Raw genomic sequence first — 66,705 nt, 5'->3', positions numbered from 1 at the left:
AGAACGCAAGTATGTCTTCAAGTTGGATCAAGCTTGTTAAGTTTCTGGTTTTATTGAGATTATGCTTGTGCTGCAAAAGAATTGGGAACCCTGGTAGAATGTGCCTGTAAGATATGGTGTGTGTTTGACAAAGAACCTGCAATCTGCTGAGAGGAAAACAACTACCATTCCCAATCAGTACTTGTGAAAAAAAACACAAGAATTTATCCATGAGTTTGTTCTCTTGTTCCTCAGAAAAAATTATGTAAATTCATTTTTAGGGGTGACATGAAAGAAAAACAGGCATTAATAGAGAGCTAAGACCAGAATAATAAATGTGCTGGTCCACAAAGCCCCACATTTGACTTTCAGTACAACTTAAAGCACATCATACAATTTGTCTACAAAGTACAGATGCTAATATTTGCTGTATCTTCAACAGATAAACACTCCTTGAACGAGGATTAAGACTTCACGTAAACACAACAGAATGCTATTTCCCTAACATCTTTCAAAGCCTACTAAAAATTTAATCCATTTGAAAATAATTGCTTAATTACATGAAAAGACATGAACACCTGAATAAAATAAGATTTCACACCCTGTGGGAGAATTCACATAGAGCTGTCCCAGGAATTTACAGAGGGAATAAATTGGACTCATAAACTTGGGGCCTTAGGTCAGGTATTATCTCCATCTAAAGCTTTTCCCAACTGTAAGGAAAAAAATTAGCCTTGTTTTATGAGATGAAAAAGTCATAAAACATACTGCCCTTACACAACCGAGTGAGTCAGATTGCTTCTTCTCTCAGCAATTACTGTGCGAGCCCCAGGAATCAAATGAATTCGGGGGATGCTGTGGGCCACTGTAAAATGCCAACGCCGATGTTTGAAATGAAATAGCTGAGCACTGTCAGGTAGAGGCTTGTGTTATGAACAGAGCTAGCATTTAAAAAAGAGCAGGTCTCTGCCTACCTATTCATCACCCCTGTGTGTTCTGGGAATGAAGGTGTGCCGATTCACCACATTTGCTTTTTCTTGTGTTTTGAACTGCTTTTCTTTTAAGACACATTTTCAAATGTCACTGATGGATGATCATAATTTATCAAATCCAGTATTGATTCTTTAAATTTCATCTTCTTTGATGCCTTTGAAACACAAAAATCTTTCTAAAGTCCATCCTGCAGCTGGCCAGGCAAGACGATCCTAGCCAGGGTCTTAACTGAGACTCACAAAGGGCTCTATGAGCCCTGTTCTTCATTTCTAGTATCATCCCTCCACTGAAGACTCCCAAAACTAGAGAAGCCCAACTTCTCTCCAGTCTTTCAATTCATGCTTCTAAAAGCCCCAATCTTTAAATTCACATTTCTGAAAGTCTTCACTAGTGAGCCCATCATGCTCACATAGCTCTGAACGCCTGCGTACAACCAGTCCCGTAGATAACTGTAGTGTTAACTCTTCGTGTACTGTCCACCGCAACCAGATCTTCCCCATTCTTGTTATCATCCTACTATTATACACTGTGCCCGTTGTGCTCTTTACTGTTTACCCACAGTGACCTCAGCAGCTTCTTTTTGTCAGCCTGAAGCCTTGGAAACCCCAAGAATATGTCCCATTTCTCTTACAACACCTGTCGTTTTATGTCCTCCAAATTCCACCACTTATCAGCCACTAAGTCACTGTGACATATTGTCTCCCTCTGGCATCTTTGGTGTCTTTCTTCAAGACCTTTCAACACTGGCTGCATGTTATGGGCTGAATGTCTTCTCCAGACTCCACAAATTATCATATTGAAGTCCTAACCTCCAATGTGTTTGGAGGCAGAGACCTAAGGAACTAACTGAGGTTGAAGAGGGACATAAAGGCTGGTCCCTGACCCAACAGGATGAATGCCATACATAAAGAAGAAAAGAGTAGAAAGTGTGTAGATGCAGAAGGACAGCATGCAATGCCACAGCAAGAAGGCAAGACACCGATGACCAGGAAGTCTCAGGAGCAAGTGAGGCTACTGACACAATATCTTTAGATTTCAAGCTTCAGAACTATGAGAAAGGAATTTATGCTGTTTAAGCTACCCAGCCTGTGGATTTTTGTTATGGTAGCTGAGGCCAGCTCCTCTCCTAGGAAATCTTTCTGAATGTCTGTCACCTCCATGGAGCCCCTCATGCTTCCTTCTGTGTTGTTGCTATGCCACAGGTTGAATTTGCTCAAGTTCATTTTTCACAGTGTTTTCTCCTGATCCAACAAAATCTCCATTTCTTGACAACAGTATTCAGAAGAATTGTTGGACTCTTTTTGATGTATCAAAGAAATAGTAACCAGGGAACATGGGGCTATTTTATGTGATACCAACTTGGATCTAAGTTATGGTAATGTCTGCCAGCTTTCTTCATTATGAAGTTACACCTTTCCCTTTAGGGTTAATAAATATATAGAGACTCATACTTTTAAATTATGTAAAACTTTGTTAATTATATTTTGCCCATGATTTAGCATCAATCTGTAAATCTTGCCTTTAAAAATTATAGAAATCTACCTTCTATATTTTTATTTTTAAGTATTTATTAAATATTAAATTTCTTCTAATAAGGTATTAGGGATGGTCTTTCTCCACTATTATACAAAAGTTTAAATGAGCATATTCTTAATATTTTATTTTTTTCTTTAGTTAAAACCCACACTATCTTGAATTATGTTGTTGCTCAAATTATTTCAACTACAGCCTTCAATTTCAGACATCCTTAAATGTGGTTCAGAACTCTTTTCTGTCCTCAATTCCATCAATGGCTGAACAAGTCCTTTGCAAAGTACATCATACTGACTGTGGCTCCACTGCCCCTCTGCACTGACACTTAGGAGTACATCAGACCCACACAGATAATTCAGGACAATTTCCATATCTTAGGAACAAATGATTCATAACCATAATGCATATGAAATTGCAATTTCTCCTTGACATGTAATTTTGCAAGCTCAAGTTGCTAAGGTTAGACCATGTAGGGGGGTAGGTGTGCTGAGCATTCTATTTGAACAATGTTTATGAATTCTAATCCTGTGTCTCTGATCTAATCCTGCATCTCAGGCCTGTTGCACACTTTTCATATACTCTGAAAATGTATCTCCACCTATGGTGTCTTCTGACTGGTTTAATAAAGAGTTGAATGGCCCATAGCTAGGCAGGAGAGAATAGCTGGTACTTCTGGAGAGAGAGAGGAAGTCAGATTTTCTGACAGCCAGACATGGAGGGAGTCAAATGCCATGTAGTAGTATAGATTGATAGAAAGTCATTAGTTTAAGTTGTAAGAGCTAGTTAGAATAACCTTAAGCTTAGGCCAAGTTTTCATAATTAATAGTAAGTCTCAGTGTCATTATTTGATAACTGGTGGTACAAAGAAAGTCTAACTACACGGGACTCATCCTAGTGTCCTTCTTTTCCTTGATTCTGCTTCTTTCTCTGATTATGAAAAGCCTGGCTCTCATTCTATGGGACATATTTACTTGTTGACCTTTAAAAAAACACATTAAATTATATCAGAATTGCTGACTCATAGTCTGTGAGAAACAAATTATTAAATATAATATAATATCCATACCCATTCTTTTTGTTTAATCTCACAATATTAAACCAAAGCAAAGTTCCCCAAAGTTAGTTTTTCATTTCCCACCTCTTTTGTTGTAGTTGTTATCCATTTGTAGACATGTTAAGCACATGCATAACTCTGTTCACTCTTTGGAGGCTTCAACACATGAAGATTGCTTTTGATAACTTTTTGTGGATTTCCTTGTAAACATACCCTTGCTAGAATATCAGTTACATCTTATACAAATAATAGAATTTTCCATAGAGGAAGAGACCACTGCTCCAAACCAGCTCAATAAATCCTTCCTTCCTATCAAAATTTCAATATCATAGACAGTATGTCAAATACAGCCAATAAAGCTGATTATATTATAATAAGTTAATATTTTCCAATATTGAGCAAGTATTAACTTCAAGAAACTAACGTTCCTGCCCTCCCCTAAATTGAAAGGACTAGATTAGAACTCTAAACTCACATTTGCAGAAGGCAGGAACTAGACAGAACAAAGAAGTGATGGCCTGCCTGAGACTAATTATAAACGTTTCAACCCAACATGTTTGCTACTTTTTCCTTCACTGTGATTCAGCCTAGGATAGCCAATTACCCAGAGTTTGGAGTGAACATAATTGAGTAACAAGTTCAGGTTACGTTAACATAGTAAAACTATAGGATCACCTACTAGTTATTTTAAGTATGGAAAATTTTCTAAGTACATTATACACCATACATCATTAAATTATACAAGCATGTCTATTAGGGAAGTAAAATCCTCCTGTTTTACTAAAGAGAAAAATGGAGACCCCAAGAATTTCACTTAATGAAGAATGACAATTTGATCAGGGATTCAGTCCTTTAAGACGCCATATGGTAACAACAGATAGTGATAACATCGAGGTGATTAGAAAAGTCTGCACAAAGAAAGATCATAGAAAAACTGAAAACTTGAAGAAAACTCACACAATAGTACAATATACAATAAAGAAAGAGAATAGAAGGATAAGAAAGCAGTTACAAGAAGGGCTCGCAAGGAGAGCAAAGCCCTAAGCAGAAACTAACAAACACAAAGAGACTAGGCAAGAGTGTCAACATGCTGCAAAGCAGTAAGACCCCAGGTAGTCATTGTTGGGTGAGGATGATCCACACAGGCTCCCCCAGCCCACAGCCCAGTGCTCATTAGATAGAAAGGGAGTCTCCAGCTCCACCATATTGTATTAAGTCAACTTCATATAACTGGTACACTTACTTGTTTTGCTTCTAATGTGGGTTGTCTAAAATAAATACTTGAGAAGTCAATGGGGACAGGCACAACACAGGTGACCATTGTCTGTTGGCTTAGTACCAACACTAAACCTAAGTCTCTCTCTCTCTCTCTCTCTCTCTCTCTCTCTCTCTCTCTCTCTCTCTCTCTCTCTCTGTCTCTCTCTGTGGAGACAATCACATAGCATTATTGCACACCAATCCAACATGACTTAAACAGCCATGTGTATTTTTCACTGTAGGGAGGGTGGAAACAGAGGAGTGTCAGAGAATCATGGATTTTGTTTTGGAAAGTCAATAGACTTAGAAAAATACAATGGCCTAGAGCGTTGTCAAGCACACAAGGATTCTAGGTGATCTTGTATGGGGCTGTGGTGTGACAAAGGGCTACTAGGTGTGCTGACATATTCCACTCTTTTTCCTGTGTGGAGAAGTTAAGGAAAGCTTGGGGAAGGGATGAGGAGGAGTCATTGCTTCTTTGTTGAGTCAGGTGAGAACTCCAAGAGCCTCACCTTGAGCTGGGGGGGGGGGGCAAAAAGCAAAAGGAAGGTAGAGGGGATTTTGATTCTGATTAGAAAGGCTTTTCATTTGGTTGAAACAAAATTGATCAGAGAAAAGAGCAACATATTTTTGGAGCATTATGTTTCAGGACCCAACACCATTGTTTTGTGACTTAGTCTTGGGAACTGTGAATAAACGTCTGTTAACTTCAAACAGGTCACTGGAAACTCATCAAAAAAATGAGTCCATCCAGATCTGTCTTAGTGAGCAATAAGGTGGGATTCATCAAAGGAACATAGATAACACAAAGGCACCTATGTCACTGAAAAGCCCACCATAGCAAGGGTGATAACATATGAGCAATCTACAGATTCAATGCAATTTTCATCAAAATTCCAACACAATTCTTTACCAAACTTAAAAGAACAATACTCAACTTCATATGAAAAAACAATAACAACAAAAAACAGGATAGCTAAAACAATCCTATACAATAAAAGAACTGGCATTATCAACATTCCTGATTTCAAGCTGTTCTACAGAGCTACAGTAATAAAAAGAGACACATTGCTCAATGTAACCAAATCAAAGACTCAAACATAAATCCACACACCTATTGACATTTGATTTTTGGTAAAGAATCCAGAAATATACAATGGAATAAAGAAAGCATCTTCAGTAAATGGTGCTGTTCAAACTTGGTATCAGCATGTAGAAGAATGCAGATAGCTTCATGTCTCTCATCTTGCACAAAACTTCTCCAAGTGGATTACAGAGCTCAACATAAAGCCAGATACATTTATCCTGATAGAAGAAAAAGTATGGAATACACTTGAACACATTGGCACAGGAGACAACTTCCTGAACAGAACACCAATGGAACAGGCACCAAAATCAACAATAAATGGAACATAACGTAACTGAAGAGCTTGTGGAAGGCAAAAGACACCATCACAAGGACAAAACAGTAGCCACAAAAATGGGAAAAGATCTTTGCCTTTTGACAGAGGGCTAATTTCCAAAATACATAAAGAACTCAAAAACTAGGCACCAACAAACCAAATAATTCAATTAAGAAATAAGGTATACATCTAAACAGAGATTTCTCAACAAAGGAATCTCAAATGACTGATAAGCACTTAAAGAAATGTTCAGCATCCTTAACTGTAAAGAAAATGCAAATCAAAACAAGTCTGAGTTTCCATTTTACACAGTCAGAATGACTAAGATCAAAAACACAGGGCTGGAGGGATAGCTCAGCCGTTAAAGGGATAGCTCAGCCGTTAAAGGCTAGGCTCACACCCAAAAACACAAATGACAGTTCATGCTAGTGAGAATGTGGAGCAAGAGGAATACCTCTCCATTGCTGGTGGGAATGCAAACTTGTATAGCTACTTTGGAAATTAATATGGCAATTTCTCAAATAACTGGAAATTGACCTACCTCAGCACCCAGCTATACCACTCTTGGGCATGTACCCAAAGGATGCTTCATGATACTGCCAGGACACCTTCTCAACTATGTTCACAGCAGCTTCCTTCATAATAGCCAGAAACTGGAAGCAACCTAGATGCCCATCAATGGAAGAATAGATAAAGAAAATGTGGTACATTTACACAATGGGAATACTACTCAGCTGTTAAAAACAATGACATAATGAAATTTGTCTGCAAATGAATGGAGCTAGACAAGATCTAGTAAGATAACCCAGACCCACAAAGACTAGCATGGAATGTACTCACTTATAGATGGATATTAGCTGAAAAGTAAAAGATAACCATGTTATAATCCACAGATCCAAAGAAGCTAATTAATATGGATGGCTCAAGCAGGGAAACATGAATCTCTCTGTGAAGGTTCCATAGGCTGGACATCACAGATGGATGCGGGGAGAGTTGGTGCGTGGGAACAGGAGGGACAGAGAACTGGGAAAGACAACTGGTGTCTGGGGGCATCTCTGGTATGAGCTAGAAACATAGTGCAGTGGAAACTCCCAGGAAACTATGAGGGTAACTCCAGCTACAACTCCTAGCAATACGGCAACAGAGTCTGAACCAGCCATCTCTTGTAACCAGGCAAGATTTCCAGTGGAGAGAAATGGGACCCCAACCCATCCACATAACTTTTTACCTACAATTTGCCCTGCCAACAAGATATGTTAAGGTAAAGATGGCACAGCAATTATGGGAGTGAAATCCAGCTTGAGACCCATTCCATGATGGGGAGCCTACCCTGACACTGCTTGGTGTCCCAGGACCCAGAGACTGGATAGCCCAAAGACCTAGGATAGAAACAAACATAACTCAGAAAAAAAGGCAATGAAATGATTCCTAATTATATTCTGCTATACTCTCAGATGTTGCCTCAATCAATTATCATCAGAGAGGCTTCAGCCAGCCATTCATTAGGCAGACTTAGGGGAATCCTGTGGAGGCAGGAGATTATGGGACACCACAGGAAAATACCCAGAATCAACTAACCTGGGCTCATAGTGCCTCACAAAGACTTAACTGACAACCAGAGAGCCTATGTGGGACTAAACTAGGCCCTGTGCACATTTGTTACAGTCATAGCTTTATCTCTTTGTGGGTCTCCTAACAGTGGGAGCAGGGGCCATCTCTGACTCTGTCGCCTACCTTTGGGAACTTTCCTTCTACTGGGTTGCCTCATCCAGCCTTAATAGGAGAGGAGGTGCCTAGTCTTACTGCAATTTGATATGCCATATTTTGTTGATATACTTGGGAGGCCTACATTTTCCTGAAAAGAAAGGAGGAGGAGTGGATAGGGGATGGTGGTTGGGGAACGACCTGAGAGAGAAGGAGGGGACACTGTGATTGGGCTAAAGAAATTAACTAATTAATTAATTAGAATATTTGTTCTACTTTCTTCTTGCTCAAATCCCAGGATAATTAATTTATACCTAATGAACCAGGCTGCCTACATCTTAGACTTATAAGCCATCTTATAGGGAAAACAAACTAGGCTCATTCCTGTTTATGATTAAACCCGTTTCTCAAGTTTTGTGCTACGCCCCACCTGCAACCTTAACTACATGTGATTCTATACCACCTGTTCCAGGAGATGGCAACCATGTCTTTGTTTCAAAAATTGTTATAATCATCTTGCAACCCTACCTTTGTTTCAAAACTTTATTATGACCTCCTGTCATTGCAACTACCTTGTTATGACCACCTTGGAGTCATGTCTTTATTCCAGGAGGTCCTTATGTCCTTATTATGCTTAGGTTCTATTCCTGTTGCCCACTAAATGCCCCATTTAGAAACTTCCTACACCTGAGCTATAAAAACCTTGTCTTCCTCATGTCCAATGCTGACCTCTGAAGCCCTACAATAGGGGGAGGCAGCCCTTGTACACAAATAAAAAGCAGCTTGCTTTAATTAATTTGGCCATGTTATTTGGGTTGCTGGTCATTCTTCTCCCATCTTTGGGACTAACACATTCTGCAAAGCACAATTCTTCAAGGAACTTTCCCTGTTCTAAGAATTCCCTCCTCACTGCAGAGTTTGTGGGTGTTAAAAGAACTTGAAAACTCTCATATTTCTATGAGTTGCCTCATCACATCCTCCCCCAGAGATAACAGGGATTCAACCAGTACTTAGGGAAGAATTAATAGAATAATAAGGTAGAGAGGATAATGTTTAAGAAAACATGAATTGTTTTCTATTGAAAATATTCTTCCTGGCAGTTCCTGTCAGCAATGTCTTTATAAACACTCCCAAAAGAGAAAGAATAAAAATATGTGCTGTGTGAATTCTAGTCTACTTCTCCATTCCTCCTCCACCATATCAAAAAGAGTCCACAATGTAGCAGAAGTAAATGTGGCTGAGAAAAGATGAGCTTGGGAATACAGTGTCCAGAGAGCACCATTTCTAATTGGCAGTGGAGTTTCTAGGCCACATACTTCTGGAACACCTTGCTCTGGACTGTGTTTTAGAGCCATGAATACCTGCCAGGCAGGAGGGTAAGAGAGGTAGCTTGGAGGTTCCTGCTGCCTCCTACCTTGTTTGTAGTCATTTGAGTGAACTCATCCCCTCCTTCATTTTCTAAATGTTTCCTGTAAGTGGGGCATTTGTGTGGTCACCAGGGAGACAAAGATGTCTACAATCTATAGCACAGTCAGTTCTTCAGAAATGGTAAAAATATAATCTTTACTTAAGCCCAAGATCTCACGAATGGGCTTGTGGGAACAGATATCTGAGCTAAAGACCAAGTAAAAGTCTGACAGCGAAAATAAAATAACAAAGGAGAACATCCCAAATAGGAAACAACCTGAGCAAAGGTACAAATGTGTGACAGAAAAGGAAGAAAGACTTCCACAGCCACCCAGATTCCTTAGAAGCTCCAGAGAGAGGCAGACTGTGTAAGAATGAGGCAAGAGAGGTGAATGGAACCAGTCACATACCATTGTATTCACCATTCTACAGAAATTGGTACCAAGAAATAGAATCAAAGCTGGAGTCCTCACTTTGTAAACAGGGAAGCAAGGGTCAGATGACTTTCTCAGGTATAAGAATCTATTTTTAGCACTTTCTTTTCAGCATACTGTGACAGGACAAAACAGTACAGAGGTTCCTCCATCTTGTATTCTCACTGAGGATATTTCAATTTTAACAACAATACGATCTTCTTGATGGAGACTCCCATGGAAAATTACCAAGCACTATTCTAGAAACCCAAGGTCAAGATTCACCCTCACCCCCACCCCCACCCCTGCACGACCTAACTAACATTAGCTTCTTGTGCAGACCCCCTCCAACTAATCGCTTATCTTAGCTTCTGTTTCAAATTTTCTGCTTCACTGAGAAGTCTGACAGACACACTATGGCCTATGGGCTGAAGATGTATGCTCCAATATTACTGAGGAATTTTGGCTAACTGTTCAGGCAGTGAGATATCTCTGTCAATACTAGAGGTTATATATTATTTGTCTGAGGTCTTTGATGGAGTTAAAGACAGATAGTTATGGTTATAGCTTTCCTTAGTTACAATAAAATGTAAGTTACATATAAAACTTTAGACTCTCAAAGATATGACAGATGATAGAATATTTTCTGTAAGTTTTGCCAAATGTTAATGGACTATAGTTCTTCCTTGATAACTGTTTGGGTATATATAATTTTACTATGTTACAGTTAAAAGCCTTCTTTTTATTTAGAAAGAAAAGAAGAGATGTCCTTCTGTATATATGTTCCTTTTATTGGTTGATGAATAAAACACTGATTGGCCTGTAGAAGCAGGAAGATAGGCAGGACCAGGAGACGAGGAGAATGCTGGGGAGAGAGGCAGAGAGGCACCATGTAGAGATTGGGAAGACAGGATGCTTCAGGCATTCTCTAGTAAGATAAGGCCATGTAGAAATACATAGATTAGTAGTTATGGATTAATAATTAAGACAGAGTTAGCCAATAAGAAGCCCTAGCCATCAGCCAACAATTTTATAATTAATATAGGGTCTGTGTGTTTATTTGGGGCCACGCTTCTGTAGAACCAGACAGGACAGAAAACTCCATCTTCACACCTTGTTATGATTGAATTATTTTCCTTCTAATTCATATGATCAAGTTCTACCTCAGAGAGAAGCTTTATTTGGAAAGACAGTCTTTAGACAAATAACTGACTGAGAATGAGGACCCTAGGCTGGGCCAATATGTTTTGTGTCCTTCTGATGGGGGGGGCATATGAAGATGTGAGAGAAACTGTGTATCTAAAGGCCAGTGATAGTAGGCTGAGCAAATTCCTTTCCTCAAGGTCTTTAGAAGGAAGCAACTCTTAGAGAGCTCCATCCCAGCCCTCTAACCCCCATAACTCAGAAAGAATAATTGGGCACTCCACTTGTGGTACTTCTTATCTTCAGGAAACTCCTGTCATCAACTTAAGGATTTCCTTCAGATGCTCTTCATCCTTACTCTTCTGATCTTCTGATACCATAAAAAGGGAATATATATATATATATGTATATATATATATATAAAATCTTAGCATTTCATTTCATTTGTTTCTTTTAACATCAGTGGGTAATTTCATCTCACAAGGTTAGATGTAATGTAGGAAAAACCTCTACAATTTTCAATCCCATAATAATCAAGTTCTATAATCACACACAAAAAAGAGAAGTACAAAAGAAAACCAATGCTGAGCCCTCTTGTAAAGCGAGCACAAAGGCAGAAGATGGAATTGGCCACATGCTATCATTAGCTGAAGCAGCCGAGGCTCCTTTGTAATCTTAGCAGCTATTCCACTCACAGTGATGAACCGAACTTTTTGATAAAAGAAAATATTTGATCTCCTTTTAGCCAAAAGTCTTCCCTTCATAAACCCATTTAATATTCCAGAAGGATTTGCTTCCCTTTGAAGAAACATAAGTTTGACATTCTAAAGGCATTTGTATTTTAAAACCTACAAAAAGGTTTTTGGAGAGTCCCTGGGAAAGTACTGACTCACCCCTGTGGCTCAAAAGTTCGATTATGACAGACATTTCCTTCAGAATAGCATTTCCCGCCTTTTAACCTTCATCTAAGTAATGTCCATTTCTTTCTCACTGTGATGGAGTTCAAACCCTTGAAATATGCTGTGAAAGTTGTGAAAGACACTGGAGAAGTAGCTCAGTGGGTAAAAGTACTTGCTGTGCAAGCCTTACAATCTGGGTTCGATTCCAGCAACCCATAGTGGAAGGGAAAACCAACTTTCAAAAGTTATTCTCTAACCTCCATCTGTGCATCATAATACATGGGCACTGGAGAGCATGCATGCGCACTCGCACATACACGCACAAAATAAAAGAAATTCTAACAATTATAAAAGATATACAACTGTGCTTCTTTTATTCTTTTCCTGGGTTTTAAATATTGCCCCACTCCAAAAATGATAGATAGATAGATAGATAGATAGATAGATAGATAGATGGATGGATGGATGGATGGATGGATGGATGGATGGATGGATAGATAGATAGATAGATAGATGGATAGAGTGATTAGTTTTCCAAATAGGAACTGGAGGTGAATGGCTTCAATTCTCTGAGACTGTGAGACTGCATGGGTACCTGGGACACATATCTATTTTATCAAGATGCTCTTTTGAAACAAGAAATAGATCCTGCTTTTAGAAAGCTGATGCCATAGAAACACAAGGCGAGGAAATTATCTCCATGCTGAAGATTGAAACTTTCTTTAAAAAACTGTTTACCATGCTTGTAGAGGTGGCCACAGCGCTGCTTAGAAGGCAGCTTGTCTTTCTGGCAGGTGAAAAAGACCATGGAAAAGTGATTTGAAGTGACAACTTCAAAATTGACTCCATCTGGCAAGTAACACAAAGTTATGCTGACTTGATTCCTGGAATTTTTCCCATATGAGAAACAGTAAAATCCATATGAATCAAGAGTGAAGTTGACAAAGATGTCATTTTATAATGTGGTTGAGAACAAATAAAGGGTGGAAGGACCTTGAATGTCATAGGAGCTAGGGTTCTTTGTAAGCAATAACTGACTGCATAACTAAGCAGAAAGGAAATGGACAGCAAGACTATGGAGAGGACAAAATAGGGAGGAGCCAGGAAGGAAGGACAGAATACCTCCAGCAGTACAGACAAAAAGGAATGGCCAATTTATCTGGGCATCACCACTGTATGAGCCAACTCTAACTGTTTTCCCCCTCTAGATTAAATCCAAAAGTGACTCTTATGAGCCTTTCTCTGCTACCTACCTTGAAGAGTGAAGAACGCTTCATTGAAGCCTGCTCACCATGGCAGAGGTAAAATTTCCTAGAAAATATGGGCAACATTAAGAGAGGAAAGTTTTGAAAGGGATGGTCTGTTTCACAAAGTTAATTAAATGAACAAACAAATAACCACCCTCTACAAGTAAGCCAATAGGACAGGCAGATGTATGCCACATATATTTTTACGAAGAAAATGTGTTAACTTCATATTTTACCTAATTATTACTTTATGTGGAAAACCTAGTTAACTTTTAAAAGCACAACAAATGACAAATGAACTAAGAAAAATTGATGCAAATACATCATAAAATATTAGTCACAGAAAAGAATGAAACTGTGCTCTATGCCAATACAGATGGGGGTGGAAATCACTGTTACGTGAAATCAGTCAGATGTGGAAAGACAGGCACCTCATGATCTCACTTACATGTGAAACCAGAAAGGTGGTCACACAGAAGGAGCAAGGAGACTGGGGTCTGTGAGAAGCTGGGAAGTGGGGGAGGGAGAGATGGTAGAAGGCTGATCAATAACAATTGAGTTACAATTAGATAGCAATTAGAATTATGCTATTTCCTAGCATAATTATGCAAAATGATGATTTACTATATATTTTGTTAAGTTGGAACAAGTCTGAACGCTGTGTTAGTCAACTGTGATGGTATACTGTAATGAAATATGTGAGGGACATCAACTGGAGGGAGGGAAGAGGGCTGGGGATGCCGCCCAGCGTAGTGCATTGCCTAATGTGTGCAGTACATAGCTGACTGGGCTGTCAGTCCACGGGGTTGAGAAAGAGGAGAAAGAGACAGAGGATAAGATGTACTTTCCAAGGACATACCTTTTCCCAGCTGAAGTCTCCACCATCTCCTCATGGTCATTAAGCGGATGAGTCCCCGAATGAAGTTGGAACTCTCATGACCCAGTCATCTCGGAACACTGCTGCCTTGAGGACAAATTTTCACATCAAGAACATTCAGGGGTTACTTCAGATCCAAGCCAATAGCTAACATGTTATCTTTAAATATGAATATTGGAGGAAAGAGCTATTTTTAATCTGATCTGAACATGGCACAACAGATCCATATTTACAAATGTAACATAGCTCCACACAAATGATCGCAATGTTTTGTCTTTTGCATATCAGCTTAAAAATGTGATTTAAAATATTACTTGCTAAACCTGCAGTTAAGCTTTTACCTTTTGAGATGTTCAAAATACAGCTGTCTGCTAAACTTTACAATTACAAATTATTATGAACATATTAAAAAGTGTCTAGATACACTTGAGGAGGTTTATTGTCTAAAAGCTAAAGGAGTAGACAAATATACACGGACCCTAAGAATGATACTTCGGGGGCTATCATGATGGCTCATCCCATAAAGACTCTTGTCACTAATCTGAGTTCTGGTTCCCACATGACAGAAGGAGAGAACTGACCCCCTTGGGTTGTCTTCTGAGCTCTTAATGTGTGTTATGGCACAGGCACTCACATGCTCATAAAAATAAGTAGATAATGGGATCTAAAGAGATGGCTTGGTGATTAAGAGCATTTCCTGTCTTCTAAAAGAAGTTAACACCCACATAGCAGCTCTCAGCAGTCTATTCCTCAAGTTTCAAGGTACCCAATGCCTCTTCTGACCTACACAGACACCAGGCTTGCCTGTGGTACACATAAACATGGACAAGAAAAACACTGATACACACAAAATAAATAAGATTTTTTTAAGTGTGTTCTCAATCCTCCTAGGAAAGATTGTTTCACAGCAGACTTTCTGGTATTTTGGCTTGGCTTGGCTTGTGTGTGTGTGTGTGTGTGTGTGTGTGTGTGTGTGTGTGTGTGTACAAATACATATATGTGTTTGTAACACTAATAAAAGAAGCTGTCAACTTGAGAGTGTGAGCATGAAAGGGTTCTAGGGAGGTTAACCAGGAGGGTCTAGAGGGAGAAGAGAAAGTGATTTATTAAAAAATAAATCCTGGTGAAAAAAAGAGTTTATAGTTAACTACTGAAACATTTGATATTTACGAGCATTAAACTGTAGGCTATACTGATTTTAAATTTTTTAAAATAAACTAAACAACTCAATTCAGTAGATATTTACCACTGCCTCTCTTCCAAATTCTGGCACTACAAAACTGAATGAGGCATAAATGCTACCTTCGACTCCTTCAGAATCCAGAAGACTGGTAATAAATAACAGTAATGTCATGTAGGGAAGCAATCATAGAATTGTGTGCAAAATGCAGAAATGGTAGACAGAAAGAAGACTTGGAGGAGTTGGCTTTTATCTTGACTTTGAAGAATTAGAAGTGAGGAGAAAAATTTGCTAACAAGTCTTGAAATATTAAGAAATAGGAAAGACATGAGGAAATCCCTAAACTTATTGCCAGATCATAACTTAGATAGGGCTACAGAACTAGTAGCTATAATCAGAGTCATGTTACAAAAGCTTTGCAGAATGTAAAATGATGCATGGTGGCACAATCCTCAACCAGGAAGCTGAAATAGGACAATGACTATGAAGTTTAAAACCAAATTATGTTGCATAATAAGATGCCATTATGTTATTTTAAAAACAGCAAACAGCAACAAGGAAAAACATAATAGAAAAAAATTAACTCAATCTTGTAAATCAGCATCATTTTTCTACATGTTTGTCCCAAGAACCAAGAGTTCCCAGTCAAAGGGCTTGATAAATGGTGTCTAATAAAACATGTGCAGTGACTTTTAACAGTGTGGAACCAGCTACCATTCATGGCATTCTTAGCAATGGGAAACCAGAATTCATTTTCTGAGACCAGTCCTCAGTTCCAAAAGTAAATGTTCCATCAAAGTATGAAGAAATGGTTTCATCTCCAGAAGAGAGCCCTAAGAAACCACAGCATTGTGTGACACATGGTATACCTGGGTAAGAAACTTTTAACTGATGACCTTGGTCAACTAATGCATGACATCGACCTAGTAATCATTAGTGATCCAAAGCTGGGCCTGAATAATGACACCAGACTGAAGTAAATACAATTTGTCCTGTCCTTCTCTCCCTAGAACTGGAGAATAAGTGCAATTTTGACAAGAAACCAAAGGTAATGATCCTAGAACCACAAAAAGAACCAACCATCATCAAGATAGATGTAAATAATAAGATGGGGATAATCGTAGTCCTTGATGTCATCACTGAATTTCTGGATCACCCAATGCTGAAGAATAAGACCTGATTCGTTGTGTCAAGGGGCTCAGCATCTCTCAGGGAAGCAAGCACATGGGCAGAAATTCCCATGAGCAGTACAAAGCACCACAGGAGAGAAGAATGTAGACATGAAGAAACAAATAAAAGGGTGTGCTCAGTTAAGGCCAGAGAGAAACCTAGATTCTTTTCCTTAGTCTTCAGGACAGAAAGGGATTCATGGCTACTCTACAAGCGCATTTTATTTTACCACATTGACATTTTCTAAGTGTTTCATGTTACAGCCTTACAAAGTCTCATAATTATAAAGAGTAAAACTATTTTTAAATCAAAGTGCTGACAAGCATCTCGCAAATTCCATATGAATTAAACACAAGTGGCTTTTGTCGTACTATTGTTCTTTTGCTGAGGATTAAACCGAGGCCTTATACCTGCTACACATCACCCTGTTACTGGCCTATTCCCCTACTCCTACTATTTACCTTGTTTCAGAAAAGTTGTGATGGGCAGTATGGATGGCCATAATTGGTTCCTTTGAAAACATAGCCAAAATGGTAAGTTCTCATAAGGACAGTCAGTCTTGTAATTACAGCTCAGAAAACTGTATCTTTAATATCCTGGGATCTTCCCATCAGTTAAATCTTCAGTTATGTTGTAAATGCCATTTGGTTTGGGTTTCGCTTTACTTAAAAGAGACATATAAATGTGTAATTGATGAGATCATTTATTGCCTGGAAACACTATGGCCAGCCAGCTTACTTCTCTACCTAATAATTTGTTACATGAATTCTTATAAGACATCCTGACAAGTTTCTTACTGCATAATAAAGCAATGTGCTCAATAGTCCTCAAGCCTTCTCAAGCCCAGGGACTTAGAAAGAGATAGCTTGAAAAAGGAAACCAAACCAAAGCAGTTGAATTTCCATTTGTAAAAAAAAGTGTTAAATATTCTTCCAACTAAATTGAACTTTCTTTTAACCTGCGTTGATGGAGACAGAACCATTCTACCCTATTTCATCTTGGCACAGAGGAGATAAATGTGAAAGTGTTGTGTGCATTCATTATTTAAAACGAAACCTCTTTTCTGCTGAGCAAAGGCTTTAGGCAGGGAGCTCTTCGTCTATTAGCAATATTTTGACTATCTTCACTCCAGAATCTTCATTCTGACAGTTGGGCAGCTGTGCAATTTTACAGCTTCCTGAGCTAAACTCCAGAAGCTGAGCGTCCACACCAGCTGTCTTTCAATTTCACATCGACTCTCTTGGTGTTTTGTCAGTTGAAAGCTTCTGCAAAGTTTCTGGGGCCTGAATTCATTAGATAAGGGAAATGGGTCATCTAAATCTTAGTGAGCCTCAACTTCTGTAGACACTCGCAATTGCAAATTCCCTTCAAGACTGAACTAGAAAATAAATGCTACCAATTTGGGGCAGTGTTGGTGTTTGATGATACCCTCCTAGCAGTAGCTGCTGTGTGTGTGTGTCCCAGTAAAAAGTTCTGTTTTAAAATTCTCTTTCCTTCACATTTTCTGTATAAAATTGGATGCCAACAGTTTCAACTATCAGGCAAGGTGACTTCAATTTCCCCCAGGAGGCAGATGAGAGGCAACAGGCTCGCCACTATAGCACCTTGTAAAAAAATGACTATTAGAAGGAGAAAAATCTATCTTATTTTTAAATAGTTCTCTGGCATCCTAAATCAGATAAGAGACAGATTGGCAGGATCATTAGGGAAGCTGGGAAACAAAATTTAGACCAACAAAAGGAAGCAGCGATTCCTCTGAGGAGACTGCCTCATGGTCACAAGCTGTCACCCGTCATCTGTGTTTTGGAACCCTGTGCTTCTCAGCTCTGCAGAGACCCAGCCCTGCCCACAGATAGTTACTAGACAGAAATATTTAGTGTATGCCTGCACACTAAACTGGAAATGGAAAAAAAACACGAATGGCATAAGGACTAAGAAGGACACAAACAAGCGTTACGTCTTAGAAAGATGAAAATTTGAATCAGCTTTGCCAAGACAATGAGGGAGAAAGCTATCAAGAGTAGATAGCAGAGAGAAATAGAATTGCCTTCGGCTGAACTTCAGATTGTGTGGACAAACTTATATTTGCTTATTGCCAACTGCTTTGCTACTAAGTTCTCAAGTTAGTGACACAAAGCACACCTATCAGAGTCAACATGAGGGGCCATTCCACAGTCAGCTCTGTCCTTTACTGTAAGACCTGGGGCATGCTGTTTGTATTTACTGAGTTGTAGGAAAACAGTGGATAATATTCAATTCACCATCTACTACTAGAGTTGAGTGAGGGAAAATGTACGTCAAGTGCCAGGAATACAGTACATGGACAATGACTTAGAACTGGTAATTTGCAATGAGTGACATGGCATAAACTCTGTACACGCATTGTGTACTTTGAATCGATAGCTCAGGACAAATACTAAATTTATCTTGGAAAATGTTCAGGAGTGTGTTTGTTGAAGTTCAATTTCTATACATCACTCTGATGTTTGGGGCAGGAAGCATCTTATCAGCAACTAGATCTTCACAAGAGAACTGCAAGTTATATGACAGTGTTGTCCCATGGTGCTTTTTACAATGATAGAAATCATATTCTATTCCTCATACATGTGACTACTGAGCATATGAAATGCCACTACTGCAACTGATTGAATTCCTAGCTTTCTTTTATTTAATCTTTCAAATTTCCATGGCCATATGTGACTAATGCTACCAAATTTGATAGCATACCTCTATACTGATCAACACTCTCATGATGATGACCTAGGAAACCTAAGAGAAAAATAGTACAAAGTGAGTAAAAGCTTAGTATAGGGTCTGGAGAGATGGCTCAGTGATTAAGAGCACATGCTGCAAGTGAAAGACTTGTATCAGTTTGAAGAAAGAAACTGAGGATGATATCAGAAGATAGAAAGATCTCTCATGCTTATGGAGGGTTGACACAGTAAAAATGGCCATTTTACCAAAATGCAATTCTTCATTTCAATGCAATTCTTCACAGATCTTGAAAGAGCAATTCTCAGTGACATATGGAGAATTAAAAAAAAAACTAAGATACCTAAAACACTCCTGAGCAATAAAAGAACTGTTAGAGATCAAACCAATCCCAATTTCAAGTTGTACTACAGGGCTATAGCAATAAAACAACATAGTATTGGCATAACAAAAGCACAGTATTGGCAAAAAAGACACATTGATCAATAGAATAAAATTGAAAACATCAGACATAAATCCACACACCTATGGGCACATGATATACATATATATATATGAAAAAGCCAGAAATGCACACTAAAAAAGACAGCATCTTCAACAAATAGTTCTATTCTAACTGGATGTCACCAAGTGGAAAATTGCAAATAGATCCATATCTGTCATCCTGCACAAAATTTAGTTCCAATTGGAATGCAAATAGATCCATATCTGTTATCCTGAACAAAATTCAGGTCCAATTGAATCGAAGACCTCAACAAAAAAGCATACACACTGAATCTAATAGAAGAGAAAGTGGAGAAAAGCCTTGAACTCATGAGCACTGGAAACAACTTCCTAAACAGCATACTGATAGAGCAGGCACTAATATCAACAATTAAAAGATGGGACCTCATGAAACTAAAAAGTTTCTTTAAGGCAAAGGATACCATCAATTTGACAAAGCAGCAGCCTACAGAATAGGAAAAGATTTTCACCAACTCCACATCTGATAGAAGACTAATATCCAAAATACATAAAGAACTCAAGAAGCTAGATATCAAAAAAGCAAACAATACCATTTAAAAATGGGGTATAGATCTAAACAGAAAATTCTCAATAGAGGAAACTCAAATGGCTCAGAAACACTTAAAGAGGTGTTCAACATCCTCACTCATCAGGGAAATATAAATCAAAAGTACTCTGAGATTCCATCTTATACCTGTCAGAATGGCTAAGATCGAAAGATTGTGACAGCTGTCTTAGTTAGGGTTCCTATTGCTGTGAAGGGACACCATGACCACATCAACTCTTATAAAGAGAACATTTCATTCAGGTGGCTCACTTACATTTCAGAGACTTAGTCCAGTATTGACAAGGCAGGAAGCAAAGCAGCATGCAAGCAAACAGTGGTGCCAGAGAAGAAGCTGAGAGCTCTTACATCTTGACTTACAGGCAACAGGAAGTAGTCTGTCTCACTGGGTGTGGCTTAAGCATATAGGAGACCTCAAAGCCTGCCTCCAAGTGACACACTTCCTCCAATAAGACCACATCCATTCCAACAAAGTCATACCTCCTAACAGTGCCACTCCCTTTGGGAACCATTTTCTTTCAAACCACCACAACTCATACTGGCAAGGGTATGGAATAAGGGAATACTCATCTATTGCTGGTGGGAGTGAAAAAATGTACAGCCACTGTGGAAATCAGCATGGCAGTTCCTCAGAAAAATGGGAATCTATCTCAAGATCCAGCTATACCACTCTTGGGCATATACCAAAAGGATGCCTCATCCTACCACAAGGACACTTGCTCAACCATGTTCATTACTGCTCCATTCACAGCTGCCAGACACTGGAAACAACCTAAATGTCTCTCAAAGGAAGAATGGCTAAAGAAACTATGGTACATTTTACACAATGGAATATTTTCAGCTTTTAAAAAATAATGACATAATGAATTTTGCAGGTGAATGAATAGACTAGAAAAAATATCCTGAGTCAGGTAACCCAGACCCAAAAAGATAAACATAGTATGTATTTACTTATATGTGAATAATATCCAAGTAAGTGATATCCAAACTACAATCCATAGACCTAGAGAAGTTAGAAGGGACTATGAGGAAACAATGGATTTCCCTGGAAGGCAAAACCAGATCTTATGGCTGGAGTGGGGACACTGGGGGACTGGAACAGGAGGATCAGGTTGGGTGGAAGACAGAAGATGTGGTTGAGAGAAGGAATCCAGGGAAACATAGCTGGAATTGATAGGCATTTGAGGAGCAGTATGGAAACCTAGTAGAAACATTCCTAATGAAGTCTCCAAATAATAAAGGAGACAGAGCCCCAACTAGCCATCAATTATGACCAAATGAAGCTTCTATTACCAAGGATGAGTTACATCCAATTGAATTGTTGGCCAAAGAGATCCCTTAGAAATTCCCAAATAACCCAGGCTGTTTACAAGACAATGGGTTGCTCTCCACAAACTGATAGCAGAACCCATTACTGAAGACAAGCCTACACAAGTCATTGAACACAGAGCCTACATAGAACTTTCACCCCTACATTCTAGTATCTGTGTTAAGGAAAAATACTCTTCAGGCTACCAAAAGAGAAACATAAATACCAACCCAGTCACAGAACTTTTAATCTACAATGCTCTACGCCTGCAAAATATGCTAGGAAAATGGTGTCACAAAGTTTGTGGGAGTAAACAACCAATGTCTGATTTGACTTAAGGCCCACTTCAAGAACTGGAACCCATAACTGACACTGCATGCGTGACCAAGAACCAGGTACTACATAGCCAAGAGACCTGGGGTCAAACCAAATACCACTGGTCTTTAACAAAAAAAAATGTGGGGGCTGGAGAATAGTTGGCATCACTGTTTGCTAGTGCAAAGGACCTGGGTTCAATTCCTAGCACCCACATGGCAGCCCACAATAGCCTGTAACTTCACTTCCAGGGGACATGATGCCTTCTTCTGGTCTCCATGGGCACCAGGCATGTACATGTTGCATATAAATACATGTATGGAAAACACCCCTTCTCATAAAATAAAAATAAATAAATATGTTTAAATATAGTGATGAAATGACTCCTAAAAGCATTCTGCTATACTCATAGATCTGTGCCTTGCTCGACATCATCAGAAAAGCTTCTGTAGTAGATAGGGACAAATACAGAGTTCCACAATCACACATTAGGCAGAGAGAGGGGGGGCGGGGAGGGAGGGAGGGAAGGGAAGGAGGGAGGGAAAGAGAGAGGGAAGGACGCACGGACAGAGACCTTGGAACACACAGCTCCAATGGGATTCCCCCATCAAATCCCTCCTCTCAGAGCTCAAGAAATCCCATAGAAAAAGAAGCAGAAAGAGTGTAACAGACAGAGGGAATGGAGGACACCGGGAAAACAGGGCCCTCTGAATCAACTAAGCAAAGTTTATAAACTCACAGTGATTGAAGTAGCAAGTGCAGTGCCTATGTGGATCTGCACCAAGTCTCGTGTGTGTGTGTGTGTGTGTGTGTGTGTGTGTGTGTGTGTGTGTGTGTGTGTGTGTTTAATAGCTTTCAGTTTACTATTTTATGGGATTTCTGAATATGTGAATGAGTGGTTCTCTAATTCTTGTGCCTTCTGTTCAGGCCCTTTTCTTTCTGTTTGTCTTGTCCTACTTCCATGTGATAAGTTTTGTTTTATCTTACATTTTATTTTGTTATATTTTGTTGTTATCTCTTAGAAGCCTGTTCTTTTCTAATGACATATAGAAAGGGAATGGATCAGGATGGGAAGGGAGATGGGGAGGAACTGGGAAGCCTAGAGGGAGGGGAAACTGTTATCATAATATAATGTAAGAGAAAAGAATCTATTTTCAATAAAAGAGGGGGGAAAGAACACGTGGTGCTCTTCCAGAGGTCCTGAGTAAAATTCCCAGCACCCACATGGTGGCTCCAATCATCTGTAGCTCCAGGTCTGAATGATCAGACTCCCTCTCCTGACCTCCTCAGGCACCAGTCATGAAAGTGAATCAAGACATATATGTAGGCAAAATGCCTCATATACATAAAATTGTTTTAATTTAGACTCAGTATAGGTATCAAAAAAGTCTGTTTCCTTAATGCAATACCTGGGTCTTTGGAACAATCTGATTTACTAAGATATGAGGAATCAATAGCTTTCCTGCTGAAATCAGCAAGGAATAAGTAAGATCGTAAAAGAAAGTTGCAGGATATTTCATCACATTGTAAACTCCAAGATTAAATTATTTACTGGGGAAAAAAAATGTTTCTAGTTGTGGTGTGGCTCAGCCCTGGAACATACCTTTAATCTAAGAGCTTTCTGCTTATTATCAACAGGATTAAATCAAATCAACCATAGATCAAAAGGCAGAGCAAGCAACCAGCTGACAGGATAAAACCATAGAGAGTAAAAGGGAGTCAGGAGGACGGATTGAGAGACACACAGAAAGCAAAGGGGACAGTCAGTTTGAGAGTGTAGGAGACAGCTTTGGCGGGAGACACCGGCAAGGAAGGAAAGTCAGTAGGGTACTTTCTCTGCCTCTCTGAAGGAGCAGATTTTCACGCCAGCATCTGGCTCCCCAGTCTTTATTGGCAAAACAGAATGATTGAGATTAGTCAAAAGCAGCATTTGGTGATCCAATACATGGCAGGACCACATGGACAGAAAAATCAAACCAGCTTCGGACAAACTGAGAAGCCATCAGATTTGGTAAGACACTTGGGAAGTTCTCAGGGAGAGAGTTAAGTAATATTAAAAGGAAAACTCTTTCCCACTTTACGGATGGGAAATATCATAATGCAAAGCATTAGGACTCTATATAATGCTACCTTAGATAGTTTGAAAATAGAAGTATAAAATGAAAGATAAATGACTTAACTATGATTGACATAATATCAGTTATAATTACTATCAGGCTTGTTGTTTGTATTTTATCCTTAATAGCCATAGTAGGGTTTTTGTTTTTTTGTTTTTTTTTTTGTTTGTTTGTTTTTTTTGCCAAACAGGTGAAGTGGATAGATAAGACAAAATCCTTAGGAAGACTCATAAATGAAGATCAGAAAAATACTCAGACAGAGGAATTTAGACAAGAACCTACCAAGCCACTGTAAGATGAAACTGAAGCGGGGTGCCCTATTGTTAGAAAATCAACTTTAGTTTGTCCACTTACTATATAAGAACTACCGGAAGATGATAGGCAGGTAGGCCCAAGATTATCAAAAAGTTAAATGGAATTCTATAGAAATTTTAGATTTAAGGAGACTTAAGGAAGTGTCATTTTACATTCACCAAATGTAAAGCAGATACTAAATTCATAGACAACTCAAAACAAAATTATCCCCCAAAATTGGAAATATTTGGCAACAGCAACATTGGAAGCTTGTCCTTAGCTTGGTGAACATGGTGGCAAGAGAAGCTAGGGCCGTAGAACAACAAAATAGGGCTAGAAGGATTGATATTTCCCAAGACCAGTCTCTAGATGAAAATCAATATGCTCAGTTACAAAGGCAACCTGAATTTGATGACCACATATAGCAGTTTCAATGCTTGGTAGAAGGCTGAAGAATCAGGAAAGAAGTCTGAGCCATTTACTAAAATTATACAAGGCCAAAAAGAAGCCTTCACTGATTTTTTTAAAGATTGATTTCAGCTGCATAAAGAATAGTATCAGATAAAGGAAGTCAGAAAAAATATTAATCAAATCTTTGGCTTTTATGAATACTAATTCATAATGCAAACAGGTGATTAGGCCTTTAAAGGCAAGATCAGCACCAATAGATGGATGGATTAGAAATATGACTGTTACTGGATCTCACCCTTATGATACTACTTGGATAGGAGTAATTTCTAAAAGTTTTAAGAAAAACCAATGTCAGATTTTAACTTAGGTTACCAAGGTCATTTGAAAAAGGTGTTGTAGGCAAGGCATTCTAGGAAAGAAATACTTTTTGTAGAAATAATCCAAATAGAAGGCCCTAGCCTTCTGGAATATGCAGAAGGTGTGGCAAAAACTGGCACTGGATTATTGAATACAGATCAAGAGGGGACAGGCAAAGGATCTCTTGGCTGTTGGGAAAAACACTAAGGGCCTCCCATAGCATTCCCTGCCAGAATCAGATATTCATACACAGAGGAATTAAAAGATTTAATGCCTGTGGAACCGACCTAGGCACCCTGAATATGGGTGACAGTGTGTACCTTGATCTGTTTGTGAAGCCTCCAGCAGTGGGACCAGGACCTGTCCCTGATGCATGTGCTGGCTCTTTGGAACCTGTTCTCCATACAGCAATGCCTTGCCCAGACTTGATGCAAGTAGGAGGAGCTTGGTCCTCCCTCAACTTGACATGTCATACTTTGTTGACTCCCATGGGAGACCTTACCGCTTTTGAATGGAGACAGAGGAGTGGATGGAGAGGGCTAGAAGAGAGGTGGAGGAAGGAAATGGGAGGAAACCAAGGAGGGGAAACTGTTCTTGGTATGTAAAAACAACACTGCTCTGGATGTAACCACGGACAGAACAGCTTCAGTAGACAAACAAAATAAAAAATCAGAAGAAAACAGAAAACAAGTATTTTGGCAGAATGATAAAAATGATCAGAGACCAAAGCTAAAATCACAAATAAAGGGCATTGAAATTGAAGGTTTACTGGACACAGGAACATATGCAACATTAAGGTCTCCAAAATCTTGGCATCCAGATTGGCCTATTCAGGAGGTAAATGTTCAGCTTCTGGAGATCTTAGGTAAAACAAAGTGCAAAATCAGTTGAGTATATAGGGTCAGAAGGACAAATAGGAAAGCTAAAGCCATATGTGGTCAACATAGCCATGAATTTACCGGGACATAATTGTTGCAGCAATGGAAAACACAGATTAACATTCCTCCAATCTCAAAAACAAACCATAAATAATGCTTTTGAGAGAAATATTTAAAGGTATTATGAAGAGTAGTCACAGGCTGTTCAGGTTGTACATAAAGAAGATACAACAGCTATTGCTCTTTCTAAGGAACCTACTTTTAAAATGGTTAAATGACAGACCTGTGCAGGTGGAACAATGTCCTTTGACATTAGCAAAACTACAGGTACTAGAACAACTGTTACAGGTGTTCAGTATATTGGAACTCTAAATCCTCAATATATTGGAATTCTCCTATATTTGTCATTAAAAAGAAATCTTGAGAATGGAGAATGGTAGCAGATTTAAGAGCCATAAGTAAGGTGCTTCAGCCAATGTACTCTTTATAGCCTGTAATTCCATTGCCTTCTTTATTACCTAAGGGATGGTCTACTATAGAGGTTGATTTTTAAAACTGCTTTTTTTTTTTAACTATACCTTTAGAAGAACAGGATAAGGAAAATTTGCCTATTTATCATAATGCTCAACCTGTTAAAAGGTTGTCAATGGAAAATTATTCCACAAGGACTGTTAAACAGCCCCATCTTGTATCAACATTTTGTATAACAGACTTTAGAAAGAATTTGCAAGAGTATTCCTCAATCAAAAACTTATCGTTATATGGATGATATTTTACTGACTGATTCAGAAAATGTTTGATGAGGTAAGGAGAATTTAGATTCTATCAATTATCTAGAAAATTCAACCAAAGAAAGTACAAATCAGGAGACATCAATTGCAAACTCTTAATGATTTTCAAAAATTGCAGGGAAATATTAACTCACTACAGCCCACAATTAGATTAACTACTCAAAAGTTAAGTAATTTATTTCAAAGTTTGCAAGGTGATAAGGACTAAAATAGTTCAAGAAAATTATCAACTGAACCTGAGAGATAATTAGCTCTGGTAGGAAAGAAATTATAGGATACATATGTGGATCACTTGAATCCAGACCTTGATTGTATTTTATTTTGCCTTCTACTCATTCTTCCACAGGAATTCTTATGCAGACAGAAAATAATATATTAGAATGAATATTTTAGCACATAAATAGAGTAAAAAATTAAAGAGATATATAGAAAAGGATTCTGAATTGATTCTGAAAGGAAAATTGACTTCATCAATTAGCAAGAATAGACCCAGCAGAAATGGTGGTACCTTTTATTAATGCTGAAATTGCCTCCTTATGGGCAGAAAATGAACATTAGCAAAGAGCTCTCAGTGGTTTGGGGTGAAGAAATTAACAGTAAATATTTCAAAAGCAAGAGAATTCAGTTAAAAAATGAATTGAATCTTTCCTCATAATATAGAAGAGATACCAATTTCTGAAATCCCTACATTTTATACTGATGCAAATAAATCAGGAAAAGCATGTTATGAGTCAGGAAAAATAAGTAAAGTGACTCAAAGCCCTTATGATTCATTTCAAAAATCAGAGTCTTATGTTATTCTTATATTATTAGATTTTCCTAAATCTCTTAATATGATTCTCAATATGCAGAAAGAGTTGTTTTACATGTTGAAACCCATGAATGTATTCCAGTTGATTCAGAATTAATTTTGCTATTTATTCAACTACAACAAGTAATCAGAAATTATCCATTGTATACAACACATGTCAGAATTAAAGTCTGCACAATATACCATAGATTAGATGTTCAGGATTTTAATGGACAACTGCTATAAGTTCTGAAAATACTGATTCTGTTATTATACATTTATTAGAAGTTATGAACATTATGGGGATAGCTAAATAAATTAAGACTGACAATGTTCCAGCAGATGTATCTAGTAAAATGAAACAGGTTTTTTTCATATTACAACATAAAGCATATTGCAGGTATACTGCACACTCCTACTGTAGGGGTGAGCCCACAATATTGTACACGCCCAAAGGGGCATGGACAGGGGATGGGCACAGGTGAGGATAAAAGGAAGAAAAAGAAAAAGTTCTCTTTCTCTCTCTCTCTCTCTCTCTCTCTCTCTCTCTCTCTCTCTCTCTCTCTCTCTCTCTCTCTCTCTCTCTCTCTCTCTGAAGCCTACCATGTTCCCAGATCTCCTATCCCTGCTTATCTTGTAAGTTTAATAAAATACATTAGACCTCTTTTTCAGATACTGTTATTGCCATCTTCATCCTACAGGACAAGCAGTTGTAGAAAGATCTAATCACACTTTAAAAGATATGCTTAATAAAAATAAAGAGATAATAAAGAAGCCCAGAGCCGGGCGGTAGTGGCGCACACCTTTAATCCCAGCACCCGGGAGGCAGAGGCAGGTGGATCTCTGTGAGTTCGAGGCTGGGCTGGACTGACAGCCTCCAAAACAATACAGAGAAACCCTGTCTCATAAAAACCAAAAAAATAAAAAATAATAAAGACCCCCAGAGATAGATTACACAGTGCTAAATGAGAAAGGAACAACACCTGCAAAGAGACTTTGAATAGTAGAAAAATTTGCTGAATTAAATCTTCCTGTATATTTTAAAGATGTGGTGACCTCAGAATGCAAACCAGGATATGTGCTACATTGGGGAAGAGATTTTGCTTTTGTTACCACAGGAGAAGAAAAATTGTAGATACTATCAAGTTTGATTAAATTTATATTGAACAGGAAAGACCTCCTGAATAAGGAGAGGTGATAGTTCATCAGACAGTTTGGTCACTCAATACAAACTAATTTATAAAGACTAGCAAATGCTTTTCATTTGATCAGGCATTAAAAGAATAAAAATAAAAATAATAATATTTTTGAATGATAATTTACCAAGGCACACTTACCTTACTGGAATGAAATGAAAGTTGAGTTTTCTTAAACTATGTGTCTTAATTCTGTGATTGCCATGTAACACACACCACCTTGGATATCAACTTTTGAGTTTTCTCCTTAAATAAAAAGGATATTTTTGTTGTTTGGTATGAACAACACAGTTAAGAGTTTTAAAACATCTTAAGTAAATTCAAAGAATTACTACAGTTCAAACTTGCTTTCTAAATATCTATGAGTTAGCAAGCTTTGGAGCTAAAATAAAATAATTGAGCAGAGTGGTGGCAGCCCATGCCTTTAATTCCAGCAGAAACACGTAGATCTCTATGAATTAGTCATTTTCTAAATACTAGAGATACAGTGAGTAAGGGGGTGGTAGCACATGTCTTTAATCTCACCACCCAGAGGCAAAACACAGATACAGCTCCTAATTGATATGTTTGCACAGTAGAGAAACCATCTACCATATTTATAGATTATTATTTAAAAAAAAACCCTCTGTGGGATCACTAGAAAAGCAGGTATTTTCCCATGGGGACTGGAACAAAAGGAAACTTATGCAACTGCCAGTAATCTATTCTCCATTCATGCAACCCTGACCAATATTGAACCCTAATTATGGATATCATCGATATTGGTTAATTGGCAATGGAGAACTCTTCATAAAACAAAAATGAGTCCACCAACATTTGCTTTTTGGCTTCTATTGCAAACTCTTGCCATATATGAAGAATAAATATTCTCTATTTGAGAAACAAGTCTGAAGCATATAGAGAACTTTATGCTCTGTGATTGTCAACCACCCTATGGTCATTAAGACACCCTTACAATGATTCTTTGAATCTGTTCAGCAACTGAGTCTTTTGCAGGCTTTGTCATGGAAGGAAGGGTATTACAATGGAACTGGTAGCAATCTAAACTCTTTTATGAGGAGAATGTGGTAGATAAAGTGTCTTTGCCTTCCCACACATAGGAAATAGATTAGTTGCCCATAATCTCCATCCTTCAACTGCTGATCCCTCCCCCAAAAGAGGCACATATTGAACTGTAGGGACCAACAGAATGGTCGCAACATTTGGCCAATACAAGGTTTATTAACCACTGATGAAACCAAAATTAATGATAAGTGGCAACCTGTAGACCAGAGGATGGAATGGCCAATACTGAGGAAGAAACCACAAAATCAGCACAGCAGTCTTGGCTCTAAGACAAACAAAAAGGAGAGCAGAAGGGAGATTCCTATCTTCTCCAGTTCATGGTGTGTGTGTAATGGTGCAGCTATATGATCATCAAAATGGAAAACCACTAACTGGCAAGTAAATGGCAAAGATATCTGGTGATGGAACACATGAATGCTGTGGTGATTTGAAAGAAAATGGCCCCCAAAGGGGAGTGTCACTATTAGGAGGTGTGGCCTTGTTGGGAGCAGTGTGTCACTGTGGGGGCTGGGCCTTGAGGTCTCTTTTCTCAAGCTTCAGTCAGTGTGACAGTCAGTAGACTTCCTGCTGCCTTCTAGTCAAGATGCACCCAGCACCACATCTGCTGAACACTGCCATGTCCCCTGTCATGATAATAATAGATTGAACCTCTGAAACTGTAAGCTACCACCTCAATTAAGTGTTTTCTTTGTAAGAGTTGCCATGGTCGTAGTGTCTCTTCAAGCAATTAAAAAACCCTAAGTAAGACAAATGGAAATGGCATAAACTAGCAAAACTTATCAAAGACATCAAATTTTATTTAACTCATACAGGCAAGACAGACAAACTGTCTGAAACTAATGAAATAGTGGACAAAGTGACATCATGTTTAATTAAGACTAGACCGTTAAAATTTTACAGTTAAAAAAATCAGAATAAATCAGCAAGAATAATAGATTACACATTCAAAAAGCATGAAAGCTTATCACTAACACTAACAAATAAGGGGAAATGGAGAACCAGATTAAACCAGGACAACCCTATGAGAATAACTATGATAAGGAATCCATAGCAAGGTAATGGTTCACAGCTTTAAACCCAGCACTTGGGAAACAGAGGCAGGCACATAAGAATTGCAGTGATTTAATTTAAAAGCCACTTGCAAAAGGCAGATGAAATTCATAGTGAATGTCCTCTGTGGTCTAAAATTAAATACTCTTTAACCTTTAGAATGTAAATTTATTTATCCACACATAATAAGATATATTTAGTTTCATACTTTCAAAATAAATTTTAATTGAAAGATAATAATTTTCTGTTGCCAATAATATAATAATAATAATAATAAACAAAAGAAAACCTAGCCATTTGGACAGGGATTCCAGTGGGAGCCTTGCGTACAGCTCTGGCCCGGGCCTAGTAGCTTCAAAGCTTTTCCATGGATCATGCCTTTATGTTGGGCATCAATTTGTAACACAAATAATAAAAACCCAGAGACAGATATGGATATCAAAGAAACAAAGCAGACAGTCAGTAACACTTACCTCTACCAAGGCTGAAATGGAGATTCTGTCTTCCCTGTGACTGGAAACTGCATCTCACATAACACTCTTTGTTTCTTCCTTATATACCTCTCTAGTTATTTTTTTTTAGACTGAGTCACTCTCATGTAGCCCTGGGTGGCCTAGAACTCACAGGGATCCATCTGCCTCTGTCTCCTGAGTCCTGGGATTAAAAGCGTGTGCCACCACCACCCAGCTTCTATGGCTGTGGCTAGATTTGTATTCTGATATTCAGTGGCTTTATCAGATCATAAACAATATATCACTACAAGAAAGGACCAAGAAGATTTGAACTTGTCAAGCATTTTGACCTGATATCCATACCTGTATTCCCAGTGTTCAGCTAACAGGACTCTGGATCCTGTAAAGCCATCCTGTTAGAGTTGAGAAGACAATCTTCTTTGGAGCTCCACTTGGCAGAAGAGGAGGAAGAGGAGGAGGATGAGTGGATAGAAGGAAAGGGGGATGGAGAGGAATAGGGAGAAGAAAAGAAGAAGAGGAAGGAGGAAGAGGAGAAAAAAGAAGAAAGGAAGGAGGAAGGCTAGAAACCTTCCGGCATCCTGAGCATGAAGCTTCATAGATGAAGACACACAAGAGTATCCATAGAGGACCTATGCCTCATTGTATTTCTAAACTCAAACCCCCCATGGAGATTAAAAAAAAAAAAAAAAGGCCATTCTCCTAGTAAGAATGAGCCACTGTCTTTGTCTTTATTTTCTTTTTTTTTACATTTTTTTATTTTAATTAGCTTGTTTTACATGTCAATCCCAGTTCCCTCTCCCTCCTCTCCTCCCGCACCCTCCCCCCCATCCCCCCCCCCCATCCTCCCACCCTATTGCCATTTCCTTCCACATAGAGGATATCTAGAGTCTATCATTTCATTCAGGGTAGGGTCCAGGCACTTCCCTAAGAGTCCAGGCAGAGAGAGCAACACTCTTTGTGTTATGGACACACGATGTCTGTTAGTATTCGAGGGATAAACCCTGATCCACTGCTCAGAGAAGCTGATTAGGTAAGTGGTGGTTGAAGTTGTATGTAGAACAAGTAGAGCATGTTCCAGAAAGAACGTACTATACAATGACCCTAAAAGCCCATGGATGTGGTCTGAAAACTCCTGGTCTTTGGGCCACAGGGCTATTTGAAGTGCTAAATGCTCTTTACTCCTACCCACCTCCTTGCTTGGAAATATACCTTTTCCTAATAAATGATCTCTGCTTCTCTTGTATTGTGTGTCTCTGATCAACGCCTTCTTAAGGACATAGAACCTGAAACTTCCCTAGGATGCCCTAAACATACCATTGATATTCCCTTGAAAAAAAAAGTTTGGGGTCTGATGCAACACTATTTTGTCCTTTGGCAGAAAGTTGGGGGGTCTTGCTTCCATGAGAGCCTCTAACTTTCACCCTTCACCTTCTATTGGTCACGAATCTTCCTCAGCCTTCCACGGTCTTGTGCTGTGCTTTGATCCATCTAGTAGTAGCCACTCCACTTAAAGCACAGTTCTGCCTCCATCTGCTAAATGCTTGCCTTATCCCACCACTCACTGTGCTTCCAATCATCAGTATCCCATCAGGGCTCCCCACTAGTGTTCCGTCTACCTACAACGATGGTAAACCAACACTTAGTCCCAGCTCTTAATCTGCTTCCTGGGGTCCCTTTATTTCTGTTGTTAAGTAGAACAGCATGAATGAGAATTCCAGGAAAGAATCTGATGGCAAAGGCTGATTGACTGATTGAAACTTCAGTGACTTGGAGACTTTGAACTGTTGTAAGCAAAAGAATTTGAGGGCCCAGCCCCTTTAATGACCATTTATTGACCTCCCCTGTAAGCGACCTAACACGTTTATGACCATTATGTAAATGCTTTGGAATGTACAAACAATCCTCAAGCTTTTACCAACCAAAAGACTAAGAATGTGATCTGGATAAGATAGTATCTGATGCCTATAACCTGCTTACCTCAAATACCCACCAATGCATTTGAAAATTATGGTAATTTCTGACTTTCTTTGTTCTATTAACTTCATGGAATGCTATCTCATATGAACATGGAATTTGGGAGAACCTGAGTCTGCGATTCTGGACTGTGGGTGGTCACATTTGGCTCCAGAACAAACCATCTCTTTTGTTCCTTTGAGGTGAAAGCTATTTTCTTTAGTCAACAATAGGTTTCCCCAGCTTCCATCTCTGAAAATAGTTTCTTTGGCTCTGATGTCTGCTACAGAAGGTTAACTGATAATATTTCTTAAGAACTGTAGGTCCAGAAGAAGTTTAAACAGAGCTAAACTGCAACAGAATGTTAAAATAAATCTCTGTGATGAAGCATTACATGAAACACAGAGGTTTAATGAACTCCTGTAGATGTTAGCAAGAAAAAGACAGGACCACAACCTGAGACAAGCTTCTCTACCATGTATAGGCTTAGATCCTTAGAAAATGTCCTCTACCCCTAAAAAAAAACAACAACAACAACAACAAAATAGTTCTTTTTGCATTTACCTTACACAGGGCAAATGAGTGGTCGCTCATAGGAAGTAAGTAGATTTCGCTTCTGAATTGGTTGAGGCTGACAATAAGGACAAAAAAGGACAGCCAGACTGGTCACCTCAGAGGAACTGGGGTTGAAATTTTAACATATGCTGAACAATGCTAAACAATCCTATGTTCTTTTTTAAAGTATTATCATTATCATTATTTTATGTTATATGTATGTTGCTTGTTCATACGTCTGTATACCATGTACATGTCTGCTGCATGTGTAAACCAAAAGAAGGTATCAGATCCTCTGGACCTGGAGATATAGATGATTGTGAACTGCCACATGGGTGATGGGAACTGAACCCAGGTCCTCTGGAAGAGCAGTCAGTGCTCTTAACCACTGAGAAATCTCTTCTGTCCATTTAAGATTGTAACTGTCTTGCCCCTTTATCCCCTAGCCCTCTATAATTAAATGTATGACGTCTCAGAAGTTTCATCTTACCATGGGGCCTCAGACAGTATCTGAGACCTCTGAGGCTGAGCACGACCTCGGCAGTCAGAGCGGTTAGGGTGGGGCCCTAGCATTTGAATCTGCATAATCGGCTAGGAGAATGAAACCCCGGGGCTAAAATGCTCACTTCAGCCGCAGGCAGTTCCTAGACAGCCAGTGGCTCAGCTGTGAGTTATCTGTGGTCCTCTGCAACAGCAGAAATGAGTCCCTGTGAGAAACACGGAAAAAGTGAAGTGAGCCTCTGACTGAAAAGCACTATGTGCACCACCCGGCAGCTTCTACTGCAAAGGTGCCTGTTGGAAGAGAGCCTGTTAGATCACAGATCCTCCAGCAGTCTTCCTGCTCTCTCCTAAAATTCAGGCCATACAGCCCTGCAGTCTCTCCCTCTCAGAGAGCTGACAAGCCACCTGCTTTGGCCTTGCAGTCTCCCTCCGCTTTGCACCCGAAAGCCCTTTCCACCAATACCTAAGGTCAAGACAACTTGAAATTGTAACTTTATGACAGGCCTCTCCAGCCACGGAAACAAGTGGGCTAACTAACGAGATCTTCATCTCTCCCTGCTCTCCTCCAAGTCCAATACCCCAGTCTCATTCCCGGATCTGTAACAAAACCCCTACTGTGGTCTACCCCTCCTTTATAACCCCATCTCCTACAGATCTCCTGAACCCTCCAACCTTCCTGTACCCCACTCATTCCATTATCCCAGCCTGCAATCCCAGCAGACATTCCCTGGGAACATGCTGGCCTCACAGGCCCAGAAAATAAACGGCTGACTGCAAATCTTCACTTCTCCCTCTGCTCTTCCAAACTCCTTCTCCCTTTGGTACCTCCAGCTCTGGAACAGACCACTCCCTCCCGTCTTACCTCCTACCCTTCCCCCATCTCTAGTGGAACAGACACATCTTCTCCTCAAACTTTCTTTCACCCCCTCATCATTTTAGGCCAGTCCCCAACTCCAGCGGGCATTTCCTGGGAACCCAACGGCAACCCTCGCCAGGGAAGCAGTTAGCTCAAATGTTTCACAACCCCCTCCTCTACTCCAAATCCATCCCCCAGTCTCACCCCCATCTCTGTAGCACCCCCAACTGCCTCAGTCTCCCCCTCCTCTGTGTCCCCATCTCCAACTGGTCACTAATATCTTCTCCTCCAATCTTCCTCCCCATTCATCCCGTGATGAACCAGCCAGCCTCCATTTTAGGATTAAAAGCCATCCTATAGGAAAGACAAACTAGGTTCATTCCTGTTTTTCTCAAGGATTGGGCATTTCAGAACACTTTGTGATGTTTGTACAAAGTGTTCTGAACTGCCTATTCCAGGAAAAGACACCCATGTCTTTGTTTCAAAAGGTTATTATAGCCATCTTGAAAGCCTATCTTTGTTTCAAAAGACTGTTACCTCGACCTGTTGTTATGACTACCATTTTGTTACCTTGCAGTCATGTCTTTGTTTCTGGAGGTTGTTATGACTAACTTATTATGCTTATGTTGTGCTTCTGTAACCCCAAACATAGAAACAGACATTTTATCTAGAACCCCCAGTGGCCACACCTATCAGGATCACAGAAGAATTTCCTATAAGGCAACACAGAGCCACCACACTCTCCCTAGGAACAGAGAGGGTCAACAAAAACCAAGAAGCAAAACACTCACCCAACAAAGAAAGACCAGATATCAGCAGCTAGAAATACAATCTTCCAAAGCCTGACACCTATACACTATGGTGGAATAATCTTTTTGTACACAGTGAAGACAGGCCACTCTGATTGTTTTAATAAAGAGCTGAACAGCCCATAGCTAGGCAATTTTCAGGCAGAAAGGACATTGGGAAGAAGAAGGGAGGAGATACCAGGGACACAGAGCAAGCAGCATGGGCTTTACAAAGTAAAGGTAACTGAGCCATACAAAACATATAAATAAGCCTAAATTACCTGCTGAGCTTTCATACATGATTTGGGAGCTGGCAGGCAGAACAAATAGACTCCCTACAATAAGCCATGATAAAAACACAATCAATAACCAGAGCAATATGTCTCCACTAGAGCCCAGCAATCCTACCATAGTAGGCCCTGAGTGTTGCAACACAGCTGAAGCACAAGATGAAGATATTAAAACAGTCTTTATGAATATGATAAAGGTACCTTAATAGGAAATAAATAAGTCCCTTAAAGAAATCTGTGAAATAGCCGGGCGTTGGTGGCGCACGCCTTTAATCCCAGCACTCGGGAGGCAGAGGCAGGCGGATCTCTGTGAGTTCGAGGCCAGCCTGGTCTACAAAGTGAGTTCCAGGACAGCCTCCAAAGCTACAGAGAAACCCTGTCTCGAAAAACCAAAAAAAAAAAAAAAAAAAAAAAGAAATCTGTGAAAACACAAACAATGGAAGGAAATAAATATAGCAGTTGAAGATATGAAAGTAGAAACAGAATCAATGAAGGAAATCCAAACTGAGGAAAACCTGCAAATGAAAAATTTAGGACCACCAACAGAAACCTCAGAGGCAAGCTTCAAGAACAGAATATAGAGATGGAAGAAAGAATATCAGGTATTGAAGCCACACAATAGAAGAAATAGATACACTAGCCAAAGAAAATGTTAAATCTAAAAATATCCTGGCAAAAAACATCTAGGAAATCTGGGGCACTGTCAAAAGACCAAATCTAAGAACAGAAATACAGGAAGGAGAAGAAACCCAGGTCAAAGGCACAGAAAATATTTTCAACAAAATTATAGAAGACAATTTCCCTAACCTAAAGGAGGACATCTCTATCAGGGTAAAAGAAGCTTGCAGAACACCAAATAGACTGGATGAGAAAGAAGCTCCCCTTGGAACATAATAATCAGAACACTGTACAGAATATGAACAAAATAATGTATTAAAAGATATAAGAGATAAAGACCAAGTAACATACAAAGCCAAACTTATTAGAATTACACCTGATTTCTCAAAGGAGACTCTAAAAGTTAGAATGGCCTGGACAGACATGATACAGACTCTAAGAGACCACACATGCCATCCAGTCTGCTATACTCAGAAAAACTTTCAATCACAGCAGACAAGGAAAATTCTATGATAAAACCAAATTTAAGCAATATCTGTCTAAAAATCCAGCCTTACAGAAGCTGCTAGAAGGAAAACCCTGACCCAAATAGGTTAACTACACCCAGGAAAACATTGGGAATAAATTCTTCCAGACCAGCAAATCAAAAAAATCCAAAGAGAAAAAAAATACACACACTACCAACAAAAGAACAATAAGAACAAAATAACAAGATTCGACAAACACTGCTCATTGATGTCTCTCAACATCAGCATTCTCAGTTCCCCAATAAGAAGGCACAGACTAACAGAATGGATGTGAAAACAGAATCCATCCTTCTGCTGTAACCAAGAAACACACCTTAACATCAAGAACCCACATCACCTCTGGGTAAAAGGCTGGAAAAAGTTATTTCAAGCAAAAGTACCAAAGAAGCAACCTGGTATAGCTATTTTAATATCTGACAAAATAGATTTCAAACCAACACTAATCAGAAGAGATGGAGAAAGGCACTATATACTCAACAAAGGAGAAATCCACCAAGGACAATATGATTCTTAACATCTATTTCCCAAACATAAGGACAAGTTTGTAAAAGAAACACTACTACACATTGACCCTAGGATAGATTGTTTTATGTCAACTTTACTTAACCTAAAGTCACTTGAGATGAGAAAACCTCAAATAAGAAAATGTTGAGTCTTTGAGTTGAGGCCAGCCTGGTCTACAGAAGTATTCTAGGATAGCCAGGGCTACACAGAGAAACCCTATTTCCAAAAAAAGTGAGAAGGATAAAAAGAAAGAGTATCCCTATAAAATCAGGCTATAGTCAAGCAGATAGGGAAATTTCTTAATTAGTGATTGATGGGGGAGGGCACAGCTCATTGTTGGTGGTGACATCCCTGGATTGGTGGTCCTGGGTTCTATAAGAAAGCAGGCTAGACAGGGAAGTAGCTGTCCCTCTGGCATCATCAGGTAAACAGGCCAGCTTCCCGGCCTGTGTTCCAGAGCCTGCAGATCGCCTGGGAACTGCACAGAGCTCCCAATCCCGGCGGGAGCCAAGCACCCCAGACTCCAGATCTTCTCTCCCACCAAAGAGACCAGGAAACTACAGGAGCCAGGGAGACCAGGGGAGTAGCTGTTCCGGATCAGGTACAACAGGACCCAGCATAGGGTCCAGGGGACCAGGTAGGAGGCTAAGCGCCCCAGATTCCTGTTCTTCTTCTCTACCCACGGACCAGCATTTGGACAAGGCATAGAAGAACCACCAGATTACTGGACTTACTAGCACCCACCAAAAGGGAACTCTGGTCCCCAGACCAGGAAGGGGCTCTTTCTGCACCCACTAAAAGAAGAGATGGGAAAGAGACAATACAAAAACACAGTCAGCAACAGAAAAACAAATATGACACCGCCAGATTCTAGAGACTCCACACCAGCAAGACCCCAATATTCCAACGCGAAGGAAGCAGAAGAGAACGACCTTAAAAGCACTTTCATGAAAATGATAGAGGCCCTAAAAGAGGATATTGGAAAATCCCTCAAAGAAATGGAAGAAAAAACAAACCAAAAAATGCAAGAAATGGAAGAAAAAACAAACCAAAAAATGCAAGAATTGGAAGAAAAAACAAACCAAAAAAGGCACGAAATGGAAGAAGAAATGAAGCAAAAAATGCAAGAAATGGAAGAAAAAGCAAAGCAAAAAATGCAAGAATTAGAAGAAGAAACATACCAAATAAGGCAGGAAATGGAAGAAGAAACAAAGCAAAAAATGCAAGAAATGGTAGGAAAAACAAAGCAAAAAATGAAAAAAATGGATGAAGAAACAAACCAAAAAAGGCAGGAAATGGAAGAAGAAACAAAGCACAAAATCCAAGAAATGGAACAAAAAGCAAACCAAAAAATGCAAGAAATGGAAGAAAGAACAAATCAAAAAATTCATAAAAGGCAACAAATGGACGAACAGATAAACAGAAAATTGCAAGAAGCAATGCAAACGCTGCAAGGGTTGAAAACTGAAATAGAGACACTAAAAAAAACACAATCTGAAGAAAGGCAGAAAATAGAAAAGCTGGACAAACAGTCAGGCACTACCAATACAAGCATTACCAACAGAATAGAAGAGATGGAAGAGAGAATCTCAAGTGTTGAAGATACATTAGGAGAAATGGATTTATCAACCAAAGAAAACCTTAAATCCAACAAATCCTTAACACAAAACATCCAGGAATTATGGGACACCATGAAAAGACCAAACCTAAGAATAATAGGTATAGAAGAAGGAGAAGAAATCCACCTCAAAGGGGCAGAAGGCATATTCAACAAAATCATAGAAGAAAACTTTCCCAACCTTAAGAAAGACATGCCAATGAAGGTACAAGAAGCCTACAGAACACCAAATAGAGTGGATCACAAAAAAATCCCTCGCCACATAATAATCAAGACCCCAAACATACAGAATAAAGAAAGAATATTAAGAGCAGCTAAGGAAAAAGGTCAAGTAACATATAAAGGCAGACCTATCAGAATTACACCTGATTTCTCCATGGAAACTCTGAAAGCCAGAAGGTCCTGGATAGATATTCTACCTACACTAAGAGACCATGGATGCCAGCACAGACTACTATACCCGGCAAAGCTCTCAATCACTATAGACGGAGAAAACAAGATATTCCATGACAAAACTAGATTCATCCAATATGTGTCCACTAACCCAGCCCTACAGAAAATTTTGGAAGGAAAACTCCAACCCAAGGAAGCTAACTACAACCAGAAAAACATAAGCATTAGAGAATCCCTCTCTACCAACAGCCAAAAGAACAAAGGGGCGAAATTCCACCCATAATTCCACCAACAACAACCATCGCAAATCGAAGAAGGATGAGCAATCAATGGTCATTAATATCCCTCAATATTAACGGCCTTAACTCACCCATAAAAAGACACAGACTAGCAGAATGGATTCGAAGACAGAACCCTTCCTTCTGCTGCATACAAGAAACACACCTCACCCTCAAAGACAGACATTACTTGAGAGTTAAAGGTTGGGAAAAAATTTTTCAATCAAATGGACCCAAGAAACAAGCAGGGGTAGCAATCCTAATATCTAACAAACTAGACTTTAAAATAAAATCAATCAAAAGAGATGAAGGAGGTCATTACATACTCATCACAGGTGAAACCCACCAAGACGAAGTGTCTATCCTGAACATCTATGCCCCCAATACAAAGGCATCCACATTTGTTAAAGAAACATTATTAGAACTTAAATCTCATCTAAAGCCCCACACAGTTATAGTGGGAGATTTCAACACACCACTCTCACCACTAGACAAGAATACCAGACAGGAACTCAACAAAGAAGCAAAGGGTCTAATAGAAGTAATGACCCAACTAGGATTAACAGATATCTATAGAACATTTCATCCACATAAAAAAGAATATACCTTCTTCTCACCACCACATGGAACCTTCTCAAAAATCGACCACATACTTGGCAACATATCAAACCTCAGCAGCTACAAAAAAATTGGAATAACTCCATGCATCTTATCAGACCACCATGCCTTAAAATTAGAATTCAACAACAACACAAATTGCAGAAAACCTACAAACTCATGGAAATTGAATAATGCTCAACTGCACCATCCCTGGGTCAAAGAGGAAATAAAAAAAGAAATTAAAGACTTCCTCGAATTCAATGAGAATGAAGACACAACATACCCAAACCTATGGGACACTTTGAAAGCAGTGCTACGGGGAAGTTCATAGCACTAAGTGCTCACATGAAGAAACAGGAAAACAGTTATACCAGAGAATTAACATCACAGCTAAAAGCTCTAGAACACAAAGAAGCAAACTCCCCAGGAGGAGTAGACGCCAGGAAATAATCAAATTGAGGGCTGAAATCAACAAAGTAGAAACCAGGAAAACAATACAAAGAATCAATGCAACGAAGAGTTGGTTCTTTGAGAAAATCAACAAGATAGACAAACCTTTGTCCAAACTTACCAAACAGCAGAGAGTGAACACGCAAATTAACAAAATCAGAAATGAAAAGGGGGACATAACAACAGACTCTGAGGAAATCCAGAGAATCATTAGGTCATACTTTGAAAACCTGTACTCCACAAAATTCGAAAATTTAAAGGAAATGGATGACTTCCTGGACAGCTATCATTTGCCAAAACTAAATCAAGAACAGATAAGCAATTTAAATAGACCTATAACCCCTATGGAAATAGAAGCTGTCATCAAAAGTCTCCCAACCAAAAAAAGTCCAGGTCCAGATGGCCTCAGTGCAGAATTCTACCACAAATTCAAAGAACAGCTTATACCAATTCTTCTCAAAGTGTTCCACACAATAGAAGCAGAAGGGTCTTTGCCAAACTCTTTCTATGAGGCTTCAATAACCTTGATCCCCAAGCCACACAAAGATACAACCAAGAAAGAGAACTTCAGACCAATATCCCTCATGAACATTGATGCAAAAATACTCAATAAAATACTGGCAAATCGGATCCAAGAACACATCAAAACAATCATTCACCACAATCAAGTAGGTTTTATCCCAGGGATGCAGGGATGGTTCAACATACGAAAATCCATCAACGTAATCCACCATATAAACAAGCTGAAAAACAAAAATCACATGATCATCTCACTAGATGCTGAAAAAGCCTTTGACAAAATCCAACACCCCTTCATGATAAAGGTCTTGGAGAGATCTGGGATAACAGGGACATACTTAAACATAATAAAAGCCATATACAGTAAACCAACAGCCAACATCAAACTAAATGGACAGAAACTCAACGCAATTCCTCTAAAATCAGGAACAAAACAAGGCTGTCCACTCTCTCCATACCTTTTCAACATGGTACTTGAAGTTCTAGCTATAGCCATACGACAACAAAGGGGGATCAAGGGGATACAAATTGGGAAGGAAGAAGTCAAACTTTCACTGTTTGCAGACGATATGATAGTTTACATCAATGACCCAAAGAACTCTACCAGGGAACTCTTACAGCTGATTAACACCTTCAGCAAAGTGGCAGGTTACAAGATCAACTCAAGAAAGTTAGTAGCCCTACTATATACAGATGATAAAAGGGCTGAAAGAGAAATCAGAGAAACATCACCCTTTACAATTGCCACAAACAACATAAAATACCTTGGGGTAACGCTAACCAAACAAGTGAAAGACCTGTATCATAAGAACTTTGAATCTTTAAAGAAAGAAATTAAAGAAGCCCTCAGAAAATGGAAAGATCTCCCATGCTCTTGGATAGGTAGGATCAATGTAGTAAAAATGGCAATCCTGCCAAAAGCAATCTACAGATTCAATGCTATCCCCATTAAAATCCCAGCACAATTCTTCACAGACCTTGAAAGAACAATAATCAATTTTGTATGGAAAAACAAAAGACCCAGGATAGCCAAAACAACCCTGTTCAACAAGGCAACGTCCGGAGGCATCACTATCCCTGACCTCAAGCTCTATTATAGAGCTATAGTCCTGAAAACAGCTTGGTATTGGCACAAAAATAGACAGGCAGACCAATGGAATCGAATTGAAAATCCGGGTATTAACCCACACACGTACGAACATCTGATCTTTGACAAAGAAGCTAAAAATATACAATGGAATAAAGAAAGCATCTTCAACAAATGGTGCTGGCATAATTGGAGACTGGCATGTAGAAAAATGCGGATCGATCCATGTTTATCGCCATGCACAAAACTTAAGTCCAAATGGATCAAAGACCTCAACATAAATCCAGCCACACTGAACCTCTTAGAAGAGAAAGTGGGTGGTACCCTTGAAAGAATTGGTACAGGAGACAGCTTCCTGAACATAACACCAGTAGCACAGACAGTGAGATCAACAATTAATAAATGGGACCTACTGAAACTGAGAAGCTTCTGTAAGGCAAAGGACACAGTCAGCAAGACAAAAAGGCAGCCCACAGAATGGGAAAAAATATTCACTAATCCCACATCTGACAGAGGGTTGATCTCCAAAATTTACAAAGAACTCAAGAAGCAAGTCTCCAAAACAGCAAAGGACCCAATTAAGAAGTGGGCTGCAGAACTAAATAGAGAGTTTTCAATAGAGGAGTCTAAAATGGCTGAGAGGCACTTGAGAAAGTGCTCAACATCCTTAGCCATCCGGGAAATGCAAATCAAAGCAACTCTGAGATACCATCTCACTCCTGTCAGAATGGCTAAAATCAAAAACACCAATGACAATTTATGCTGGAGAGGATGTGGTGAAAGGGGGACACTCCTCCATTGCTGGTGGGAGTGCCAACTGGTTCAGCCACTTTGGAAAGCAGTATGGAGATTCCTCAGAAAAATGGGAATAAACCTACCACAAGACCCAGCAACTGCACTCTTAGGCATATATCCAAAAGATGCCCATTCATATAACAAAGATGTCTGTTCCACTATGTTCATAGCAGCTTTATTTGTAATAGCCAGAACTTGGAAGCAACCTAGATGTCCCTCACCCGAAGAATGGATAGAGAAAATGTGGTACATCTACACAATGGAGTACTATTCAGCAGAAAAAATAATGGAATCATGAGATTCGCAGGCAAATGGATGACACTAGAAGAAACCATCCTGAGTGAGGTAACCCAGTCACAAAAAGAGAAACATGGCATGTACTCTCTCATATATGGATTTTAGACATAGATCTGGGGAGTGCCAGCCTACAATCCTATTGCCAGAGAGTCTGGGAAACAGAAACTTCATTTACTGGCTGGTTAAGTACTGAGCTGAACTCAAGAAAGCCAGTATCAGAGAGGGAGGACTGATGATCAAAGGGATTAAGACTGGGCTGGTTGAACCCCCAGAAACAGCTGACCAGACAAAGGTTAACTCTTGAATCCCAGGCATCAGCCTGGGAATCCAGCATGGGACTGATCAAGACCCCCTGAATCTGGGTGTCAGTGAGGAGGCCTAGGTAATCTATTGAGCCTTGGACAGCAGATCAGTACCCATCCCAAGTATACACACGGTCTCTGGACTCCCATAGAACAATGTGAGGTGCACTCTCACCCTGAACTCTTGGGGAAGGGTCTAGGCCCTGCCCTATATGAAATGACAGACTATGGACACCCCCATGGAGGGCCTCACCCTCCCTGGGGGAATGAGGGGATAACGGGGGGGGGAGGAGGGGATGGGGGGGAGGGCACGGGAGGAGGGGAGGGAAAGGGAGAGGGACCTCGTACTGACTTGTGAAGCAACCTTGTTTCTTATCTAAATTTAAAATGGAAAATAAAAAAATATTAATAAAAAAAAAAAGAAAGCAGGCTAAAAAGGCCATGATGATCAAGCCAGTAAATAACACTCATTCATGGCCTCTCCATCATCTCCTGCCTCCAGGTTCATGGCCTGTTTGAGTTCTTATCCTAACTTCATGGATGATGAACAGTGATAATGAAGTGTAAGTCAAATGAACCCTTTTTGGTCATAGTATTTCATTATAATAATAGAAACTCTAAGATAGGCTCTTATACACTAATAGTGGGAGACCTCAATACCCCACTCTCACCAATAGACAGGTCATCCAGACAAAAACTAAACAGAGATGTTGGACCTGACTGAAGTTGTAAACCAAATGCACCTAACAGATATTTACAGAACATTTCACCCAAACATAAAAGAATATACCTCTTCTCAGCACTCATAGAAGTTTCTCCAAAATTGGCCAAATACTCAGAACACCAAACAGTTCTCAACAGATATAAGAAACTTGAAATAACCCTGCATCCTGTCAGACCACCACAGACTAAAGCAACAGAAACAACCGAACAACCCACTACTAGAATGAAAAATGGGTCAGGACAGAAATTAAGAAAGCAACTAAAAGTTTTCTAGAATTGAATGAAAATGAATACACAATGTACCCAAACTTATGGAACACAATGAAGGTTCTAAGAGGTAAGTTAATAGCACTAAGTGCCTACATATAAAAATTGGAGCAATATCTCAGCAGTAATTTAACAGCATACCTGAAAGCTCTAGAACAAAAAGAAGGCACACCCAAAAGGAATAGATTGCAAGAAATAACCAAACTCAGGGCTGAAATCAATAAACATTGTGGGGGCAGAAACAATACAAAGAATCAATTGAAGGAAGAGTTGGTTCTTTGAGAAAAATCACGAAAATGCATGGAGTGCAAAACCACTGGGAAAAGACCACACACTCAATTCAAATTATAATTAAATGAATTTATTAATTACTGGTAGCAGGACAACAGCCTTAAAGCCAAACTGAAAGGGTGCCATACACTCAGTGGTTCAGAGAACTGGCTGGTCTTAAAAGGTCTTGTGTTCAATTTCCAGCAACCACATGGTGGCTCACAGCCATCTGTAATGAGCTCTGGTGCCCTCTTCTGGCCTTCAGGGATACATGCAGGCAGATCCCTGTATACATAATAGAGAGAGAGAGAGAGAGAGAGAGAGAGAGAGAGAGAGAGAGAGAGAGAGAGAGAGAGAGAGGGAGGGAGGGAGGGAGGGAGGGAGGGAGGGAGGGAGGGAGGGAGGGAGGGAGGGAGGGAGGGAGGGAGGGAGGGAGGGAGGGAGAGGTTTTTGAAGGTGGAGACCACAGCTACCTCATTTCTGTGGAATGTGCAGCTGAGTGAGACACTTCTTCACTCCCCTCAGCGGCTGAGGAGCTGCCTCTCTCCCTGCTTTCAGCATAGAAAAGCTGTCTCATTTCCTGTACACAGTGATAAGGGGGTTCAGAAAAAGCCAGAGCAAGTGGTTAATTATCTCACAGCAGTTTTACAATTCTGAGGATGGGGCATGGAGTCAGAGGTGCCAGGAGCTTATCTGTTAGGAATTTAGAATGGTGTCTAGCACAAAATAAGTTTTCCTTATCCTTCACAACAGCATCTTTGGTAGTTCCAAGCCTCATAGTGTCTTGTCAGGAATCTTTCTCTTTCTTTTCTTTTTCTTTTACATTATTTTTATTTTTATTTTTATTCATATTTTGTTCTCTCTTTTTGTCTTACAGGTCTTTTGCAAATGTATTATGGCTTCCAGTTTAGTGTTTTCCTGGGATTCCTGCATGTGTGAATAAGAGTATTTGTTCCTTCTCTTTGGCCTCTTTTCATTTTCCCATATGTTGGAAAGTATTCACTTTGTGTTTTATTTTATTGTGTTTTACTTTATTATTATCCCCCCCCCCCCCAAGTTTCTAACTTTACTTTTATCTAGTGCCCTCCTGCTTCTGACTTCTGGCATGGAAGCTGGGTCACGTGGTGTGGAACATCTCCCCCTCCCAGCACCAAGAAAAAACAATATAAAAACAAGGAATTCCTTTGTCCTTCGGAATGGAAGGATTTCTCTCTTGAGGCTCATTGTCATGCTACCCATAACAGTTGTCTCTCTCTTTTTTTTTTTAACATTTATTTATTTATTATGTATACAGCATATGTCTATATGCCCGCAGGCCAGAAGAGGGCACCAAAACTCATTACAGATGGTTGTGAGCCACCATGTGGTTGCTGAGAATTGAACTCAGGACCTCTGGAAGAGTAGGCAGTGCTCTTATCCTCTGAGCCATCTCTCCAACTCAACAGTTATCTCTGTTAATGAAGCTCTTCTTGGGACCTGAATGCTTGCTTTCTCCTTCATGGTTGCAGAAGTGTCACAGCTAAACAGAATTCCCACCAGAAGAATCTCAAATGGTCAAAAGACATGTAAGGAAGTGTTCAACATCCTTAATCATCAGGGAAATGCAAATCAAAATGACTCTGAGTTACCATCTCTAACCTCCCAGAATGGCTAATATCAAAAATACTGAGGACAGCTTATGTTGGAGAGGATGTGGAGTCAGGGAACACTCCTCCATTAGTGGTAGAAGTGAAAACTTGCACAGCCACTTTGGAAATCAGTATGGTTGTTTCTAAGAAAATTTGGAATCAATTTATCTCAAGTCCCAGTGATACCACTCTTGGGCATATACCTAAAGGACATTCAATAATACCACAAGGAACCTTGCTCAGTTGTGGTTATAGCATCATTGCTCATAATATCCAGAACCTGGAAACAACCTAGATGCCCCTCAACTGGAGAATGGGTAAGGAAAATGTGATACATTTACACAATGGAGTACTACTCAGCTGTAAAAAATGATGACCTCATGAAATTTACAGGCAAATGGATCAAACTAGAAAAAACATCCTGAATGAGGTAACCCCAATCCATAAAGACAAACACAGTATGTATTCACTCATAAGTGGATATTAGATGTAAAGCAAAGGATAACAAGTCTACAATCCACAACTCCAGAGAAGCTAGGTAACAAGGAGAACCCTAAGAGGGACACATAGATCACCCTGGGAAGGGAAATTAGATCATATCTACTGGGTAAACTGGAGGGTATGAGGGAGAAAAAAGGGGATGTGAACATGAGGGAACTAGATGGTCAAAGGGGGGAGGGATGCAGTGGAAGAGTAATGAAAGAGATCTCTTAATAAAGAGAGTCACTATGAGGTGAGAGAGAAACCCAGTGCTAGGGTAATTCCCAGGAATCCACAAGGATAACCCCATCTAAAACTTCCAGCAATAGTGAAAAGGATACCTAAACTGGCCTAACCCTGTAACCAGATTGGTGAATACCCCAACTATCATCATAGAGCCTTCATTCAGTAATTGATAGAACCAGACACACAAGCTACGTCTGGGAATCCAGTGGAAGAGAAGGAGAAAGGAATATATGAGCAACGGAGGTCAAGATCATGGTGGAGAAATCCACAGAGACAGCTGAACCAAGCTTATGGAAACTCATGAACTCTAGACTGACAGCTGTGGAGACTTTTAGGCCCTCTGTATGCTGGAGACAGTTGTGAAGCTTGGGCTATCTGAGGGGCCCTTGGCATTAGGACCACAATACAAACCTGGTACATAAACTAGCTTGTTGGAGTCCATTTCCTATAGTAGGATGCCACGTTCAGTCTTAATGCATGGGAGAGGGCCTTGGCTTTGTTGAGTGCCAGACTTTGTTGACTCCTCATGGGAGCCCTTACTCATGAGGAGGAGTGGACTGGGAAAGGGCTGGAGGGTGTAGGTAAGAAGGGGCAGGAAGAGTGGTGGGAGGGAGAACTGTGATTGGAATGTAAAATAAAATTTAAAAAGATAGGTAAATTATAAAAAAATAAAATAAAGCAGAAGTGTCTTTCTTACACCAAAATAAGTAAAAGTTTGAAACATTGATAGCTCTATATTTCAACACTACCAAGATTTTAGCCAAGCACTCTCCGAGGAAAAATAACCAAAAGAAGATAAAACATATGTTGCAGTACTTCCAACCAATAAAAGGCCTGAGACTTTCAAGGAATGTGATTGTTGTTCTAAGTGGATTTAACCCTGGAATGGGGCTTTTGTCTCCCTCTCTATCATGAGGGCTTAGCCATTCGAACCAAGGCTTGTAATTAGATTGCATTGTGTGCACGATGCCTTCAGTATCAGATCAGCAGATAGTTTGCTGGACCCTGGTCCAGCCAAGCTCTTACAAAATAAGTAAATAAGCAGACATGATAGATTTGCTGAGCAGATCAGAGTTTCCTGACCTTACTCCTTTGGGAAATTAAGGGAAGGAGTTGCTTTATGTGGGAACAGTATTTCTGTCTTTTCTTGGTTCAGAAGGCCTTGAGACTTAGTACCAGGATTTCTCCTGTGACATTAGACACTTCAATTCACAGTCATGGGCATTGTTTTGACTTATGAAATTCAGTCCAATGGCACTATTTCCTTACAGTATAGAGGAGCTGGGAAAGAAGGATGGTTTGTGTGTGGGGGCACGTAGACCTTCTGGCTGAACAAATGAAATCATAGTTTTCCTTCTCCAGTGAAGCTAAAGAGGGGAATTTCCCCTCCATCCTCTGAAGATTTACTAGAATAAAATGATAAAGACATTGTAAATATGAGGGAAGACATAAGAAGGTTTTGGGGTTTTTGTTTGTTTCTTTTTTTTGGTAGAATCCCATTGTGCTGGCCTTAAAATGTAGTGGAGTTCTAGAGCACCAGAAAAGATCACAGACTCCATTTAAATTATAATTAAATGAGTTTATTAGTTACTGCTAGCTAAGTGACAGCCCTAAAGCCAAAATGAAGATGTGCTATGCAGAAGTGAGAGGGTTTTTAAAGGTGGAGATCAGCTTTACCTCATTTCTGTGGAATGTGCAGCAGAGTGAGAAACTGCTTCACTCCCCTCAGCTGGTGAGGGACTGCCTCTCTCTCGCTACAAACAACAAGAAAGGAACAGTTTCATTCCCAGTTACACAGCAATAGGCCTGTTTACAAAAGCCAGAGCAAGCAGTTAATGATCTCAGGTTTACAATTTTGGGGACAGAGTTGCTGGGAGTTTAATTTTTATGAGTTCACAGAACCAGTGGCCCAAATGCCAGTATTGTAGGCATGCAAGCTCCCCCCCCCACTGGACTTTACACAAATGTATAATATATGAAATAGTAACAGCACCGAGAAAGGCCTAGGCGTGTGGGTACCTATTGGCTCAACCTAATTCAGAAAGGCAGGCATCCCTCTCTGTGTAGAGAGTGGGATAACAGGAAATATGTTAGTATTGAATAGCTTAGGAAACCTTCACGGTCTTGGAGAGCATTTGATGGCCTGGGACAGAGTCCATTGCATCCAAAGAATTGACAGCAGATTATGTAAATAAGTGACTTGTTGTGGACCCCAAATAAGGGATGGTGGTGTGTCACAAAAGTCTGCTAATTCATTCTTTCTTCCTGCAATGAGCTGAGTCTTCTACTGTTAATAAAATTTAACTGAGATAAATTTAAAGGGAAAAGAAGGCAAATGGCGCAGTGGTTCAAGGCCCCTGCAGAGTTGTTACAGTGGATACCAGGTTACACTTAAGCAATAATTACACATGACCACACACAATGGGCAGATCAGAGTAGATAAAGAATACGATGTCACATTGTTGTAATTCCCCACCATGATTCAAGAATAATCCTTCCCTGCCATTAAAATCTGCCCATAAAACATGCTCTCCAGCCGGGCGGTGGTGCACACCTTTAATCACAGCCCTTGGGAGGAAGAGGCAGGCAGATCTCTGTGAGTTTGAGCCTGGTCTACAAGAGCAAGTTCCAGGACAGCGTCTCCAAAGCCACAGGGAAACCCTGTCTCAAAAAACAAACAAACAAACAAACAAACAAAAAATGCTTTCCAAACTCCCATGATGCAACTCTCCTGAGAAGTTTGCACCTACCTCTTACGTTGTTGTACACTAATGTCCTTTTTGTTGATTGTTTTCTTTTCTCATCCACTCTTAAGTTTAAGTGTGTAGTATTGTTTTCTTAATAAACCTCACACTTTTCTTAACAAATCAATAAACCCTAACTTAGCTTGAGTGACCCATCCTGAAACGCTTAAAACATTTTTAATTAGTGCAAAGTGTGTATGTGTGTCGGGGGAGACAGACAGACAGACAGACAGACGGAATGGCAGCCAGGCAGTCATCCATGCCACCACCTGCATGTGGAGGGCACAGGAAGACTTTAATGAGTCAGGTTCCCTCTCCCACCTTCGCATCAGTTCTGGAGACTGAACTCACCCACCAAGGTCACACAGCAAGGACCTTTAGTCACCCGGTCCCTTCTCATGAAATTCTCCCCTGTGGCCAAGAGTTTCCCAGTGCCACTTGAGTGGAGGACCTAAAAAGAACTCCTTGGAGCACAGCTGGCAATTCTGATTTGCTTCTACCACCAGGAATGACAAGACTACTTAAGGCAATTGTCCTTTTTCCAGTGTGTCCTGTCAAGCAGAGAAGAAAACTTCCCAGGAAGTCTCTTGCATGGCTGAGAAACAAGGAAAGTCAGAGGGGCCTTGATGCTGAAGTTGATTCTAAGGTTCAGTCTCCAGACACTGTGTGAGGCTGAGAGAAAAGAGCTGACTCAGCAAAGTAAAATCGTGTCACCCCACACACCTGGGGGCTTGGCTTCCGAAATAAATAAGCTGTGTTCTCCTTCCAAATAATACACCAAGAAGTACCTACTTAACTCAGGTTTTTATACAATAGAAAAGATGAAATTAAACCTTTACTGGTTTCCCCCAAAAAGGGGGGTCTCCCTAAGAAATACAATAGTCAAGAGATACTTTTCATAGCTGGGTAGGTATTATCATTTGTTTATCATAATCTACCAAAGAACCATCGGGCACAGTCATCTACAAGATTCAATAAAAAGCATATTATAGCCCTCTGCAATTTTTCCTCCACATTATATTGATGTAAAAAAGGCCTGTACAATGCAGGAAAGTTGGCAAGTTTTTATTCAGTGTTAAATCAATCGCTACATCATGTGTCATTTTGTAACATTTTGTCCAGACATAAGTGATAATAAGACGTTCTATTTGTAATTTTTAAGACATTCAAGAATAATTGCCACTGAACCGTTTCCCAAATGGTGCACATAGAAGTGCGGCTCGATGTCTTTCCTGCAGCTTTGTAACAGCGGCAGAACACGCCTGACTGCATCTGATCATTAAGCAATGGAGAATGCGTGCCAATTCCTGGCACAGAACTCCCAATAGCAGAGTGTTCAATGCTAAGCAAATGTAATGTCATACAATAGTCTGTAGCAGCTGAGAGCAACAAAGGTAATTCAAAACAGACTAAGTGGTATGGTTTGTATATGGCTTGACTGTGCCTCTCAAAGAGTTGTGTATTGAGGCATTGGTTCCTGATGCAGCAATGTCAAGAGGCAGCAGAGTGTTTGAAAGGCAGGACCTGGTGGAACCTGGTGGGAGGTCTTCAAAGGGATAAATGCCCTGATGGGACTCTGTCCCTCTCTGACTTCCTGTCTGGCTATGGGAGTCTCCATCTTCCACACATACCCTGCCCAGGATGCTATTGGCCATGTGGTTCAAGCATTCACCAGAACTAAGATAATGCTAACACCATGTCCCTGAACCTCCAAAACCAGAGGTTAAAAAAAATTGTTAGTTATCTAGGGTCAAGAATTCCTTTATAATAGCAGAGCACTGAGTAATGGTTGCTAAAATCCCTTCCCTGAGGGAAGCATAAAGCAATGTCTACCCCTCTTCCCAAGGTCCCAGGACAAACCTAGGCACAATTGCACTGAAGTTCACTGTGGAGGCAACAATGAATGTATTGGACTTCTTACAGAGTCTAGGTGAGGAGTTACAAGAGTATGGGCACTCCTCCCACAGTCTGCCACACCGGGAATAACCTTGCCTAGCACCAATGAGGGCTTCCAGAGTAGCTAACTAGATGGACCCCCCCTCCCTAGTCCTCCCCCTACCTCCTCAATCTGTCTTCCCTACCTCTGCATACTGTAGTCCTTCTCCCAGGCCACAGGAGCATGGCCAGCTGGTAGGTAAGCAGATAGATACTCAGAAGAATCTTTTTTTTTTTTTTTTTTTTGGTTTTTCGAGACAGAGTTTCTCTGTATTGTTTTGGAGGCTGTCCTGGAACTTGCTCTGTAGACCAGGCTGGCCCCGAACTCACAGAGATCCGCCTGCCTCTGCCTCTGCCTCCCCAGTGCTGGGATTAAAGGTATGTGCCACCAATGCCCGGCCAGACAGAAGAATCTTATGCCTCACTCCATGCCTTCATCGAGCGAGTTGCTCATCAATTGGATAATCTTTTCCAAGGGGCCACAGATGAACTCCCCGAAATGGTGGTTAATAATCTCTAAGGGCAATCACTCATGACATTAATATGTTAGCCAAATAAGGCACAGTTATAAAAATTAGTGTAAGAATCCCCATTCATACAACAAGTATGTCTGTTCCACTATGTTCATAGCAGCATTATTTGTAATAGACAGAAGCAACCTAGATGCCCCTCAACTGAAGAGTGGATAAAAAAATATGGTACATTTACACAATGGAGTACTATTCAGCAGAATAAAACAATGGAATCTTGAAATTTGCAGGCAAAGGGATGGCACTAGAAGAAACCATCCTGAGGTTTCTTTTATGAGGTAACCCAGTCACAAAAAGGCAAACATGGTATATACTCACTCACATATGAATTTTAGACATGAATCAGGGGAGTTCCAGCCTACAATACCACTGCCAGAGAGTCTGAGAAACAGAACCTTCAACCAAAGACTGATGGAAGCAGAGGCAGACACCCACGGCTAAGCACTGAGCTGAACTCAAGGAACCCAGTGACAAAGAGGGAGGATTGATGAGCATAGGGGTCAAGACTGGGCTTGTTTAACCCACAGGAACAGCTGACCTGAACAAAGGGGTACTCTTGTACCCCAGACTGATGGCTGGGAATCCAGCATGGGACTGATCCTGAATGTGGTGTCAGTGAGGAGACCTAGGCAATCTACTGGACCTTGGGTAGTAGACCAATATTTATCCCTGGCACACAAATGGACTTTGGGCACCAATCCCACAATGAGAGATGCTCTCTCAGCCTGAACTCTTGGGTGAGGGAGGGGGTTTGTGGGAGGGCATAGGAGGAGGTGAGGGAGAGGGACCTGGGATTGACATGTGAAGCAACCTCGTTTCTAATTTAAATTTAAAAGTAAAAAAAGACATTAAAAAAAAAGAGTCCTCCACATGCGTACACCCCTTAGAGTTACTCCATAGTGTTGTTTAAAAAACAAAACAAGGGCCGGGCGGTGGTGGCACACACCTTTAATCCCAGCACTCGGGAGGCAGAGGCAGGCGGATCTCTGTGAGTTCCAGGCCAGGCTGGACCGACAGCCTCCAAAACAATACAGAGAAACCCTGTCTCGTAAAAAACAAAAACAAAAAACAAAAAAAAACCACCTTAATTGCATCCCTTATTCACATGGATATTATTGATCTATAATGCCTTTATAGCCTTCTCCGGAAAAAGTATCTACGTGTCTAAAACTTTAACATGTAAAATATTAAGTACTTTGATCTGAACTTGCAAATAATAATCATAGATGGAGTGATTGTGTCCCAAAGCCAACTTCTACAACTTAGGGAAAGATATTGAACAAGCATCTTCCTCTTTGGGTGTTGCTGTTTCAGTAGTCAAGAACATCCTCCCCTCCAAGGAGAGAACAGACACACATTTGTCTTGGTCCCAAAGTAAGAACCCGGCACCTTCTGGCTCTGACCACTTTAAGGGGGACCAAAGGGGAAGGCTGTATTCCTGGGAATGACCCACCCCAAAGTCCATCTAGGGATAAAGGCAGCTTCAAGCAAGGGTTTCTCCAGCTGTTTCCTGTTGGGGAAGTCTTATGTCAATAAAGCACTGTTGAGTCAATAGGAATCTACATAGGTGGGACTAGGAGTTCAGGAGGACTCTGGGAAGGAGAAACACAAGAGAGTCAAGATGTAACACCATGGTGTAGGAGCCCGGAACTATTCTCCGGTAAGAGACATACTTAGATTAACAATTATGGGGTAATTACTTAAAGCAGAGCTAGCCAGTAAGAGACAAGCAAGGCCAACAGCTTCATAATTAATATAGCCTCCTGTGTGTTTATTTGGGACTGATGCGGCTCTAGAACCAGGCTGGCGGGAAGGCTTCTCTCAAGGAAAAAGCTTCTCTTTACAGTTTCCCATCTGCATCCCCCAGGATATGCTTTCCCAGCAGAAGCCCCAGGGACGTTTTACAATGCAAACTCGATCTTGTAGAGAAATATTAAAGCTCTCCAAGGTTTTTATTACACTTTGAAAAATCTCTAAGTCCAGAAGCCCTGATGATGCGGATCTGGCCTCTGGCAGCTTCTCTGATCTCATTTCCTTACTGCTCCCACTCCACTTCCCCTCAGTCTATCAGACACTCTGACTGCCTCGAGCGGCACGACGCATGCGCGTCAGCCTTGCTCGCACTTTAAGCCAGAGAAGAAGCCTTTGTTTCTTGGCTTAACTGCAGTCTCTAATGTCACTGTCTTAGAGGTCTCTCCTGATGACATCAGCATAGCACTGCAGTTGTTCTCGATCGGTTGCCCCGCTTTATTGCCTTTAATGCTCCAAAGAGCATTACATATTTGTTTATTATCCTCTTTCATATAACGCAAACTCCATTAGATCAGGGAATTCATTCCATTAACCATGGTCCACCCTGACAGTGCATGACATTGAGTACACAACCCATACACATTCCTTAAGTAAATGATGACAGGTGTGTTCTCAAGGAAAATTGTCCACAAATCACAACCTACCAAAATTTAAAATCAACCTGTATCTCCTTGCCATACCAGCCAATGTCAAAGGAAAGTAAGCTCACAAATGAGAACAATCAAACATCAGAACTAAAGCATATCTTGGAATAAGACAGTCTGGGAAAAATTAACAACCCGACATTAAAAAAAAAAAACAGTGAAAGAAACTTTTAACTCATCACCTTGTGCTCTAACTCTAAATCTCTTGACATCAGCACTGTCCCCAGTCCTGTACTGTGCAGTCCTGTGTTATGTCCAAAACCAGCGCCTCAAGTATGCTTGCCTCAGGACCAAGCTTATCCAAAGACACAGCACCACCTCCCACATCCGTCATCCTTTCAGGCTGAGAGACACATGACACATTATACTCAGCAGGAGGGTTGGTGGCTAATCATGGGATGAGACAGGATGTTACAGCTGAAACAGCATGGAAATTATTTAATCAAAGCCCTAAGTTTATACTGGAGGAAATCAAGAGCCAAACAATAAAGTTTGCTGGTAAGCCTTCGTGATTTTACTGAACGTTTTTCTTAAACAGATTCTGTTTAGAAAAGGTTATTTGCCCTGTCCCCTATTTTGTTCATTTCCAATAATAAATTTGTTTATTATGCCTTTGTTTTCTTTGTACTAAACAACTGTGACAAGATCTGGCTATGAAGCCCGGGCAGGACTCATATTCATAACATTCTTGCCTCAGCCTCCCAAGTGCTGGGAATACAGTGAACACCACCATACCCAGCATAATGAACAACTCCTTCAGACCTGATGGAGCCTTCAGCTGCCAACTCTTGCGTATCCAGTAAACCCTATTGTAACATGAATAAATGACCCAGAGACTGATACTTGGGTTCAAACTACAAGCTGAATATCAGAAAGGCGAAGCAGCTGGCCACTAACTTCTTACCTCTACCTCATGCTGAATGGGCTGATTCTGTCTCCATGAGTTTTCACCAAGCCTCAGACTCTAATCTCTCCTCAGCATGGCTGGAGAAATGAATTCCTCTCTGAGACCTTAATTGTCTTATATACTTCCCTACTGTTGGGATGAAAGGTGTGAGCTATAGTTCTCTTTTAGACTGATTCACTCTTGTGTAGATCTGAGTGGCCTTGGACTCACAGAGATCCATCTCTTAATCCTAAATCCTAGGATTAAAGGTATATATCACCACCTCCTAGCTTCTGGCTACTGGGATTAAAGGTATGCGCCTGGCTTCTATGGCTTGTGGCTGACTTTTCTTTTCTGAATCCTCAGTCAAGCTTTAATAAATCATAAATAATGTATCACTACATACACCCTATTCCCTGTCCAGACACACAGCTCAGCCCCTGACCTTTTTCACCTGGCTAACTGGAACACAGACTAGCCCTTTCCACAGCGATTGGTTCATGGATGGGCACATGACCTGCTGAGCAGGAGTTACAAGACCCTGAAGTGCTAGCTACAGGATGGGAAGACAAAGTCCTCAACAGACTGCAATCCACCTGCAAGTTTAAGCAACACATTTAAAAGCAAGAGATGGGAGGAATTGGGGACCCAGTGACATTATTCAACTTTTTGGTCCATCTGTGTACATACCTTGACTTTTCATATTCCAATCAAAACATGGTTTATCTATCACATGCCACCAAGAGAACATTAGCATATAATCACTGCAATTGGGGCCACGTGAAATTACAGACACAAAGCAAGTACACAGATACAATACACAGTGACTTGCACACACCTGCCTTCATTAAGGAAGACCACCACTCTAAAACTGGGAAGCAAGACAAATACATATTTAGCTTGTGTCTTGGCTCCAGCCAGGAATACAGAAGCAAGTAACAAGGGACCCTGCCTGAGTTTTAATCATCTATATTTTTTCCTGCCTCAATCTCTTACAGAAATGAGTGCCAATAAGTTGCTTTAGGAAGAAAAGAACTTGGCACATCAAATTTTTATTTTTACTGGCTGATTAGATAGGATTTAGTATATAACTGTACTGTAATTTAAAAAACTGAAGTGTAAAAACTCAAAATCAAATGGGAGATTTGTGTTTTTATTTTAAAGGAAAAAAATTGAAGACTACAACAAATGCACCCACAACTATCCCAGTTGCTGTGATCCCCTAATGTAGCTTAAAAAAGAGGCTGCTGCGTATGCCATCTTTTAGTTTTGAGGGATAGTAGTGCCAGCCACAAGAGCTCTGCTTTCATTTCTCTCTGTGTGAGGTCACTCAACTAACAGAGCTGCCTATAATAATAACCAGCAAAGCAAAGAGGAAACGTTGCACCGAGTAAGAGCTTTCCAATGTCTGTTTTCCATAAAAGACAAGGTAGAATTTTTAAAATTCCTTTTTAGCAACACATTTTTCATCCTGATGTCATCTGGAAGTGTAAAGTGCCCCCATCCACTCTAGGGGGCTGCAGTCGGTAAGTCATTTGGCTGAGTAATCCCAACAATTTTAACATTTATTCTGTAGTTTAACTGGCAGTAGAGTCAAAGTTACTGCCATTATGTGTGGCTGTGTCTCCATAGAAACACAGGTGAGCTCAAGCATTAACACCAACATTGAAATTAGCATAAAAGTTCAGGAAGAAAGGTGCTGTCTTCTCGTGATTAGCAAGAGGCTGCAGATGTGTTCTCATTGTGAATTAGACTCCTTCCACCACGCTCAGTTTGCTCCCAGAGAAATCAGTCAGATGATTCATTCATTGAATAGGGGAGGGGCACAGTAAAGAGTCCCATTCTCCCCATGCTGATCTACAGGCTTAATATAACTCCTCACAGAAGCCAAACAAAGTCTTTGTACATTGCTATGTCTGCTCGAAAATACATAGAGAAAAGCATGGGGATTCATACAAGTGAAACAATTTTGCAAGAGGAATCTAAAGCAGGAGTATGATTTGTCACTAAAACCAAAACCTATATAATAGAGAAAGGTACACTGGATCACATCAAAATAAAAATTCCCTTTCTGGCCGAAAGCCTGGGAAGAGGGAGGAAAGACGAGGAACAGACTGGGAGAAAACATTCACAAACTCTCTTTCTGACCAAGGACTTGTACGAAAGATCTTACAACACAACATGACACCACCAGGTCCCTGGCAGAAATTTGGGGTTAAGGTCTGCAGACTTATGCCACCAAGAAATATTATCAGTTTTAATTAGAAATACATCGGAAAAGTTTTTTTTTCCAAGAAAGTTTATCAAGACCCATCAAGAACAGCAGGAACTTTGGCGTTTAAACTGTGACCTAGTCTACCCTCCTTCTCTAATCTCAGGCTGACAGAGATTCCCCTCTGAGCAGCTGTGGCTGAGAACACAGAAGTCTCTCCACCTGCAGCTCACCTTGAGGAACCTGTTGCTTCTCCAGGAGAGGCAAGTCAACGGCACTCCACTCCCCCCATACTAAGATTAATTTTGAAAAAGCCGAATTCCAGATAAGGGTTCCATTCTTCTAACCAGCTGGCCTATAGGGCACAGTCTGTCCCTCCAAGCAAAACAATAACACTGGGGACACGAGGCTGAGACACTGCATCACTCAGGCAGAGCAGAGCAGGTGAGAGCGCAACTTGTATAGGCTCTCTGGAAAAGACTAGCGCTAGCATGATTGGTTTCTCACAACTCAACAAGTGCTCACCGCACAGCCCACTGTGTGACATTTACTGCAGAGAAGTAAAAATGTCTGTCCTAGAGCAGATGTGGTGATGCCAGGCTATCCAGGAGGATCCTTGTTATCACTTGTGTCCATGAACTTATCCATGTGATAAACAGTAAGGGCTGAACCGCACACCCAAGTGCTTATAAACCTGGTGATGCACGCCTTTAATCCCAGCACTCGGAAGGCAGAGGCAGGTGGATCTCTATGAGTTCGAGGCCAGCCTGGTCTACAGAGTGAGTTCCAGGACAGGCTCCAAAGCAATACAGAGAAACCCTGTCTCAAAAAAAAAAAACTGGTGAAATGTGCAAAAGATTGAAGGGTCATGTCTGTGTCAACTTCCTGAGTAGGTTATTGTCCTATAGCAAAGTAGATGTTTCCTTGGAGGAATTGGGTGAAGGGTATATAGTATTGTTTTGTGTCCCAAGCTTTCACAACTGCATGTGACTAGATAATTATAACAAAAATTTTTAATTACTTAATGAAAGTGTATTAACATCACAGAGTTGGGTGATTATTGCTAACCATTTAAACCAAATGATCTCCGTGTTTCTAAATGGAGCTGGATACTGAACCCAGACTTTGTTAAGCAAGAGTTCTGCTATAATGTCACACTCCAAGGCCCAGATAATTCCTTATTTCACACCATTTTGTCCCTCTAAGAAGTCAAAGACACTGGAAATCATATTTGATGACTACTGTCACCAGCTGTGCCCCACAATGCCACACAGGCTGGGTGGTTAGTATTTGTTAACTGTGAATCTAGCCACACAGGTAGTTCAGGGCTTCATGAAGTCCTCCAATCTGTGGTATCACGGGCATATATATGTACCAGTAGTTTTCTATTACTGCAAAAAAAAATTAAAAAATGAAAGCAAAACAAGGCAATCCAGTTTAGGATTAGGTGGCCTCATTCCTTTGGGTCCCCAGTAAGAGCAGCTCCTCACAGCAGGAGTACAAGGCAGAGCAAAGTTTGAATAGTGGGCTTGGAAGCCACAAGGCAGAGGAAGCAGGGACCCACAGTCCTCTTCAGAACATCTCCTAAGCAACCTAAGGACCCTGAGTCAGTAGAGAATAAGGCTTTTGGACATGGATATGGGTAGAGAGAGGAGTAGTCAACAAATCATAGCAACTTGAAATCAAACCTTACCCTTCTTCAGCACTAAGAGCAGCATTAAGAGCAACACTAAAGACAAGCCACTTACCTGTTCTCAAAGTCAGACTTGTAAAATAGTATGATTTCATATGGGAAAATTTTATGGAAACTAAATGGGATGCAAATGCACAAGTAGATGGCCTTGTTAGCGTCCCAGAAATGCAAACTAAGGCTGCTTCAGCCACACACACACACCCCCAGCCTAGACAGAATAGCCACCATCAAGAAAACAAAGGACAGCGAACACTGTTGGGGAAAAGGAGCCTTCATACACTGCTGTTGAAATGTAAACTGGTACAGCCACTATGGAAATCAGTGTGGAGGTGGCTCAAAAGAAACTAAACATAGAACTACCATATGGCCTAGCTGTATCAGTCCTGGGTATATACCCAGTAGAATCCAAGTCAGCCTACACCAGAGATGAGCATCCTTGCATATTGCTGCACTATAGCCAGGAAATGGAACTAGCCTAGATACCCATCAACAGATGAATAGATAAAGAGAACCGGTGCAAGTACTCAATGACATTTTATGGAGACATAACGAAAAAAAATGAATTCATGACATTTGCAGGAAAATGATTTAACTGTAGGTCATTATGTCAATCAAAATAAGCCAGACTCGGAAAAAGAGATACCATGGTTTCTTTCATATGCAGGCTATGGATTTAAATGAGAGAGAAGGCACTGGGAGAAGAAGAGGGAGAGGGGAAGGAAGAAAGAGGGGAAGGGAGAGAGAGAGAGAAAGAGAAAGAAAGAGAGAGTAAAGGGCTGAGGAGGAGGACACAAGAAAGGAAGAGTAGAAAAGAGGGACGCCTGTGATGTGGAAATAGAAGCAAGTACTGTTTTGGGGGACACAGGATAAATAATAAGAGAACAGGGAGGGAGGAAAGGGACAGTGACGTCAGGGATAAATGAAAACAAAGCATCGCAACACGAATGTGTGGAGATGCCACTTATGTTCGTTAGGATCTTGTTTGGTTGGTTGGTTGGTTGGTTGGTTGGTTTTCAGGACATAAATTCTCTGTGTGGCCCTGGCTGTCCTGGAACTCACTCTGTAAACCAGGCTGAACTCTCAGAGATCCCCCTGCCTCTGCCTCCGGAGTGCTGATATTAAAGAGATGTGCCCCCAGTGTCTGATCTTCTTAATATCTTTGGCAAAGAATTAAGTGAGTATTGATTTAAAATTGGAATAAACCTTGGAGATTCCCTAGCCAAACCCTGAATCCTATAGGAAAGAAATCTGGAGTGGAAAGTAGGAGAGAGTATCGGTGAGAAGCCGGTCAGGGAAGAACATTAAAAGACCCCATTTTCCCGCCCACACAGGAAAGAGATCAGCCCCTCCAAGACCCCAACCCCAGGGAGCCCAGCTTCAGGTGAGATTGGGTCTCCAGCGGGGACCGCCCGCCCATCACCCTTCCCCCTCCATCTTCGGGGCCGCTCCCAGCTTCCAGAAGACCCGCCCACACAGGAAAGAGATCAGCCCCTCCAAGACCCCAACCCAACGAGCCCAGCTTCAGGAAAGACATCAGCCCCTCCAAGACCCAACCCCAGGGAGTCCAGCTTCAGGAAAGAGATCAGCCCCTCCAAGACCCCAACCCCAGCGAGTCCAGCTTCAGCATCCCCAGCTTCAGCTGCAGTAAGGAAGGAGACCAGTGGGGACGGAAAGACCCCACCAGCACCCACTGGAAGAAGAGATGGGAAGAAGACAGAATAAGAGATCACTCAGCAATAGAAACACCAACATGACCCCACCAGAATCCAGGGATCCAACACCAGCAAGTCCCGAAAAGCACTACATAGATGAAGAAGAGGAGACAGACCTTAAAAATTATTTCATGAAGATGATGGAGACCCTCAAAGAAGAAACAAGGAAATCCCTTAAAGAAATAGAAGAAAAAACAAACAAAAAAATCCATGAAATGGGGGAAAAAATTCAAGAAATAAACAAATCTCTCGAAGAATCTAAAGAGCACCAAGAAAAAACACCCAAGAAAATTAAGGAAACAGCTCAAACAGTTGAAGGATTGAAAGCTGAAATAGAAATGATAAAGAAAACACAGAATGAAGGGATGCTGGAAATAGAAAAGCTCGGTAAATGGTCTGGAACTACAGATGCAAGTATCACCAATAGAATACAAGAGATAGAAGAGAGAATCTCAGGTGTTGAAGACTCATTAGAGGATATAGAGTCGTCAACCAAAGAAAATCTCAAAACCAACAAATCCTTAACACAAAATATCCAGGAAATATGGGACCCCGTGAAGAAGCCAAACCTGAGAATAATAGGTATAGAAGAAGGTGAAGAACTTCAACTTAAAGGTACAGAAAACATATTCAACAAAATCATAGAAGAAAACTTCCCTAACCTAAAGAAAGATATGCCTATGAAAGTACAAGAATCTTACAGAACACCAAATAGGCTTGACCAGAAAAAGAAGTCACCTCGCCATATAATAAGCAAAACATCAAACCTACAGAGTAAAGAGAAAATATTAAGAGCAGCTAAAGAAAAAGGCCAAGTAACATACAAAGGCAGACCTATCCGAATTACACCTGACTTCTCAATGGAAACGATGAAAGCCAGAAGATCCTGGTCAGATGTCCTACAAACGCTAAGGGAACAAGGATGCCAGCCCAGACTACTATATCCAGCAAAGCTCTCAATTACCATAGATGGAGAAAACAAAATATTCCATGACAAAGCCAGATTTAAACAATACGTATCCATGAATCCAGCTCTACAGAAAATGCTAGAAGGAAAACCTAGAGCCAAGGAAGATAACTACATTCACAAAGACACAGGCAATATATAATCATACTTTACAAAACACCAAAAGAAAAAGGGAGGAGAAACTACACAAAATAACTTCACTAACAATAAATCAAGCGCAAACAAGGATCACCAATCAATGGTCATTAATATCCCTCAATGTCAACGGCCTCAACTTGCCTATAAAAAGACACAGACTAGCAGAATGGATACGAAGACAGAACCCTTCCTTCTGCTGCATACAAGAAACACATCTCAACACCAAAGACAGACGTTATCTCAGAGTAAAGGGCTGGGAAAAGATCTTCCAATCAAACGGCCCCAAGAAACAAGTGGGAGTAGCAATCCTAATATCTAACAAATTAGACTTCAAATTAAAATCAATCAAAAGAGATGAAGAAGGGCACTTCATATTCATCAAAGGAAAAATACATCAAGATGAAGTCTCGATTTTAAACATCTACGCCCCAAATACAAAGGCACCTACATTCGTGAAAGAAACATTACTAAAGCTCAAAATGCACATAAAATCTCACACACTAATAGTAGGAGACTTCAACACTCCGCTCTCACCGCTAGACAGGACCTCCAGACAGAAACTTAACAAAGAAACAAAAGAATTAATAGAAGTTATGACCCAACTAGGTTTAACAGACATCTATAGAACACTCCACCCAAATACAAAGGGATATACCTTCTTCTCGGCACCACATGGAACCTTCTCTAAAATTGACCACATAATAGGAAACATAGCAAATCTCCACAGATACAAAAAAAATTGGAATAACCCCCTGCATCTTCTCAGACCACCATGCATTAACATTAGAATTCAACAATAACACAAATCGCAGAAACCCTACAAACTCATGGAGATTGAACAATGCACAATTGCACCATCCCTAGGTAAAGGAACAAATAAAAAAAGAAATTAAAGACTTCCTCGATTTCAATGAGAATGAAGACACAACATACACAAACTTATGGGACATTTTGAAAGCAGTGCTGAGAGGAAAGTTTATAGCACTAAGTGCCCACATGAAAAAACTGGAGAACAGTCATACTAGAGAATTAATAGCACAGCTGAATGTTCTAGAACAAAAAGAAGCAAACTCCCCCAGGAGGAGCAGATGCCAGGAAATAATCAAATTGAGGGCTGAAATCAATCAAGTAGAAACCAGGAAAACACTGAGAAGAATCAATGAAACAAAGAGTTGGTTCTTCAAGAAAATCAACAAAATAGGCAAACCTCTGTCCAAACTAACCAAAAGACAGAGAGAGAACATGCTAATTAACAAAATCAGGGATGAAAAAGGGGACATAACAACGGACTCTGAGAAAATCAAGAGAATCATCAGGGCATACTTTGAAAATCTGTACTCCACAAAATTTGAAAATTTAAAGGAAATGGACAATTTCCTGGATAGATATCACTTGCCAAAACTAAATCAAGAACAGATAAATAATCTAAACAGACCTATAACCCCTAATGAAATAGAAGCAGTCATCAAAAGTCTCCCAAACAAAAAAAGCCCAGGCCCAGATGGCTTCAGTGCAGAATTCTACCAGAAATTCAAAGAAGAGCTCATTCCAATACTCATCAAAGTATTCCACACAATAGAAGCAGGAGGCTCACTGCCAAACTCTTTCTACGAGGCTACAATTACCTTGATACCCAAGCCACACAAAGACACAACTAAGAAAGAGAACTATAGACCAATTTCCCTCATGAACATTGATGCAAAAATACTCAATAAAATACTTGCAAACCGGATTCAAGAACACATCAGAAAAATCATCCACCATGATCAAGTAGGCTTCATTCCAGGAATGCAGGGATGGTTCAACATTAGAAAATCTATCAATGTAATCCACCATATTAACAATCTGCGAAAGAAAAACCACATGAACATCTCACTAGATGCTGAAAAAGCCTTTGACAAAATCCAGCACCCCTTCATGATAAAGGTCCTAGAGAGATCAGGGATAACAGGACCGTACCTGAATATAATAAAAGCAATATACAGTAAACCAACAGCTAACATCAAACTAAATGGAGAGAAACTCAAAGCAATTCCTCTAAAATCAGGAACAAGACAAGGCTGTCCACTCTCTCCATATCTCTTCAATATTGTACTTGAAGTTCTAGCTACAGCAATAAGACAACAAAAGGAGATAAAGGGGATACAAATAGGAAAAGAAGAAGTCAAACTTTCACTATTTGCAGATGATATGATAGTTTACATAAGTGACCCAAAAACTCCGCAAGGTTACTCCTAGAGCTGATAAACACCTTCAGCAATGTGGCAGGATACAAGGTAAACTCAAAAAAATCAGTGGCCCTATTATATACAGAAGATGAAGTGACTGAGAAAGAAATCAGAGAAACATCACCTTTTACAATAGCCAAAAACAGCATCAAATATCTGGGGATAATGTTAACCAAGGAAGTGAAGGACCTGTATATCAAGAACTTTGTGTCTTTGAAGAAAGAAATCAAAGAAGATACCAGAAAATGGAAAGATCTCCCATGCTCTTGGATTGGTAGGATCAACATAATAAAAATGGCAATCTTGCCAAAAGCAGTCTACAGATTCAATGCAATCCCTATCAAAATTCCATCACAATTCTTCAAGGACCTGGAAAGAACATTAATCAACTTTATATGGAAAAACAAAAGGCCCAGGATAGCCAAAACATCCCTATACAATAGAGGAACTTCAGGAGGCATCACCATACCTGACTTCAAGCTCTATTATAGAGCTATAGTCCTGAAAACAGCTTGGTATTGGCACAAAAATAGGCAAGTAGACCAATGGAACCGAATCGAAAGCCCTAATTTTAACCCACATACCTATGAACACCTGATTTTTGACAAAGAAGCTAAAACTGTACAGTGGAAAAAAGAAAGCATCTTCAACAAATGGTGCTGGCATAACTGGGTACTGGTATGCAGAAGACTGCAGATAGATCCATGTTTATCGCCTTGTACAAAACTTAAGTCCAAATGGATCAAAGATCTCAACATACATCCAGCCACACTGAAACTTTTAGAAGAGAAAGTGGGAGATACTCTTCAACGAGTTGGTACAGGAGACCACTTCCTAAACATAACACCAGTGGCACAGGCACTGAGATCGACAATTAACAAATGGGACCTTCTGAAACTAAAAAGCTTCTGTAAGGCAAAGGACACAGTCAAAAAGACAAAAAGGCAGGCCACAGAATGGGAAAAGATATTCACTAACCCTACATCTGACAGAGGGCTAATCTCCAAAATTTACAAAGAACTCAAGAAACAAGTCTCCAAAATACCAAAGGATCCACTTGAAAGGTGGGGTACAGAGCTAAATAGAGAATTCTCAGTAGAGGAGGCTAAAATGGCCAAGAGACACTTAAGAAAGTGCTCAACATCCTTAGCCATCAGGGAAATGCAAATCAAAACAACTCTGAGATACCATCTTACTCCTGTCAGAATGGCTAGAATCAAAAACACCGAAGACAATTTATGCTGGAGAGGATGTGGAGAGAGAGGAACACTCCTCCACTGCTGGTGGGAATGCCGACTCATACAGCCTCTTTGGAAATCAGTATGGAGATTCCTCAGGAAAATGGGAATTAATCTACCACTAGACCCAGCAATTCCACTCTTAGGCATTTATCCAAATAAGGCAGGTTCATACAACAAGGGCATCTGCTCCACTATGTTCATAGCAGCATTGTTTGTAATAGCCAGAACCTGGAAGCAACCTAGATGCCCCTCAACTGAAGAGTGGATAGAGAAAATGTGGTACATTTACACAATGGAGTATTACTCAGCAGAAAAAAACAATGGAATCTTGA

General features: G+C 40.2%; 1 long non-coding RNA gene across 1 annotated transcript; it reads right to left on the bottom strand.

Moving 5' to 3' along the window:
• Positions 1-12,966: 12,966 nt before the first annotated feature.
• LOC121142639 lies at positions 12,967-31,734 on the bottom strand. The gene is made up of 4 exons (XR_005879668.1): positions 31,429-31,734; positions 28,640-28,744; positions 13,892-13,996; positions 12,967-13,096 (listed from the first exon to the last, which is right to left on the bottom strand). It is a non-coding gene; the product is annotated as an uncharacterized LOC121142639 (long non-coding RNA).
• Between the last annotated feature and the right edge of the window lie 34,971 nt (positions 31,735-66,705).

The sequence above is a fragment of the Mesocricetus auratus genome, unplaced genomic scaffold, assembly GCF_017639785.1.
Source record: "Mesocricetus auratus isolate SY011 unplaced genomic scaffold, BCM_Maur_2.0 Super-Scaffold_100010, whole genome shotgun sequence".
NCBI classification, from domain to species: domain Eukaryota; kingdom Metazoa; phylum Chordata; class Mammalia; order Rodentia; family Cricetidae; genus Mesocricetus; species Mesocricetus auratus.
This window is presented reverse-complemented; position numbering and strand designations above follow the sequence as displayed.